This window comes from Haliotis cracherodii, unplaced genomic scaffold (genome assembly GCF_022045235.1).
Source record: "Haliotis cracherodii isolate W230 unplaced genomic scaffold, xgHalCrac1.p SCAF_2, whole genome shotgun sequence".
Lineage (NCBI taxonomy): Eukaryota > Metazoa > Mollusca > Gastropoda > Lepetellida > Haliotidae > Haliotis > Haliotis cracherodii.
The window spans coordinates 17292300-17348020 of NW_027266275.1; the positions used below are offsets into that span (position 1 = coordinate 17292300).

At 40.7% G+C, this 55721-nt stretch overlaps 3 protein-coding genes across 4 annotated transcripts in view; 1 reads left to right on the plus strand and 2 right to left on the minus strand.

Annotated features, from left to right (window-relative positions):
• Nucleotides 1-3087: 3087 nt before the first annotated feature.
• On the minus strand, nt 3088-11875 carry LOC139467482 (uncharacterized). The gene is made up of 2 exons (XM_071249028.1): nt 10949-11875; nt 3088-4698 (listed from the first exon to the last, which is right to left on the minus strand). Exons 1-2 carry the CDS (start codon nt 11873-11875, stop codon nt 3088-3090), a joined length of 2538 nt encoding a protein of 845 aa, XP_071105129.1.
• Nucleotides 11876-23968: 12093 nt separating this feature from the next.
• LOC139469903 (uncharacterized) lies at nt 23969-30727 on the minus strand. Of its 2 annotated transcripts, none has more exons than XM_071252248.1 (3): nt 30643-30727; nt 26773-27722; nt 23969-26046 (listed from the first exon to the last, which is right to left on the minus strand). In XM_071252248.1, the coding sequence occupies exons 2-3, from the start codon at nt 27712-27714 to the stop codon at nt 24400-24402; spliced, it is 2589 nt and encodes an 862-aa protein (XP_071108349.1). In that variant the 5' UTR covers nt 27715-27722; nt 30643-30727; the 3' UTR covers nt 23969-24399. The 2 variants fall into 2 exon arrangements, with proteins under 2 accessions (XP_071108349.1, XP_071108350.1); XM_071252249.1 differs by having other exon boundaries at nt 30638-30727.
• Nucleotides 30728-54779: 24052 nt separating this feature from the next.
• LOC139468803 (beta-agarase-like) overlaps nt 54780-55721 on the plus strand; it is a 5658-nt gene continuing 4716 nt past the window's right edge. The window contains exon 1 of the mRNA XM_071250940.1: nt 54780-55032. Within this exon, the coding sequence (XP_071107041.1) occupies nt 54808-55032 (225 nt within the window). The 5' untranslated portion in view covers nt 54780-54807. The remainder of the gene's footprint in view (nt 55033-55721) is intronic.

The window sequence follows — 55721 nt, forward strand, 5'->3', positions numbered from 1 at the left end:
AAATAGTATGATTTCTGTGAACATACTATAGTCGCATTTGAGCACAGGGAGGGTGAGTGTGTTGGGAGGGGGTGGGGGCAGCTTTATGTCTGTGATATGAATGTGGCCAGGAGAGAATTCGAAGAATAGGCTCAACAGAATGCACAGTGCAGTCGTACCTAGTTTAAAGGATGACGAGAAAACGCCCTAATCACTGTGCTACTCTTACATGGTCCGAGATAAACTTCTCTTTTGCGGTGAACCATTTACACTCCATGGACCATGAGCCAACAGCTGACACGTATTTGGTTTCTCCTTAGTTTCTACATAGTTCACACGACGACAAAAAAATTGTTTTATTACAAATATTTGAGCGAGTGAAATTTTTTCGAAATTAATTTTGAAATTTTAAAAAAAAAATCATATGTGGTTGTCGGTGTATACAGTACCGTCACGTGTTTTCGGTCGACATATGTTTCCGCTCGGCCCTTTTGAATCAAGCTACAAAACGTAAGTTATTGAACACAATTGAGAACTATATTGGTTTGAAACAGAGATCATTAACTCACCACTAAGAAAACCTGTATTAGAAAGGTTTTAATGCTGTCAAAGTTATAGATCTGATTGGTGCTGATATCGGCTATCAGGAAATCACATAACCATCACGTGATAAAATGTATGGAAAGGCAGTGGGACCATCTCTTATATCATGCGTACTTTCTGTGGATATATTCATGTTTTACGTTAATGTCATGATAGTTTTAGTTTTAGTTTTTAGGGCTCCATCAGATCAGGGAAGGGCAATTATCGGCAATATCCACCAGAACGTATGGACAAAGCTTATCAGGCCGTCAAGGGTAGGCGGGGAATGGCTCAAAAGTGCAGGAAGACAGTTTTCGATGCCCTATTCGTCTCTTCGCGATCGACTTTGTGGAGCAGTGTCTGTTGAATGTGTGAGATCGGGACTCAATGCGTTATTATCCCAAGAGATGTAGAGATGATATCTGCTTTTGAGTATGGCTACTCTGGCATAAGTTACAGCTTTAGCCACCGATCTTGCCGTCTGTTTAGGCAAGAAACCAAAAGATGACAACCCTCTTTCACTTCTGTGGTTTTACAGTTTTCCTAAGATATGGCCAGAACTTTGAGAGCAGAAGCCCCACTCTTTGGAGATCATGAGAGCAAAGGCCACATCGGAAAAGACTGTGAACGCCCATTTTGACGAACTCGAGCAGCTCCTGGATAAGTACAACCTAAGAGGCAGACCTCAGTCGATTTATAACATTGAAAGGATAGTGCAGAGCCACACTACTCCCCGTGTAGTTTCCGACGCCATGGTTGCTGTCACAATGCCTAGGTCCAACACAACGACTGTATTAGGATTCGGAAGCGAACTTTGAATGACGGTACCCCCCCCCCCCCCCCTACTTCGTGTTTGAGGGGTGAACTTTTGACAGGATGTACTCCCGGTTCTTCAGGCACCGTCAGTGAAACAGGTTGGTCCTGAGAATCTCTTCAGCAAGTGCTGTGTTGAGGCTACAGCAGATAATCCATTCCTGGTTCTTTCTGATGGCCATAAATCACATGTAGCTGTCACTTATGGAGTGGGCATGGGAAAAGCACATAATTCTCTTCATCTTGCCAGCGCATACACCTATGGACGTTGGATGCTTGGCCTTTGCAGAGAATTTACAACGGCCTCAGACACAAATTCATCAGGGAACATGTAAGGTCTGGTATTGACAGATATTCAATATGCGAAGTTGCATGTAGTGCTTACTGTGCCGCCCTCTCACCAGTGAGTCTGCAGTCTGCGGGCATATACCCGTTAAACAGGGATGTAGATAAACAGAGCACATTTCTTCCATCAACTGTAGAGTGTTGAGACGTCTACTATATGTACACCTTCCACAACGACTATTTCCTCAGGTGACAACGTCGACGTCAGTACCACCAGGTGTACCAGGTGTCTACAGAAACGCTGAACACGTTCTGACAACAGATCCTAAGCCCACAACAAAAAGGTCCTGAGTTCGGTTGTTGAAGGAAAAGCTATAACGGAGGACAATATCTTGGCCAAGATAGTGGCACATTGAGAGAAAGCCAAAATATTAAATCAACACCAGTGACATGTACATATAAGTCCAGAAAGTTTACGACTTCTACTGTTCGAAGGAATATCCCGCCCACTTTACCGACTCCGGGAACTTCTGGTGTCATTAGCACGGCAGTCCTTGATGCAGACTTGATAGATACAGAAGAATCATATAATGATGTGAGTGCACTTTGATGCAACTGCAAAAAATGGCAACCAGAAGAGGTACGACAATGTACATCGCTCATATTTTCTAAATGGGCACAATGCACCACCCCAATGTTCACATTGGACGCATCTGATCTATTGCACGACTGTCAGATGTGTGAGACGAAATGCATAGTTTTGGTGTCCCTGTCACGATGAGCCAGAGGAGTGATGTGCATTGTAATTGTGTAAATATTTTGTGTAATGATTCAATTATTTAAATGTGGACACTTTTTTCACCCGGAGTTAACTTGATTGATGTCGTTTTGTGATGGGGATTCCCTCACTGTGCATATGACAAGCTTGTGTGAGGCTCAGTGGACGTAAATAGCCAGCCAATGAGGCGAGCGAAAGCATATGACGTCATTCCAAAGTGTCATGTCCGCACTCGGAACTTCGGAAGCGATCGATACTTTCGCATCATGTACTTTCTCATTAAACATTTGAATAAGAACATTGACCATATTAACAAGTACGTACCATATAATAACTGTTCTAATATGCGTTTGTACTTTATGAGCACGTGTGTCTTATCAGAGCGAAAACTGATGACGCAAGGATATGCACTACGAATGTCAATGTCACGATACGAGATCGGGTATAACGAACCACGTATTTTATGAACTCAATTCCTATCTCCGTGTTTCAGAAGGTTTTGTTCATGTCATTAGCCAAGTTTGGATTGTAACACTATGTTTCAACATTTCCCTTTGAATTAATTTAATCTCTTTTCGGATGCTTCTTCAGGTTTTCTTTCATTCCTTCATTCTCAATCAGTTGCAATAACGGGCATTTCGCCTTATTGTTCAAAAATGAGTATTCCTCGTTTGATTAGGAGATTGACTGTCGGCAGTTGGGATGTATTTGTTAATTTTGTCTCTCCACAGTTGAAGAACCCTTTTATTTGCAACATAGGAGATGAAGATGAAGGTCCCTTGACCGGCGTTCAGGACGATGGAGATGAAAATGAGGACTTGCTGCTGGAGAACGTCACCGAGGACTGCCAGGATCCAAAAGATCCCTGTCAGTGTGGATAATTTAATGTAGATGTGCACCTGACGCTTCTCAGCCCCAATACTTGCGCTCATTTTGTTGATCTTGGCCATCGTCCACACACTGACGCTGAAGAAACTGATGTTCAAGATGAGTACGACACCTAGAGGAGCCACAAGAGCAACAGCTACAAGAAATGACGTATTCAGGTAGCACATGGTTACACCATAGCCGATATGGCTTCCTGAAGAAACGCCGAGATTTGAAAATATGGTAATGAGAACAATGATCAGAGACAATCCATTGGCATAGAGGGAGTATTTCAGAAGACGACTACGATGACTTTGGGTACCGATCGGTTTTGCAGAATCGACTACGAAGACATGGAACATGTGATAGGAACAGACGTTCATCCAAAATATAACTGTGAGCCACAAGTAATGTATGAGAACTCCAATTATTTTGCAAGCAGTTTCATCTCGGATGGCAACATCTTTAAACAGAAGCAGCAACTGAGCCAAGAAGAGAAACCCCACCAGACACATCGTATTCTTCGTGGGCAGGGTGAGAAGGGAAGGGAATGTGCAGTAGGTGATGAAGGTCAAGGCCAAACAGATTAAGGACAGAATGGAGAAGACTAGTGATAAAATATGTTCAGCCAGTTTGACTGGATCTTGGTAGTTTGAATACAACTCTTTCATCGTGTCCACGCATATAATTATTAAATTTTGTTCGTCCATTTTAATGAATTTATCGAACTGTATTGTTATACCCACATACTGAAGAGTGATAGACGCATCAGTGTTCCAGTTAAATTCATTCACGGAGAGGTACACATACGAACAATGTGGCAAAACAGAAGGATAGTAAACATAATCTTCGGGCGTTTCCACATACTCCGACGGAAGGCTGTCCAACATCTCGGCTTTCTGTGGATTAGTGTAGGGAGGATGCATCTTGTATAACTGTCTCTTTGAATAAGTATAAAAATCATCCTTAGACGGCGTGAACTGAAACTCCGAACCATTATACTCCATCGACCAATTATCCTCCAATAACGCAACTATAGTTTCTTCAAATGTATCCCGACAACAGGTTTGGTTTGTCCTGAACGTCAATGTCAGTCCAAAGGATGGCACATTGACAAATCTGGCACTATTGGCAATGTCAGTGTACACAGGCTTTTCAACAGAAAACATATAATAGGTCAGATTGTACTTCTCGGCAACTAATGGTATGTTACGGAGAACCAATAGCTCTGTGAAATTCCAGTCCATCAGCCTTGGGTCGGATGTATTTTTTTCCGTTGGTCGAAAGAGGACCGCAATCGTGTACTCAACTCTGGAGAGTCCGACAGCTGTTAATTGACATTTTTCACCCTTCAGACGGTACCCCGAGCGACAGTACATGGCACGGCACTCGTTCTGAAAAAAATTATAAGATTTAATTTCAGGAGATAGATAGATGCTGTAAATTACGTTTATTGACGAAATTATTTTGTTCCTTCCAATCTTTGAAAAACCGTTTATGAGAACAAAACATGCTAAAATAGATGTATAGTAAGTATTTGTTTAAGTGAAATGTATTGACTTCTTTTACAAATTTAGATTTATAACTGGTACCAACAGTTTACCCACTGATATTCATCAATGTGTAATTTGTGGTAAGTAGCTAATAACGGTGAGATCTTGTGCAGCTCGAAAGGGCCCTTTTCATGACACGCGTTCATTATAATAAGGAAATGTTTCAATAATCAATTGCACCAAAACATACCTACAAGTGCCCATTTTCATATATCGTTCTTTAAAATTGTAGAATATTTGAAATTTTAATAAAAACATATTTAAGGGAACCCAAATTTAAATGGCCGGTAAGGTTTTTTCAGACATCGTATTTTCATACACTGGCTACTGCAACTATTTCATTTGACCACCAGCCGAGAGTCATTACTTGCATTTACTAAAGTAAGACGAGTTCTATGGATGAACAACTTCTTTATTACAATTAGTGCGACGTTTCGGTGTAGATCTCAACATCTTTATCAAGCAAGTGATGAATAGTGCGAAACAACATAGATATATATACTTATTAACATCACATTTTATACTGTAAATGATTGATGGACACAGAGAGCTGATTCAGATAATTGGAAGCCAGTGGATGACTAATGAACACAGAGTCAACAAGCAGACTGAGATGATGGAAGCCAGTGGATTAATTGGATAAACATTGGGATTTAGCAATTAGGTGATGGTAAGCAGGCGGGATGTTATAGCCTTGGTCTCATTGCTGGCTGGATCCTTTTGATGTAGATGGCTTCTAGGAGTTTCCTGATTTTGTAGTCTGATTGATTGTTGGCCAGCATTGATACAGTATTCCAGAGAGGCAGGACAATCTCCTCAGGCATCCTCAGGGTCAAAGGCAAGCCCCCTACATCAAAGAAAGAAGACCCTGCTGGTGCCGTATATCACATACAATGTGACTGTGGCGTCTCCTATGTAGGAGAAACCTCCAGGCCCCTACCCATTAGAATAAAAGAACACAAGACCTCAGTACAAAAAAAATGACTCAAAATCAGCCATCTCCGACCACACCCAAACCCAACCCCACCACAACATCCAGTGGAACAACATCAAGACCCTGGCCAACGATCAATCAGACTACAAAATCAGGAAACTCCTAGAAGCCATCTAAACTGACGTCTAAAAGAAACTTTACCAACCGAAAATATAAATTTCAGACAAAGTATAATTCTTTTTCGATGAAGTCTATCTAAAACACATAACCTAAATACAACAATAGTGTATGCAAAAAATGTTAATCGTCTGTTACATGTTTGAGAGAAAACACGCGAAAAAGTGAAAAACACGTGCACCACGGACAACTGCAAATGCACGTGCAGGTAAGGGTATAAAACGATTGCAGCGGCAAGTCAGACATCCACAGTGATTAAAAAAAAAAAACACAAAAGAAATGCCACGACTCACAGTCGAACAACGTGAACGAGCCTTGTGTATGGTACAGATGGGAGCCACCCACGCCCATATTGCACGAACCTTCGGTTGTACCTGTGTTGCCGTTACCAACTTGATGCAACGTTACAGACAGACAGGGCGGACCGCTGACAGGCCAAGAACGGGCAGACCCAGGGTGACCACGCCCCATGGAGACCGGTACTTGCCCGGACTGTACAACGTTGGCAACGACGTGACTGGCAGAGGGTTGTCTTCACTGACGAAAGTCGATTCTGTATGTTTAGGGCTGATGGAAGACAACGTGTTTACCGCCGGTTGAACGAACGGCGGCTTGTTGCGTGCAGGAGGTCGTACCATATGGTGGAGGGAGTGTCATGGTGTGGGGAGGGATCTGTGGACAGGAGGACACCGCTGGTCATCGTTGACGGAAACTTGACAGCTCAGCGTAACATGGATAACATTCTTCGTCCAGTTGTCATACCATTTCTCCAACAGCAGCCACGTGGTGTCATTCATCAGCATGACAACGCTAGAGCCCATACAGCCAGAATTGTCACTAAGTTCCTCGCAGCCAACAACGTCAACGTCCTGCCGTGGCCTGCACGTTCCCCCATAGAACACCTCTGAGACTTGATGGATCGTCATGTTCGACAACGACCACACTTTCCAGCCAACCGGCAAGAATTGATCTTGGCCCTCCAAGAATAATGGCGTCAAATACCACGTGACCTCATCAGACGACTGACTTTTTCTGTGCGTCGAAGAGTTTTTGCGTATATTGAGGCATTTGGTGGTATGATTGTCATTTTCAGTGTTGATTATGTTGATATATTGATCTCCTCGGTACACTTTACATCATGGATGTATGTTGTGTTGTTTTTGAGCAAGAGTGATTTAAAACTCTGGTAAAGTTTCTTTTGGACGTCAGTTAGCATCAAAAGGATCCAGCAAGCAATAAACAGAGACCAAGGCTATTACATCCCGCCTGCTTACCATCACCTAATTGCTAAATCCCTATGTCCATCCAATTAATCCACTGGCTTCCATCATCTCTATCATCTATGTTAATAAGTATATATATCTATGTTGTTTAGCACTATCCATCACTTGCTTGATAAAGGTGTTGGGATCTACACCGAAACGTCGAACTAATTCTCGTCTTACTTCATCACGCCAACTTCTAAATGCCACTGAAAGAAGTTGGATTTACTAGTACTAGTAATCCATGAACAATTAACGTATCCTGCTATTCAATTGTCCATTAAGCAGTTGGCATTTTTGTGGACGCGAACGTACCTGTTGTATAATTCAAAACCGTTCGTTTATGAATATGCCATGTGATGAAACTTAATGATGTCACAATATAAACTCACACGGAAAAGAAACGCAAGTCGAGTATGCAGAAAACATGTTATTTATTTTCAACAGTAAAGACAAGAAATACTAATAGGGCAAGATTGACTAAAATTTGACTGGATTAAAAGGCAGATGACATGATTGGTTTTTTCAAATGTTAAGGGCTTACACAGTTTCGGGTCAATACCCAAAATGTCAGCCAATACCTGGTGTGACCACCATTAGCATTGATCACTGCCACACATCTCCTGTACGATGAGTGAATAAGACGATTTGTGAAGGCCCTAGGGATCCTCCTGCACACATCCAGAGCAGCTGTGCGTAGTTCATTGGCAGTTGTAGGGACTGCGCGCACATTGTGCAGACGCCTTTGAACCTCATCCTACAAGTGTTCGATTGGGTTCAGATCAGTGCTGAGGGCAGGCCACGGTAGAACACGGATGTTGTGTTGTTGCAGAAAGGCCATGGTAGCTCTGGCAACATGTGGACGAGCGTTGTCCTGCTGTAAAATGTGTTGTTGGTGTTGTGCAAAAAAATGGAACAACGTGGGGTCTGATCACTTGGTCGATATACCGCTGAGCAGTGACGCCGTGTCCCTGACCTTGACCAACATTCAGAAAGCACATGGGTCAAAGTCTCGCATTAAGTCCAATCCCCGCCCACATCATGACGCAAGGTCCACCCCATGGATCCCTTTTCACAACGTTTCTGTCAGCGAAACGATTACCTCGACGCCGCCAAATTCCGACTCTTCCGTCTGCATGGGAGACACAAAAGCGACTTTCATCAGAGAAGACGACACGCCTCCACTCACGATGACGCCAATTGTGATGACCCTGTGCCCACTGAAGTCGTGCTTGTCGATGCCGTGGTTGGAGGACAGGTTTTTGGAACTGAGACGTCGGATCACAGTGTCCCGGCTAATGTGTCGATTATGTGTTCCTATGGTCTGTCGAGCACTTTCACTTGCAGTTAGGAACGGATGTCGCTGGTGTTGACGGGTAATCTGCCGATCTTGTCGAGGTGTGGTGACCCTTGGACGACCGCTCCGAGGAAGGTCATCTGTGGTCTGTGTAGCACTGTATCGATGCAGGAGACGGTAAATTGTGGTTATGTTAACGTTGAAATGACTGGCAACATCTTGGACAGACTCTCCAGCTTCCAAACGTCCGATAGCCTGGTTACTCTGAATTTGAGTTAGGCGTGGCATTGTTGACCAAGGAGTGGTAGGTCCAAGAACTAGCCACAGTTTTATACCCACTACAGTTCGTGCATTTTCGATTTCGCGAGAAATGGGTGCATGATACCCACATATTCATTGAAATGGTGCGTTTGGGCTATTCGTTTTTTATGTTGCGTTTTTACTCGGGGCTTCCAAAATGCAACCAACAATTTTGATCACACCATCAGGCTTCACTACATGCTAAAACTCGTATCAATTTATGGTTCCGTGTTTGTTACCTATTTGCTTAAAACACTTGCGTTTCTCTTGCATGTGAGTATATATTATATTAATTGGGTCAGATAAACCGGCGGGTGAGATTTAATATAGCCAACATTATATCCGATGCAATTCCTTATTTTGATGTGTATGCTTCAATGTCCCCGCGTATGCTGGTCAGTTGATAAACCTAAGCTAAAATTATAAGAGACAAGTGAAACCGCTTCATCTGTTTCATATTTAGATATATTGTATTATATGTTTCATATATGACATACAGAATGTAATGAATGTATCCACAAAACTGCATTACAAAATTCAATATTATTTTCATGTCTTGCAATATTTCAGCAGCTCCGGTCTTTTGTGACATACAAGTGTTTAGGTACATAGAGCATGCTCTTTATACGGGGATTTCGAAGAGCGTCATACGACACTTGTTCCATAAGAGTTATATTCAACATTCATGGCCTCAGTAAAGTATTCGGGGTGGTCGGGTAGCCTTGTGGTTAAAGCGTTAGCTCGTCACGCCGAAGACCCGGTTTCGATTCCCGAATTGGGTACAATTTGTGTAGCCCATTTCTGGTGTCCCCCGCCGTGATATTGCTAGAATATTGCTAAAAGCGGCGCAGAACCATACTCACTCACTCACTCAGTAAAGTTTTCAAACAAATTCAGTCAATACTATATTCAGTATGAATGTCATAGGCCCATAAACAAATAACACTTTACTAGTATGGTAGAGGCAATATACATAATTTTAAACATTGTTTAAGTGATAGTGCATAGTGCATAGTGATTTTATTTGTTCTGTATCATTTGTGGCAATTATCTTTTTAAATGTATGCATATTTACATTAGTTATGCAAGGCTTTGGTAGATATTGAATTCTAATAGCATCAAGAGTAGCACATACAAGTAGAAAATGATATTCGTCCTCTATACCTCGATCACATAAAAGACAGTTTCTCATGCATATATCTATTTTTTGCCACCTACCTTCATTATTTCTCAAACGTAATAGTCATGCAACTTCACTAAAATATTTCGAAGCTTTAAATCGCTAATTACACAAACATACTTTTCTGGTTTTAACATATTTTTTATATTCTCCATAACGGTTATATATTTAACTGTTATTAACAGTAGATATCCAATTTTGCTGAAATATAGTAATAGCGCAATCCTTCAAAATTCTTATTAAATATTTTTATTTTTATCTCCAACTGTTTGTGACTGCCAAACAAAACCAAAACCATGAGAAAATAGTAGATATCTAATATTTGAAGCCCAGTTTTTATACCCTACATTATCCAAATAAAGTAACAAACTGTACGCTTTTGGGGTAGGCGGTTCTCATACATTCATAACATTTTACACCAGAACGAACAAGTGAGTTGATATACATTGGATAAAGTATAGCATTAGGTGTTCGTGGTCCTATTTGTAAGAAGTTTTTACAAGCCACTAAGTGGATTTTCTCTATACTCTAAAATCTATTGATCCCCTAAATTTCAGATGCGTACAAAAGAACGATACTAATCTGACAATCAAATAACTTAAAGAACACTTTGGAGTCAGTAATAGGGCTAGATCAGCAACAGATTTACTTAGGCTAAACATCTAAAAACGTACGGTATGTTTAAATTCTAAACATTTTTTTACAATGAAGACTTATTATGGTAGACATGACCTGAAACATATTCCCGTGTATTTATCAGGTGAATAATTGACGTGCATTAGTATGTGTTTGTGATTGTGCCAACCGATGGGTCAGGATAAGCTTACCTTTTCGCGAATATTTGCTAGTGGTTTGTGAAAACATGCCCATGATATAGTCGGAATCGAATAGGACTTTTTTATGATTGTGGAAAGGGTTCTGTCGAATGAAAAATCACTCACCTTGAATTCGTCATACCACTCATCTTCTTTACAGGCTGGTCTGCCACAGGTTGTGCAAATGAGATCGATTATCGATCCACCGCCTATTGCTCCTGGAAATTGGCATTCATTTTTGCCAGTTGACAGTCCATTGCACTTGTAGCAGAAGATATTCTTGAACACATACGTTTTCCAAGCGACTGGGTAATAGATTCCAAGCCTACATTGTTCCTCGGTTATGTCAGAGAAGGATACATCCCATAACCCTGTCTTGTTACACGAGTCTATGTACTGTTGATCAGCGAAATGTGTGTCACACGGTCTTACTCGTGGATCAGGTGGGGGATGAATAACAGTCAAGCAACCACCTGAGATGTCGTTGTCTTGAAGAAGAGGCCAGATTCCCTTCTTGTGACATATTTTCTCTTTATTCCATCTGGTGAGGATCCGATCGTCATGACATCTGGCGATTCCTTCATTCAAGTACGTGATATTTGTTGTGATCGAAGTCACTGGAGTGAGGTCGTCTGCTGATATCTGAGAAGCAGACGGCATTTCGAGATTGGACTCTTCCGGACATGTGGTTATTATGTAGTATCCAGTATGGGGACCAGTGAAGACATATGTTTTATTTGTTCCACTGACACAAACATGCCTGTTTTCCCTTTCCATCGTCACATTCAACCTTTCGTCTGGACAACAGTCGCCATATTCTTTACAGTCAGCATCACAACGACATGTTTTGCAGATTGGAATTGATGGCGAACATTCACGGTTTACTAACTTCGTCACTGTTGTACCGTTGCAGAATACATTGCAGTGGAGAAGGGGCGTGTCAGTAGTCGTTTTAAGAACGCTGTTAAAAGACACTTCATTCACAGAGGAAGGAGCTGCTATTTGGGTTATAAAAACCAATTGAGAAAAGACATAAGTAAGATGAAATCCCATCTTTGTCGCTGTTAATCCTACAATAGGAAAAGATCAAATAAGTTTGAGCTGGAGAGTGAGTGAGGTGGGTTTAACGCCACTCTGGACAGTATTCCAGTTATGTTACGGCGTGTAAGCTTAATGATGGAGGAAAGTTATGCAGGTCTCTGACGTTTACCTCTTTGATGAGTGAGTGAATTGGCTTTAACGCCGCTTTTTAACAATATTCCAGTTATGTCACGGCGTGTCAGCTTAATGTGGGAGGAAAGCCCGAAGTGATGACGTTTACCACTTCGGTGAAACCCACGCGCACGGGTATGGTGCTGACAAACCTAGAAACATATAATCGGGTCGTATCGGAATCAGAACCTACATAAATAGGTTTCTGCGTGCCCAAGATAACTGCGGTACCTTAGACGACTGGGCCAGCAGTGCACCCATTTAAGTAAGAAATACAAATACAGCTCATTCCATGTGTTGACATATTAAACGTGTTTAGAAAGAACACATCAAATGTGTATTCCGTTAAGGATTAAAACACATTCCTGAACATAGTCATATCTAAAAACGTATGGTATGTTTACATTCTAAACATTATTTTACAGTGTACTGACGGTTTTTTATCAATATCAAACACTAGTACGCAATATCTGGACTATAATATATATATATATATATATATATATATATATATATATATATATATATATATATATATATATATATATATATATATATATATGGTATATATACACACACACACACACACACACACACATAATTCATCTCACGTATCATTATATAATATCTTATATTTAATATACACATGCACAAAAGTTAAGCGCAACCACATTCATAGCCTCTTGATTTCACGTGTGGGAATCAGAAATACGAAATATGATGATGTGTGACTGAATTAGGCTTCCATAGTTTCATGAACACAAATTTGTCCAGATACCACAAGGAAAGCGTGCTTTACGTGTTGCTGCAGTTCTCCTACCCTATAAAAAGTGAAATTCAGGTTTCAGACACGTGGTTGCATTTTGCTCCTGTGTGAGATTCCCCTTCCATTAGAGGTTGAAAATCAGCCAAGGTGAGGAGAAAGTTAACGAACGCTGAAAGATGGCAAGTGATAGGCATGAAAAATGCTGGCATGTCATGCAGGGCCATTGCAAGACAAATGGGTCGTCATCACAGTGTTATCACTCGTTTGATTGTCAAACATGGTCAAACCAATGATGTCAATGACAGGCATAGGTCTGGTAGGCCAACAAAGACCTCTAACAGAGAGGATAGACGTCTTTTCAGGATAGTCAGACGAAATCCATTTGCCACTTCAACAGATTTAAGACTGCAGTGGATTACCCATCAGAGACTCTCGACGATGACCGTAAGGCGTCGCCTCAGAGCGGCTGGTTATAACGCCAGAAGACCAGTAAAACGTCCTCAACTGACTGAGAGGCACATGCGGAATCGTCTGATATGGTGTCGTGCCCGTAGTCGATGGAACTTGGCCAACTGGAGAAGGATCCATTGGTCTGACGAGTGTCGAATGCTCCTACGAACTGTTGATGGTCGAATACGTGTTTGGAGGCAACGTAACACTCGTTTTGCACCAAGGAACATCCAGAAGACTTTAGCATGTTGCGGGGGGTCTACCTTGATATGGGGTTGTGTTTCCTTCGGCTGCAAACTTCCGCTGGTGACAATTCGTGGAAACCTGAATGGCCCACGATACCAAGATGCCGTTCTTCCTCCAGTGGTAGTCCCTCTTTTTGACAACCATCCTCTTCAGACAAGACCTGTGTACATGGACGACAATGCTAGACCACACAGATCTCGGGCAGTTTGGGCTTATTTGCGTCGAGAAGCTATTGCCACTCTTCCTTGGCCGGCTTGTAGTCCGGATCTTAATCCGATTGAGCATCTCTGGGACATTCTTGGCCGGAAAATCAGACATCTTGATCCCCCAGTTCAAAATCTCGCTGGACTTGAAGCGGCACTTCATGAAGAATGGATCCGTTTGCCTCAGAGAAGCATTCAACGACTTGTAATGAGTATGAGGCGTACGGTTGAAGCTGTGGTCAATGTCCGTGCATCATACACACGTTACTGGCGTTTCTGTTGTGCAATAGACTCTGCACTCCCTAGGGTGTCTATGTGACACCTGATCTGGTCTGCTGATATCATGACAGTTACATGACAAAAAAAGTTTTTCAATGTTTTCTAATCCTTCAATTTCTGGCCTTCGGTAAAATTCCTTTCTGCTCATATTCTTTTGGAACACAAGATAAACCTGCTTTGGGACAACTTTTGCATCACATGAGGTTTACATATACGGCTTATAACAATCGTACATCTCGTTATTATAGTCATCTTTAGGTGCCAAAAGTAACAGCTCACAAATGTGGTGGGTGGCGGTTAACTTTTGTGAATGTGTATAGATCCATAGATCCATAACGCACACACATCCATTCATCCATCCAACCATCCATCCATCCATCCATCCATCCATCCATACATCATACACACACACACACACACACACACACACAAACACACACACACACACACACACACACACACACACACACACACACACACACACACACACACACACACACACACACACACACACACACACACACGCATACATACATACATACATACATACATACTGGATCTCACCTTTTTCCTCTGCGCTCGTCCTCTCTACCGGCCAACGCCAATGTGTCACCTTGATTAGACAACCGAGATAAAGTATTTATATAAATCACCATCCCACTAACAGCATGTCAAGTCCTGACATTTCTAATGTCAATACCTCATGGCATGGTTAAAATCATGGCGAGGCTGGGTAAATACTGACGAAAGTGACTGTGCCATAGAAGAATGAAGCAAAATTATGAGCGCTTACGTTTAAAACAGTAGTGATGGCAGTCAAAGTCTAATTGTATTGATGTTCGTGCATTAACACGCCCGTGATTGTTTATAGCATGTACTTTAAATCCTTAACGCGTTCGTAGTGAAGTAATGTAATAGCTATGCATATTTGATTGTAATGAATGCGTGTGTTTCCATATGTACCGTAATTGATGTCTGGGATTAAGATAAAGGAATCTCTTTCACTCCAGCAGTGCTGATAGTCGTTGGAACCACAATTACTTTACGAAAACACCTTTCAACTGAAGACACAATGATAGAAGTTGGTTTATTATATACAATCATTTCGAAACAAACTTAATCATTCACATTATTGGTTTCGGAGAATACATGTGTGACCTGTCTTCCTGGAAAACCTAGTGCCATGCTTTCACACCTTAGAACTGAAATATCGTTCGTCAATATTAGTAGTTTTGGGGATATTATTGAAATAAATCTCAAAAAGATATATTCAAAATAACAACTTGTAAAGAGTTAATATCTGCCCTGACGCGTTGCAAAAATAGTTGTTTTCATGACTTCAACAGGGATGGGGTTTTTCTGTCCTTGTTAATGCAACTCGTTTACTGGAAGGTGAATACTGTTATAGCTTAACAAAGCAGCCAGAAATAAGTCTAACATTCACTAATGGATAAATTGATTTCATCGTTTGTTAGATAAAACGTAAAATGCAATGCCACTGTCAGTGAGGCAGCCATTGTTGGGTTTCATTAAAATGAGATGGTGTATCATCATTTAATCAAATCTGAAAGTAGATGAATTAATTGGGGTTTATTATTTATTTTAGGTATTTCATGGAAACGTTACTGTTTGTTTGGAATACAAAAATGTAAATCACAACAGCAGTAATTTGGATTTATAATATACATAGAGATGTTTGTCGAATGTTTATAGGGAACATTTTAATGACAGATGTTGATGCTCTAGAAATCAGTTACCGAGAACACTGACATGTAATGTCACAACTTTACACGTCAGTATGTTTGTCCCCAGCACGAAAAATATATGTTGTAGCAGAATCGTGTGTCCTTCGTGAGGTTTTATATCACGAGCCGAACTCGGGGTACATGTAGTGTAATGCATCCCTCGTTGGGATTTATGGCTGTATGCGTCAGTCGTTAGTTTTATACCACGAGCCGGACTCGGGGTACATGTGGTTTAATGCGTCCCTCGTTGGGATTTATGGCTGTATGCGTCAGTCGTTAGTTTTATACCACGAGCCGGACTCGGGGTACATGTGGTTTAATGCGTCCCTCGTTGGGCTTTACGGTTTTATGCGTCAATCGTTAGTTTTATACCACGAGCCGGAGGCTTACCCTTTTTGTGAACACTTGGTATCATTCAATTGTGTCATTATTTGACCTTGTGTAGGCAGAACTGAATGTGTCGAATCTCCGTTTACTAGAACACATGTGGTTCCAAATGACAATATTTACAAACCTTTGTAATTTCAAATAAAAACCAAACACGCTATTGTTTGTGTGTAACGAATTGTCTTATGTAATTACAAACATTTGTAATTTTAAATAATACCCAAACATGCTATTGTTTGTGTGTAACGAATTGTCTTATGTAATTGCAAACATTTGGTTCGACACAATGTTGTTCAATGTAACAAAATGTTATGTTTGGGATAACACTTTCTTCGTTAAGTACAGATGCTTAAATGTATTGGGTTGAGTTCCATCCGGGATTCGAACCCACATTGCAAGCGTATGTCACCTAAAGTACTGTCGGAAATGCTAGAAAAATACATTTCTGGTGTTATTTTATCAATACGGGTCATATGGCTATGAAAATAGCAAAAATAGCAAAGTAACGCAAATTGACCTAATCTAGCCTATCCTAACTGACACTGTGGTTACCCTTGAAATGTACTTGAAAGGTAAAATGATGATAAAATTGGAAAATATTCGTGTATTGTCATGCATGTATGAAACGGCCTATCACCTGAGTAAATTACCTAACACCTGTCCCGAGGTGATGATCTCACACCGGCCCGTGCATTCTCACAGGTTCAAATCATATCCGAGTTTGGGGAGGTCTCAAAATATTGCTGAATTGACATGTGCGTTGATGGGGGGAGCAATTTAGGATATTACTGGATTATATTTGCTTGGATAAATGATGGAATAGTTACAAGCTATGAAACCGGATTTGTCCATATGCCGATAGCCACATGCAGTCAGTGGAATGATTCATCAAGGTAAATGATCTGAAAGCGCTGACTGTGATAGTTATAAATGGTGCCGAGATAATGTGACCTCATTGACAGGATGGAATATTTCCCCTAAAAACTACTCGGTCATCGGAGGTACCTTCTACTCATAAAGCATGTACACTATGTCACCCTGTATAAAAGCTGTCTAATATCACACACACACACACACACACACACACGCACGCACGCACGCACACACACGCACGCACGCACACGCACTACATTATTATCATTATAACGGAGTCACATGCGCATATTTCTATAGTCCGTTTCAGACTGCCATCATTGGACTTAGAATAAATCCGAACTCACTGTTTTCGTTCGAATTTTTCTCATGTAAAAATTTCGAAAGGACTCCTTGTGATCGAAATACTTCAAACCACAGGTAGGTCGATGGGTAGTTATTCGATATTTCAATAGCAACAGTTAGTGAAAAATTCTATCCTTGTTAAAGGGGCAAAAAGCATTTTTCTAGCATTTCCGACAGTGCTTTAATCGCCAGCACACAAGGTCAATGGTCTAACCCACTCATCCACCGAGCCTTAACACTAGTATAACGCAAAGTACGTGATCAAGACTACCAGTTGTTCATTTATGTGGAAGCCTTGGTGGCTGGGTGCTTTGAAGGCGCAGAGTACAGCGATATTTGATGCGCGAAAAGCATGAATGATTCTTTCATCGAACCAGCTCGAGCAAGGTACATTGATGGACCCTTTTGGTTGTCATTACATATTTGTGACGGGTGCAACCGGTGAGGTAGGATACGCTCACCTTTTCACCAACACCTGGGTTTTGCAAACTTCAAGTCTAAAGTTACATTGCTGACAAATGGAATGAACTCACTGGAGAACGATTTATCTGAAGTTGACAAGTTTTACAGATCAACGAAACACAGTATGGACGAGTTTAAGAAGAAACTCGTGGCCATTGAAAACCATAAGTATATGACTAAAAAAGAAAGGGTTGACAAAGTGGTACAATCTAACCAGGATATTGCTGTTAAGAGTGAGTGAGTGAGTTAAAGTTTAACGTCACATCGGCAATATTTCAGCCATATCGTGACTTTGCTGTTAAGAAGAAGACAGACGACGTTACTCTGATTGAAACCACAGCACAGCCAACAGTGTCACCTACACCTGGAATGAATAATCAGGAATGCAACAATATACAGACACAGCCTGTGACCCGTGGTAGTCTCAGGACATGTGCATATCCCAACATACAGTGAGCGCCTACAATCAATACCAGGCAGAACTAAGACGCCATCAGGACCTTTTCCGGCCCTACCTGCACAAGCTGGGCCTTTATTATCAAAGACAAAGGACACATCATCGTTCATCAAAACCATAGTAGGTAGAGATCAATATGTAGGAACACGTGATTTTCCACGGGAGTTCTGTGCCGCTCCTCCAAGGGTGAGGACATCACACCTCTATATAGGTGGCATTAACAAATCCAATACAGTAGACTCTTTGAAACAATATTTGGAACGAAGACAAGTTGATATAACGTTTTTGAGATTCCTCAACCGCCCAGAGAGAAGATTTGCATCAGCACAAGTACATGTCCTGATGCGAGATAAAGAAAGGCTTGAAGATGCTTAATTTTGGCCGGTTGACATTATCGTCAAGCCATGGCTCTCACGGTGGACTAATTGATTATATTCTGATTTCAGAGGAGTTATCTGAACTGACGACATTTGTGCAAGTGAAGGGAGATAATCCCTATAATATCTCTGATCATGACCCAGTAATATGCTCCTTGATTAACATTATCATTGAAGAAGATTCAAACTCACTTCTCCAAACCGCCGTGGGAAAAAGGTCATAAGGGATGGCACGCTAAAGGATTACACCAGTAGCGTCTCCAACCTCCAAAGGTGCAGTGAGAGAACATCACCATGCTATAATGATGCGCAGAGATATATGGATTAAGAATGGACGCCAAAGGAGAATGGATCAAGATGAGTTCAAACAATATAGGGAAACGAAAGAATCCTTCAGGACCGCACTCAAGACTGCAGTCCTGAAGTTTGAGGATGAAGAGTTAAACAAGCTTGACGAGATAAATGACATTGACCAGAAGATCTCATGTTTGACTATTAAAGTCAAACAGGTCTGACACCCAAAACAGACATGTAATGCCCTTGCAGACCATCTCAAAGATGTTTTTATTGAAAAATCTGAACCACATCTTAATGATGAGTTCAAAGTGGACATTGACAAAGAAGTTGAAATAATACGTCACCAGTGCCATCTTCAAAAATGGTGTCTATTTGTGAAACATACAGTGGGCAATGGAGGTTTAATTTTCTCCTCCGATTATTGACCTTTGCCCCATCAAGTGCTGTTTACATCAATATAACGTTGTATGGTAAAATAATCCCTAAATTAATCATGTTGGAATTTTACTTGACTCGGAATACAACTCCTGGTAACGGCCATTAGATGACTGCTCAAAGATGAGATCTACCACGATATCGCAGTTAAGATCAGGACTGAACCCTCTGGTGAGTTACAACATCATCAAGAGTGTCTGTGTACCAAGAGCCCTGTAGGGATGCGAATTGTGATGTGGCTTAAGCAGAGCTGAACTGTTATCATTAGCGCGAACCCAGAGAGCTGCATTACAAATTGCACAAGGTCTCTCTCGAGGCACACGGACTGATATTTGTAATGCCCTAATTGGATGGACCCCCTTGGAATCTGAAAACTTCTGTTTCTAGGGAACCTATGCAATAGCAGAATAACGTGCCTTCCGAGAAGAATATTCAGTACTAGGCCCTCCCTCTCCAATTACTATTGCTTTACCACTTCCCTGGGTTATGGTCCTGACATTAAACGTAATATGGCTAAATGTAATCTTTAGCAATTCCTGAACAGCTTTAGTACCCATGGCATATTCCTGGAAGAAAGTTGTGAAAGATGCCATTAAAGTGAATGATCTTGAAGCCTGTAGAAGACGCATAAACTCTGATCCAGGCCTAAAATACTTCATTCAAATTCATCCGTTTACCAAGAATAGGCTTCACACATGTTTGTATGTGGGGAATCGATACCGGTGTTTCGCTTGAAGAGGCAACGCTTTAGCCACTAGACGACAAGAATGGCCACAGGTCCGATGAGGGCCTACAGTATTGGAGCCGGATCACCAAGAAGAATGGTACAGTTAGTTATAATCGATGCACGTTTGCGATAGTTAATAAAGTATCTCTGTAGAAGTTGTGCAAAGAAGATCAAAGCTAGCAAAGTTAAAATGATTTGTGAGGCGGCAGTAAAATGACCAGTTAAAGGGGGACATGCGGTATAACACGTACGTGAACCTGATACCTGGCTCCGGTTGTTGGAGGGAACATATCTCTAACAGGTTGTAGTCAAGGTTTCGCTACAGGTCTCTACACGTATGTTATGCTTCGTTATCAGTTATAGTCACGTAATTGTATACTTAAAGTAGAATTTGTTTCCAATTTCTATAAATTTGCAAATTCGAAGTATATATATATTCTATCTTTTGTCGCTTGTGTGTTCCATAAACACGTTCGAAATGAGCATGTTGGCATTGGTACTGACAGACACAATTACACTTTGTCGTAACAGTTTAGTGACAAGGTATCCCCGTAAAACATCTCACTCACTTATAAAAGACAATTTTACCTTTAAAAAACGGCCATAAGCTGAGTATTTACTATGTCTGTGTGAAGCCACAACCCTCGTTATGGCGGGAGTACTCTCGATAAACATGGCCGTCCGAAAAAGGTATGATGTCCGAAAGGATATGATCCATGTGTTTCACATGGTTAAGTTATGTTAAATATATTCACATAAAAAATGATATGAATGGGTATTTTTCTTTCTTTTTTTTGAAAACTAAAATTTAAAAATGTATTTTTCTTTTTAACATTTCATTCGCGTATACAAACATAACACAAACGTAACAAATAACATTTTTTGCATACCTTGGACACAACATTAGTAAAATGCCTAAAAGATCTGTCGTCCTGGATGAATTAAACATTTGGCGGATGAAACTAAATGTGGCTTATTTATAACATCAAATGACATAAGAACGTGAAGAATGGATCAACAGTTCAATATTTGGTTACTGAGCACCAGATATGCCCCATCGTCTCATCTGGACATGCAGGTAATTCAACAGCGTTGGACCACTGCTCAGCGAATTGCAGATAATTCAAGAAATGTAAAACCCGCAGATAGTAGAAAAATATTTTTTTCAGATTTCCATATTTTGGATACAACACGTAACGTAAATTTTACTTTACTTGTTTTCTTTGTGTATTCATGTGTGTGCTTTTATCTACAGAGACCTTACGACACACACTACATTTTCTCTCTCTCTCTCTCTCTCTCTCTCTCTCTCTCTCTCTCTCTCTCTCTCTCTCTCTCTCTCTCTCTCTCTCTCTCTCTCAGTCTCTCTCTCTCGGTGTTTACATAATCGTGTCGACCATCGACCATCAGCAACGATCCAGGCATTTGAGATGCTGTGACATGCAATCAACGAAGCCACCATTAAGTCACCTCTTGCAACAAGCATAGGTTAATACGAGATAATTCTAACCCGGAATCCCTATGTATTTGGTTTGAAACGAATTGCGGTGGTACGAAAATGAAGGACATTAGCCTTTCTGGTTCCCTTTCCGTCATGTGGTAGGTTTGTTTGTTTTTTGTTTTACTCTGTAAATAGTCGAGTCTAGATCAGACAATTCAGTGATCGACATCATGAGAATCGATCTACGCAATTGGGATACGATAACATGCATCAACCAAGTCAGCGAGCCTGACCACCCGATCCCGTTAGTCGCCTCTTACGACAATCATAGTCCCCTTTACGGCAGGCATGGGTCCTGAAGACCTATTTTACCCAGGATCCTCGCGGTTCGTGGTAGGTGTTATGTCCTGTGGTAGGTACTATAGAGAACATATATCACGGACAACGGCCATATAAGCTCATTAATGCTAACTCATAAGAGGTTACAATAGACGCTACTTGTACTAGTGGGGAACGGGTGGCCCAGTCATACAAGCCACTCCAATTCGCTGTGCAGAGGTGCGTCTCTTGGGTACGTCAGAAACTAATGATCGTGGGTTCGAATCCCCGTTCGCCCCGATTATGTTTCTAGATTTGTCAGCACTACACCCGTGCAGGTTGGTTTCACCAAAGTGGTAAGCGTCTGAGACCTGCATCACTTCGGGCTTTCCGACGCTGACAGGACAATATAGGCGATAAACGTTTTACCTGTATGTGTGCTCTTCTGTACCGGTGTATAACTTTAAAATAATCTTCCTCCATTGACGTTAATCATTCATATTCCCATCAGAAAGAAATTGTAATATATTCTTCCCAATTGGCTATATATAATTCGATTAACAATTCGATTTGCCTTTTCTTCTATTTCATTTTGTATTCAGATTAACGAGACCTTTAATGATATACAATGGAAGTAATAAATCTTTCTTTTAAAGACGAATATTGTCAGGCAACAAATAAACATTTACATTTTTTATGGAAACTGTGAGTGGCGGGTGCTACCCTTTGCGCGAACACCTTATGTCGCCACTGATTTTCTGTGATTCACGTTCACTGTTTTGCCTTTCACGCTATGGAATCTTTTTGACCGATAATCGAGACTGATTATTCTCTGATGTTTTGAATCAAGAACACTTGGTCAAGTTATATAAAACCGCGGGCTTGGGGAACCCCAGGTTCTACTGTTCTACTGAGGTTGTTTTTGCGAGAATGCACCGAGCCAAACTTTCTATTTCAAATGCCAGATCGTTGCATTATACAAAGGGTATGGCCCAAGATTGCATTTATAGCTGTGTTTATTATTGACATTGACTATCGTACATTGTGACTCAACAGATGAAACTTTCAGTTATGACATTGTAGTTTAAATTGTTATTAATGTAATTGGTATAATCCGACCAGGAATTAATGTATGGTCACGAAATGTGATTAGTTCGTCATATTCAGCTTCAGGATGTAAAGATCTATGGAACCCAACAATCCTACTCCTTCAGAACCAAAGGCCGGTGACTTGGCTTCGAGCTAAACGTTACCTTGAAAGTGTGGTAGATAGAGACAAGCTTAGACTACTAATCAGGATCATTATATCTTTGTGCCCTTTCTTGCAAACAAAACTTCAAAGCCAGAGAATAACCAGTCTCGATTATCCGACGTAACAGATTCCATTGTGCGTAAAAGGCAAAATAGCGGAAAACCAGTGATGACATCAGGTGTTCGCGAAAAGTCATCTCTTGGATATTCATGACAACACAGTCATCATCGCTTTCTTTGATCATCAAATACAGTAAACTACGGTTATAACGAACTCAAGGAGACTACTAATTGTAGTTCGTTATAACCGTAATTCGTTATAAGCATATATACAGCATAACTACCGCATATAGTCGGGAGTAAAAAGTTAGTTCGTTATATCCGTTAGTTCGTTATAAGCGTGTTCGTTATAACCGTAGTTTACTGTATTTGTAAATGATTTGCTGCCAAATGAATGCATCAAGTGTCTATGTTTCAGTTATCCCTTTTCATTTAATTTACATATGATGCGAGTACACCCTGGCGAATTCTAGTGCTAATGATAGTTCATTAATGTATTCAATACACATTAAAGATTATACAATGCCGCTTTCGTAAATAAAAGTAACAAAACCCTTTCCATGATCACAAGAAATGTCTGCGTTCAGCAGAGTTTTGTAACGATTCCGATAATACCATAAGCATGTTTTTACTTTTCACTATCAAATAGTGTTGATACAGGTGCTTCGAAAAGTGGGCGTATCCTGCCCCCGTCACAAATACATGCAAAGGCATGTCAAGTGTTCACCTGAACAAACATAAGAAAATATCGTACAAGTCCAAATAGGGAATTGTATCGTCAGGTCAAAGACAGATGTGAGTGGAAATGTGTTTATTATAAGAAGGATGTACTAAAGCATTGTACTAACATCAGCAAGGGGAACACATCAGTTCCTATGTGACAGAAATTCCTCAGAAGCAGCAGTGTCGCAACATTTCCAAGTATCGAATGTAGTCGTACATAAAAAACTTGTTTTTAACACCTGAAACTATTAATCCTGGGATGCAATGTCCGGTGGTTATTGAGTTCACAGGGTTGCAGAGAAACGTCCTCCACACACAGTCCCATACACATGCAATACTTGTTTAATACATGTGTCTGTTTTGATATAAGTCTGCGAAGTAAAAGTCGTACCACTTAATATCACAGATTTCAATAGCTTTATCGATATTAAGGTGTACTGCTAATGAGTCATCGTCCAAATAAAGCTAAGAATCACTTTTCGTGGACGACATGTTCTTTCAGGACTACCACACTATTTATGGCTCAAATGCTAGTGCTCACAGTAGCATTCCGACTGTCATCCAACGGACGCTTTGGTCTCAGTTTGTCACAGAGTCCCTTCCAAAGATCGTAGACCCTTCTGTTGGCAATGTAACATATAAACAGAAGAACTCCCAGAGAGCCGTTCAGGATTATGGAGATGTATATGAGAACTTCCTGCTGAAACACTTCGGCTAGGATGGCCACAATCCAGAACATCCCAGTGAGGGAGGACAGTTTGATATAAACATACACATTATGGCGCTCCTTCATTCCATGTTTCTTGATATTATCTATTTTAGATATTGCACGAATTGTTACAATGAAGAATGTGAGGTTCATCATCACAATGACACTGAGTGGCAATACAAAGGAAAATCCAACGAGTTTGTTGGACGTGAGGTAACAAACGATACCCCCATAACCCACGTCGCTTCCACCTGATAAAACGGAACTGACCGTTACTGTGACTGCTACCACCAAAGCAGCACTGCCGAAAGCATACACAGAGTATCTGAGCAATGCCCTGGCATGTCTTGTTCTACTTTGGGGGATGATGTTCTGCACAGCGAACACACGTAGCATGTGGAACGAACAAACGTTCATCCAGAATATAACACAAAGCCACAGGAAATGAATGAGCACACCAATAATTGTACACACAGTGTTGTTCTCAGTCCTATCTATTCCGAACTGGAAGAGTAACTGGGCTAGAAAGAGGCACCCGATGAGGAACATGTTATTTTTAGCGGGCAACGATCTGAGGGGTGGGAATACACAATAAGTTATGAAGGTCAAGGCCAAGCAAATTAAGGATACGGAAACGCAGACGAGAGACAAAATTTGTTTTACAAAAACAGACGTGGGAATGAGAGGTATATTACTTCTATTTTTGTACGAACCGTTATAAATGTCATTCAGTACTTCAACACATACCCTGGCCCTCTTTTTGTCATCAAATGAAAAGTCCCTTGAAGAGATGGAGATGTTAGCGCTATCAAGAGTAATCCAGCCACTAGCATCAGCTTCATATTCACTCTTTCGCAGCTTTACGTGAGGACAAAACAGTTCATTAGTTACTTGTATAACACGTGAGGAAATAATACCACTGGCCTGCTTCAGGTTGAATGTGTCCGCCACAGGAACACAGCAATGGCCTGACACGGGATCAGCCCAATACCTGGCTTTTAGTTTCACTCTTGAAAGAGGTATATTGTTAAAGCTTGGAGTGAATACATGATCATTGTCGTCAAATGGTACTATCCACATTTCTGTCACAAAGTTGTAGAGTTTTGTTTCAAGCTCCGTTCTGTTCATTTGTTGAGTGACAATAAAATTACATTTGATAATGACTGCTCTCGGGAAACCTAGTTCATCCTGGTTTTCTTGCAAACTGGTCATATCTTCCAACAATCCCACCGAAAAAACGTAACTCGACGTTCGAAATTTGAACATGAATTGTTTGAAGTTTTTCAAGAACATCTGTTGTACGGTATTCCAGTGAGCTATGGCTTCAATGGCGATTTCGTTTTGAGGCTTCAAGATAACGTTGAATTCGTATTCGTCGTTCATGGCGATATCCTCTGCCCAAATACAGTTTCCGTCAACAAGGCTCTTGCCTGGCGAACAGTACACGGGAATACACTTGTCCTGCGTGTAAATAACAAACTGTGCAGTAATATTCATACATTCAAATGTTACTGTGTGACAACGATGTTAAATTAGTCATTTTTTTAAGCCAATCCCAAATATACCCACTTCCCTAGCAAATCCATGAAATACATTTTCTTAACTGTAAATTTTGAAATTCTGAAATCCATGTCAAAATGATATGTTGATATATTTGTCTCTCATAAATAGTTTTCGGTTAAAGCAGAATGATAACTGCTGATAGTGTATTCGTCGTTCGATCAATGAAACAATATTCCTTTCATGCTTTCATTAAGGTCACCAAAGCTACCATTGATAACGACTATCTGGGTACTGTCTAAACACACTAATGTATTAAATGTTGTTGGTTTAAAAAGTTCGGAAGTGGCGTGAATTTTCCTTCTAAATGCCTATATCTTCATTTCAAATATGAAATAAATTCAGACTTGTATTGTCAATGCTGAAAATAGTAGTTTTTCACCCCTCATTAGAGCTCACCTTCACAAAATTACCTTTGAAGACAAGGGCTACACAGTGTGTATTAACTTGTTTTGGTAGCATTGAGTGAGTATGGTTTTACGCCGCTTTAAGCAATATTCCAGCAATATCACAGTTGAAGTCACTGTATCCATCTGGGGTGTAGAAAACAGGTCTTCGGCGTGACGAGCGAACACTTTAACCACTAGACTACCCTACCACCCCTGTGTTGGTAACAGTGATACATACCTTCATGAAATGCAGCCATTCGTCGTCCCCACATTCTGTAGATTTGGATTCATGTTGTTCATCTATATCTTTATGTGGCCTGAGAAACTGTGTGATAACAGTTATTGGTGGCGGGAGACGGAGGCCTGTCAAATCATACTTGATAGTGCGACCAGGTGTAATTCCATTGCACACAGCACAGAATACATTTCGGTATACATCATTCTTGTAGGAAACTGGGTAATTATGGGCCAGGCAGGCAGCTTCTACCTCCTCTACATAGTTTTCCCATAGTCCAGATACGTTACAAACCATGACTTGCGTTTGCGCCGCCAACATTGGATCACATATTCTTGGATTATTGCTTCTGGTAGCGCTGTATACTTGGCTGCAGTCTTCTTCATTGTCATAAAAACCATCTGATAGCCCAATGTCGTCCGCTTCGCTGCCCCCGCTCCCGTAACCGGAAGTACAGTCCAGTTCCATAATCCATGAATGATAGTCTGTAACATCATTACATTCGGCAACTTCCTTGTTAAAGAACGACATATTTCTCGACACAGAGTATACAGGTGAGAAGACGTGGTCAGTAACCGCTCGATCTGGACACTCTGTAACCATGAAAACCCCAAACCCCAATTTTGATTGAATGTCAAGGTCATTCTCACTAAAGAGGCATGTTGGAGGGTTTTGATCACGACTAATTGTGCCATTTTCATCTGGACAACAGTCTCCGTATATTTGACACTGGGCGTCACATCTGCACTCCAAGCACCAGGGATTGGTTTGGAAATTTAGGCGACTGGCCTGCTTCTTCTCGGTTCCATCACAGTAGACATTGCAGTACTGAACCAGGTACTCAGTGGTGTTGAGAGAATACGGATCAAGGTCCACTTCCGGTAATGTCTGGGCATATGTAGATAACACCACAGCCAGCTGCAGGAGGATGGTTGTCGCATACATCTTTAATCCTGAAAATAAATTGTAAATGTAGTCTGATCTGCTGCATAACACATTTGAAATTTAAGAGGGCGGTTATCTACTATCCCACAAATAATAATAATAATAATAATTATTATTATAAATAACACTACGGCTGGTAGCTATTGGCTTCACAGTTGCAACTACAGTAAACTACGGTTATAACGAACTCAAAGGGACTACTAATTTTAGTTCGTTATAACCGTAATTCGTTATAAGCATATATACAGCATATATACAGCATATAATCAGGAGTAAAAAGTTAGTTCGTTATATCCGTTAGTTCGTTATAAGCGTGTTCGTTATAACCGTAGTTTACTGTATCTCTGAAACTATCTGCTGTCTCTCTCTCTCTCTCTCTCTCTCTCTCTCTCTCTCTCTCTCGCTCTCTGGTTCAACGTCATCACTATTTTCAGTACGAGATGTCGCCGCGGTGAAGGTTCATAGTACAATTAATAATAATCTTTTATCAATATACCATGTCAAGCATGCAATCTGAGTGTACTTCTAGGGTCGATTAGGGATCGTTAAAAGCCCCTGAATGATGTCACCTGGCACATGTTGACCATGTCAGTGGACATCTGCGGGCAACTCTGATATGGAGGTGCACCACGTGGTCATGTAACACATGGTCCTTTGAGTTGCATGCTAACACGTTTGATGGTTATCTGATTATGATAAGAGCGTTTAACCTAGCAAGTCTCGGTACGACGGACGCAAACTGCGGCACCTTAGACGACAGGACTGTAATGGAATGTAGATGTACATTAAAGAAAGTTTAGAAATAAACTATATAAATATAGCGCCAGAATGGGTTCATTCAGCTGATTACGAAAACAAAACAGTTTCATGAAATACGGGTCAATTGGTATCCCCAAAAGCACAGAAAGAATAACCATTTCATAATGCAATTGTTATCTTATAGATTCCGTATATTCCGAATTTGTATCTTGCATAAACAGATATACATGCTGAAGCCGATATGTCGTTGATCTGCGTGAAATGACGCGTTTGAAGTCAGAAAGACAGAAAGTCACCTAAACAAATTATATTAGTGTATCTCTTCCGAAAACTAAAATATTGAAACAATGTTGACAATATCGCGAGTTAATCACTAAAAACATAACGACATGCAAAGTAATAAAAAAATGATTTTAGTAAACAGTTTTGCAAATCTCAAGAGAAGTATTTAAGTCAACCAAATTATACGAAGGGCGAGTATTGAATGAGATCAGTATTGGAGTCATTTGGAAAATGTATTTCATATACGTTATGTATAAAGAAGTTATCTTAACGTAAACCACAACAGAAAGACATCGTACATGTAACTGTAAACCAAAAATAAGACGTGGTGTTTCAAATTACGGTGTCTCTTTGCAATCGGCATTTGTATGAATCTCATTGACCTCAACAATAGATCATGTCATGTCGCTTCAACTGGTCAATCGCCATTAAGAATCGCTGAAATGATCATGTGCAAATATCGGGCAGTGATTACACTCTTTCTTTGAATATGAGGTACGTAATAGTATTAATGTATGATTGCGGGTTCGGGGGCACGGGTGGCCCAGTCGTCTAAGGCGCCGCGATTCGCTGTGCAGAGTTGCGTCCCTTGGCCACGCCAGAAACCTATGATTGTGGGTTCGAATCCTGGTTCGCCCCGATTATGTTTCTAGGTTTGTCAGCACCATACCCGTGCTCGTGGGTTTCACCGAAGTGGTAAACGTCTGAGACCTGCATCACTTCGGGCTTTCCTCCCATATTAAGCTGACACGCCGTGATATAACTGGAATAATGTTAAAAGCGGCGTTAAACCCAACTCACTCACTCACTCACTCAACTGGTCAATCGCCATTAAGAATCGCTGAAATGATCATGTGCAAATATCGGGCAGTAATTACACTCTTTCTTTGAATATGAGGTACGTAATAGTATTAATGTATGATTGCGGGTTCGGGGGCACGGGTGGCCCTGTCGTCTAAGGCGCCGCGATTCGCTGTGCATCGTTGCGTCCCTTGGGCACGCCAGAAACCTATGATTGTGGGTTCGAATCCCCGTTCGCCCCATTTATGCTTTGGTCTGTCAGCACCATACCCGTGCTCGTGGGTTTCACCGAAGTGGTAAACGTCTGAAACCTGAATCACTTGGGGCTTTCCTCCCACATTACGCTGACACGCCGCTTGATATAACTGGAATACGGCGTTAAACCCAACTCACTCACTCACTCATTCACTCACTGATTTCGGGTTCTAATTATCAATGAATGAAAAAAGTATGAACAAAGAGTTAAATTGGATAGAATGTAACAACGTAATGTGACGTCAACTCACAAATTATGTCACGGGTTCTTTTTCTGAGAAATGATCATTTTGGCCCCATTGTTTTTGAACATTTTTAGGGGATCAAGCATGTTCAGATAACAATTTCATTTTCGTGAAGGATCTGAGGCAAATCTTTTTTCCATTTTGTTCTGGAATAAATAACCTTTTTTCAAAAAAATCCATGGATGCAAATATCCAAATTATAGACAATTATCCATTTTGTGTCCCTGTTCTCTAAAAATGAAAACAATAATATAGCGATAGCTATTCAAATCTCGTTTATCCTGCAGCCAACTTTTCGTACTTTCAGAACATTTGTTCTAAAACAGTACTCGTGTTTTATTAATGATTCACTTTGGCCGTATAAAAGGTTGTGTTATATAAAACATTTTTAGTAACGATGGAGCCTCTTTGTCAGATGGCTTTATACGAAATGCGTTTATAACTTCAAACTCAAGGAGACACCAACAAACCAAGTTCGTGATCTAGAAAATCAACCAACGATAAAAAATAAGACTGTTTTGGTTTACATATCAATTTGAACATTTTACCTCTGATATTGAAAAAGACGGAAAGGAACGTACAGTACCTTGTATATGAGCCAGTGTCCAGACACTCTGACATCACATCACTTATCTCGCTCTCCGCACCAGTCGACCCTACAGGATAGGTTTATAGTCATCAGGCAGCCTATCACGGATACATGCAGCACTTGAAAACAGTTCAAATGGTCTCTTATATTATACAGAGCGACGGAACAGGTCGGACCATTTCCCAATTAGCATACAATGTTTACCACTCATAAGAGCCGCTGGCACGTTGGTTGACGCTGATGTTCCCTCGGTCCGAAGTGGATCGCTGCAATAGAAGGATGCAGCTGCATGTGATGGTTTTGTTTATCTCATGTCAGACATCAGTTGGATCAGAGTCAGTTGGATTTTGTATCAATGTTGATTGTCCTCTATGGCGGAGATATTATGGTCGATTAGTCCGCAATGACTGAGTGAGCCATGATTAACCCCGCTTTGAAGAAGTATTTCAGTTATATCACGGCATGTCAACTTAATGCGGGAGAAAAGTGATGCATGTCTTACATCTTTGAAACTTTGGTGAAATCCACGAACACGTATAGGATGGTGACAGACCAATGATATTTGTTCTTGAATTGTACCAATCAACATCAGTTGTTTGCGTGATTATACATAAAACATCAACGATAGAGAATAGCCAGTGTCTATCATAGGCCGAAACAGATTCCACTGGGTGTAAAAGGTAAATAGTGGTGAATATCATATGAAAGTATCACCGACAATCGGAGCTGACACCAAGTTGAATATTGAATATGAATATTAAACTTGATTATTGACAGACCTAACCTCATTTTAAATATATCTCAATACCTAGTCGGGTAGCCTAGTGGTTAAAGCGTTCGCTCGTCACGCCGAAGACCCGGGTTCGATTCCCGACATGTGTACAATGTGTGAAGCCCATTTCTGGTGTCCCCCGCCATGATATTGCTGGAATATTCCTAAAAGCGGCGTAAAACCATGCTCTCTCTCTCTCTCTCTCTCTCTCTCTCTCTCTCTCTCTCTCTCTCTCTCTCTCTCTCTCTCTCTCTCTCTCTTAAAATGACATATTAACACGGACATTATTTTATCAAACAAATATAATACATGAATATATCACACAAAGCATAATTAGAAAAATGCAAATCGAAATTGATCTGGAATCCACGACCCAAATGTCATTAAATGCTAACACTCCGAATTACTGCCTGTAAGGACACTATTAAAGCAGCAATTTGTGCCTCATGCAATAAAAAAGTATAAACGTGCCCTAATGGTAGACACTGACAGCTATCAAGGTGCTATATATATGCCAGATCCTCTTGTTGAGAAGCAGAAACATAGACAGAAACAGTAACTGTTGAGGTAATGAGCGGTAATCGTTGGCAATGAGTGTCGCTGGTACGTTGCGTAGGTGGTCTGTACATGCATGGTTCTACATGTATCTACACGTTTCTGGATATAATATCGTGTATCAATATACTTTGTTGTAGTGTGGTTGGTTTGGTATGCGGTTATGCAAACACTGTTGGATTTAACGTTTGTGATCGAAATGAACGATTGTTTTAGGACTCCTGTACCATAATGGTTGGTTTTATACGGACCCGACAGTTAAATGCAACTGGTATTTGCGTCAACAAACATTAGTGTGGTGTTGGTATGGTGCCTAAAATGCTTGTTCGAATGGCCGAATAAGGGTATTTGGTTTTCCCAATTCAAACAATGTCAGTTAAGTTAGAATAATAGTATACACATCACTCAGATATCAGACAATTCCCTTCAATTCTAGCTTACAAAGGTATCATGGCAAGGACTTGTTCGATGTTGCCATGTTGATAACATTGCGACTCTTTTATAAACACAGGGTTCACCGACAGCACGAAAAACTGGTAAATAAAGATGACATTTAAAACATGTTTTGATTCCCGAGTGATAAGAAAACTAAGAAAGAAAACAGGATGATGTTGTTTTATATTGTTTTATGACGGACCCTAAAAAGATTTCTGAAAAATATCCGTAAACTTAAAAAAAAATAGAATGCATGGCTTAATGTGATGAAATGGTTTACCTTTGCCATTACATTACAGAATGTCCCGCACATGAAAATACACGTGTACAAGGAATAACATTAAACATGTAATTCGAGAAACATATACTAGCTCCACGATAGATGAGACTGCGTGAGTGGTACTTGCAATGGCACTTTTGGATTTTTTTCATTTTTTCACTATCTAGAAGAGAATGATCAATCAACGATATATATATCCATAAAGCATTTCGTGTATTTTTAGCTTTGAACAAGTTCTTTTTAAAACTCTTTGAATTCGTATTTTCCTTTTTATCAGTAGTATATGTGTCGTCGTCTAAAATATACCTCGCGTTTTCCCTTCAGACATATTACTGCGATACGAATACCTCTCTGCGTAAAGATCTGACTAACACACCTCCAAAGGTGGTCGTATCAGGTGAAGGTTCTCATCAGTCAGTCACCGCAAAGCTTTGACAGAGTTCCAAATTTTCGAAATGAATGAGGGAAACATTTAGACCAACATATCTGATTTCTGTATCTCGAAAACAAAGATAATCAGCCTGGCCCGAATGTAAACGATAAAGGCCGTTTCATTACACCGTTGTGGATATTTTATACCCCCTGTCGTGTCCGTGTTTTGTGCCGGTTTTAATATTTTTTAAATCATTTCTTTCAAAATCGAGGTGGTAAAGAAAGCTGACATCTGATTGTGCCAAGAACCCATGCATTCGGTTAGACTGGGCGGCCAATGTTCCCTGATGCAACCTTCTATGGAGGTGTTGTCAGATGTGAAGATATTTTCCCCTCAGTTTGTCTTTATATCATAGTAGGGGTGTCCCGATAATCGAAATATCGATATATTGCTATTGGTAAGCACTGAAAGTCAATAAACCGATTGTTAAATCAGTTTCCGATCAATAGTATCGATTTCAGTTAGGAATATCGATAGTTTCGATTGCATTTACCATATCAATAAAATACATGCAATGCTGTTTTTCTTTTTATCATGCGTGGTCATAATTTACACATGGTAATGAGGAAGTTTCTTTTTCTTAAATCATTGGGGTAAAGAGAAAAATAAATCAGTCATATATTAAACTTTACTTTTTATTTGTTGTTCTGGTTATCACTTTAAAAGGAAACTTCAGTTCCAAGGTTTAATTCAACTCTAAAATCCACTGAAAACTATCAATATGTATCGCAATAGTTGCTTGCAATATCGATAGTTATAGCAATAGTTTCTTTCAATATCAATAGTTATCGCAGTAGGGATTTCCTGAACAATAGCCACCCCTGTATCTGTGTTCACGTCCTAATGAAGAAAGGATTTACCTATGATTTTCAAGTCAAGAATTTGCTATTTGGTGTGTGAGTAATTCAAAAGTTAACGTCTACTAGAATCGGTACCAAAATGTTGAAATCATGTCATTAATTTTACTACAATTTCAAAACGACACTTCAAGTTAGTGCACATCTATTCAAAGACTATATTTTACAGTATTCGGTTGACCGCAAACAACCATTTGTGGCCTCGAATATCTAACACAACTATCTCTTCCTTAAAGTGAGTGAGTGAGTTTGATTTTACGCCGCTTGTAGCAATATTCCAGCAATATCACGGCGGGGGACACCAGAAATGGGCTTCACACATTGTACCCATGTCGGGAATCGAACCCGGGTCTTCGGCGTGACGAGCGAACGCTTTAACCACTAGGCTACCCGACCGCCCCTCTTCCTTAAAGATTACACATTATCGCTCGTAGCTACGCCGAGACGGGGATATTACCTTATCTGCTGCAGAGTCACCCATTGATAACCTTACTCTTTAGAAAACGATACTAAATCTAGGACATCAACTGTGATTCCTGAATGCTACTGACCGTTGTCATGGTAAACATGACGACTAACAAATGGGTTCCAGTAAATCGTGTTTGTTCTTCGAGTCCTGGCACCGAGAGCCTGTCTGATCCCTCTGAATCTGAAGGACCATACATCATTATAAGGATGACCCTAATCTTATGGCGTCAGTAATTCTGTCGCATCAGGTAATGGCAATATAACGTACATTGCACTGTATGAGATCACTTTCCGTGGATAAACTAATCGGTGCAATGTATTGTGTGTTCAGAGGTCGGCAATGCAGACGGAAACAGAAGCTCTATATCTCCCCGTGGAGGTACAGACAAACATATTTGATACTATCTACTCTAATGATCTGTCGTAATGGTGAAATTAATAATGCGATCCTGCGTAAAAAAGATACCGTTTGATTCTCATGTGAGTGCAAATGTAACTTTGTCATACAAATGTTACGTTATGGTCACGATCCAACGATTTGTAATAGAAACGACGTGGTCGTTGATGTGCAGCAGAAATGAATTATTAACAAATCAGGGATCACTCCCGGTCCAGTTCCCGAGAGCGATATTGAAACCCTGGCTGTTGGTTTGTTGTTTAACGCCGCACTCCACCCGCAATATTCCAGCTCTATAACGGTGGCCTGTAGGTAATCGGGCCTGGACCCGACACTCCAGTGATTTTATAATAAACGCCCCATGCAGTCGGGATACGATGATACGCCAGACCATCCTATCCATTTAATCGCCTCTTACGACAAGCATAGGTTGCCAGGGACATATTCTAACACGGAATCACTACAAGGGCTATGGTTGTTTGAAGACTGAGTGTTGTACACTATTAATACAATTAAACGACGGGATCTTTTGGATCGCCTTGTTACGTCCGACCTTCGCTTTTCCCTTGAACAATTACGATAATAACCATTTTTCTGGATTTATTTGTAAGAGCAGGTCACTATATGCTTTAGAACTAGTAGCAAGACAAATTCATGCATTTAAATAACCCTGTATTTTTAGCTGTGCTGGGATCGACATATCCGGATTTTATGCGACGTTGTACCAGGTAATTCCTTGATAGGCAGTGGAGAAGTCGGTTAAGACAATATCGGACAATGGTAAAGATGTTAACGATGACTATCCCCTAACGGAACCATGATAGGAAGGTGACGGCGATAGAACCTAAATCAACCCTACATAAACTCCGTGGCCAGGATAACCAATCAGTGGAATAGTCCCAACTACCGGTTAACTTATCTCCACCCATCGGTAGCATTACTAGTCTGTTCAGAGCAATTTATTCTCGTTAACACTTAGTCGAATATTAAGTCGCCCCATTCCTATGGTTACCGTAATAAGTCTAAAAACATCATTACGAAAGATCTTCAACCACACATCGTTCAATGAAGCGTTTCCTATAATCGATGCAAGCGCTAAATTGATTCTGAACCTTTGGAAAATAACTCTTCTTGACCAAACAAAAAATCTAAATTTTCATCCCTTTAAGACCAATCTACCATTTGAACCCTGATAGAAACCGTACATGCGGCCATCCCTTTAAGACCAATCTATCATTTGAACCCAGGGACAAACTGTGTAAACGGCCATCCCTTTAAGACCAATCTACCCTGCAAACACTGATAGAAACTGTGCATACGGTCATCCCTTTAAAACCAATCTACCATTTCAACCCTGATATAAACCGTGCATGCGGCCATCCCTTTAAAACCAATCTACCATTTGAACCCTGATACAAACCGTGCAAACGGTCATCCCTTTAAAACCAATCTACCATTTGAACCCTGATACAAACCGTGCAAACGGTCATCCCTTTAACACCAATCTTCCATTTGAACCCTGATACAGACCGTGAATACGGCCATCCCTTTAAGACCAAACTACCATTTGAACCCTGATACAGACCGTGCATACGGCCATCCCTTTAAGACCAATCCACCATTTCAACCCTTATACAAACCGTGCAAACGGTCATCCCTTTAAGACCAATCTATCATTTGAACCCTGATACAAACCGTGCATACGGCCATCCCTTTAAAAACAATCTACCATTTAAACCCTGATAGAAACCGTACATGCGGCCATCCCTTTAAGACCAATCTATCATTTGAACCCAGGTACAAACTGTGTAAACGGCCATCCCTTTAAGACCAATCTACCCTGCAAACACTGATAGAAACTGTGCATACGGTCATCCCTTTAAAACCAATCTACCATTTCAACCCTGATATAAACCGTGCATGCGGCCATCCCTTTAAAACCAATCTACCATTTGAACCCTGATACAAACCGTGCAAACGGTCATCCCTTTAAAACCAATCTACCATTTGAACCCTGATACAAACCGTGCAAACGGTCATCCCTTTAACACCAATCTTCCATTTGAACCCTGATACAGACCGTGAATACGGCCATCCCTTTAAGACCAAACTACCATTTGAACCCTGATACAGACCGTGCATACGGCCATCCCTTTAAGACCAATCCACCATTTCAACCCTTATACAAACCGTGCAAACGGTCATCCCTTTAAGACCAATCTATCATTTGAACCCTGATACAAACCGTGCATACGGCCATCCCTTTAAAAACAATCTACCATTTAAACCCTGATAGAAACCGTACATGCGGCCATCCCTTTAAGACCAATCTATCATTTGAACCCAGGTACAAACTGTGTAAACGGCCATCCCTTTAAGACCAATCTACCCTGCAAACACTGATAGAAACTGTGCATACGGTCATCCCTTTAAAACCAATCTACCATTTCAACCCTGATATAAACCGTGCATGCGGCCATCCCTTTAAAACCAATCTACCATTTGAACCCTGATACAAACCGTGCAAACGGTCATCCCTTTAAAACCAATCTACCATTTGAACCCTGATACAAACCGTGCAAACGGTCATCCCTTTAACACCAATCTTCCATTTGAACCCTGATACAGACCGTGAATACGGCCATCCCTTTAAGACCAAACTACCATTTGAACCCTGATACAGACCGTGCATACGGCCATCCCTTTAAGACCAATCCACCATTTCAACCCTTATATAAACCGTGCAAACGGTCATCCCTTTAAGACCAATCTATCATTTGAACCCTGATACAAACCGTGCATACGGCCATCCCTTTAAAAACAATCTATCATTTGAACCCTGATACAGACCGTGAATACGGTCATCCCTTAGGAACTAATCTCCAATTTAAACCCTGATACAGACCTTGCATACGGCCATCCCTTTAAAACCAATCTATCATTTGAACCCTGATACAAACCGTGCATGCGGCCATCCCTTTAAAACCAATCTACCATTTGAACCCTGATAGAAACCGTGAATACGGTCATCCCTTAGGAACTAATCTCCAATTTGAACCCTGATACAGACCTTGCATACGGCCATCCCTTTAAAACCAATCTACCATTTGAACCCTGATACAAACCGTGAATACGGTCATCCCTTTAACACCAATCTTCCATTTGAACCCTGATACTGACCGTGCATACGGCCTTCCCTTTAAAACAAATCTAACATTTCAACCCTGATACAAACCGTGCATACGGTCATCCCTTTAAAACCAATCTATCATTTGAACCCTGATACAGACCGTGCATACGGCCATCCCTTTAAGACCAATCTATCATTTCAACCCTTATACAAACCGTGAATACGGTCATCCCTTTAACACCAATCTACAATTTGAACCCTGTACAGACCGTGCATACGATCACCCCTTTAAAACCAATCTACCATTTGAACCCTGATAGAAACCGTGAATACGGTCATCCCTTTAACACCAATCTTCCATTTGAACCCTGATACAGACCTTGCATACGGCCATCCCTTTTAGACCAATCTTCCATTTGAACCCTGATACAGACCGTGCATTCGTCCAATCCTTGAAGACAAATTTGAACCTCGATTGAGACCGTGCAATCAGGTGCTCCTTAAATAGCAATATATCATTTGAACAGCAATCTGTTGTCAGAACCCTGACATATGATGATTCATTTGAGACCATGATATTGACCGTCCATTCGACCATCACGTTGTCATACATTGATCAACATATTATATGAAATATTTTTCAACTTGCCTTTGAAATCTGTCGCATCCAGATCCTATTATCCTCCCGCCCCTCCGAGGGTTTGTGTCCCACACCATGCACCAAATAGCAGTGTCAGCTCCCGGCAGCCAACAAACGGTCGCTCACAGTTGAGGCTTGGGTCGCTTCCTGTAATTGCCTCACCACGATGTTCCTATTCGTAGCCAGATAAATCCTAATCATAAAGGTTAATCATGAATTTATTAACTTCTATTGGACGCGTAGTTGCATCCCTGGCAGGCTGTTATATTGTGTTAATCATTTGTTGAATAGGTCATCCCATAACGTGACCGTGTGCCCTTTGTGCGAATTCCTTTCGTGATAGCAGATACATATTCACTGAGCCCGATTGTATCACTGTTGTGGTTTAGATAACGTTTTTAATTAGTGGGTCAGAAGCATGAAAGATAATTAATGTGAAATATATGATGGGTAATGTGATCAACTGTCTAGTGGAAGAGCGTCCACCCGGAGAGCGGAAGTTCCGGGGTTCGACCCCCGGTCGCTTCATACCTAGTGACGTTAAAAGATGGTACTTGTTGTTACTCTGTCTGGCGCTCGGCATTAAGGGGCTAAAGCAAGGACTGGTCGACTCGGAGTCAGCATACTGTCTACTGTCTCACACACACACACACACACACACACACACACACACACACACACACACACACACACACACACACACACACACACACACACACACGTGTGTCGCTATATATGTGCAATAATCTTGGACGCGACGTTAAAGCCCATTTCACCTAACCTATCTCTGGACTTTTGTATGTACGATTTCGCTAAGCGGATAAAATTTAGTTTCACTTTTATGTCTGCTGTCCATTAATATTTCGCGTGTATCACATTTCTAAAACAACTGGACCAATCAACAGACGTCCCATTAAACATTGTCGGCGTAAATTATGCCGAACTGAATTTCAATAGTGTCTCAACAGTATCCAAAATTAAAACATTTGACAATTATTGTATTTATGTGCAATTTGTGTATGCAATGGGTACTAATACAAATTGGTACTGGGGGCACGGGTGGCCCAGTCGTCTATGGCGCAGAGTTGCGTCCCTTGGCCCGCCAGAAACGTATGATTGTGGGCTCGAATCCCGGTTCGAATAATGTTTATAGGTTTGTCAGCACCATACCCAGCTCGTGGGTTTCACCAAAGTGGTAAACGTCTGAGACCTGCATCACTTGGGGCTTTCCTCCCACATTAAGCTGACAAGCCGTGATATAACTGGAATGATGTTAAAAGCAGCGTTAAACCCAACTCAATCACACATATTGGTACACTGACTTTCGTTCCGGTCTTTTACATGTTTAACTCTTTTGAATTTTGAATATTGATTACCGAAGATATTTGACATCACCAGATGACCTAGCAATGACATCCATACTTTGTCAATTTTTTTCAGAACATTACATTACACAATTTCATTTGTCTGTCTTGGTTACATCTGACATTTGTATCTGTGTTTGACTGTTACATCATTTTATCTTCACACAATGCTTACACTAGCCAATGTAGTGAGCACAATCATGTTTAACTTCTCTGGAGCTGAAACTTTCAAGGTTGATTTTCTGCAGGCTTGTGAAAGGTCAGCCATACATTCAGCAACATTCAAGCTACATGACGGCGGTATGTAAATAATCGAATCGGGACTAGATAGTACAGCGATTGGCATCATGTGCATCGATCCACGCAATTAGGCTACGATGACAAGTAATCAACCAAGTCAACGAGCCTGATCCCCTCGTCACCACTTCCGACAAATATGGTTTGCTGGGTAGGCTGTATAGTAATATAGTAAATGGACCGGAGTTTATAACAATTGACATGCTTGCCCTTTACCAGTATCCACTTATATAATTTACCTTTAACACCAAGTGGAATATATTTCGGCGGTTTATCTGGGGTTGACGATTCCTATTGTATATCAAATTATTAAAAAGTAATATCATGAAGTAAGTAAGATATTTTTTAATTATTGATGTATTTATTTGACTACCCCTTTCTGTGTTAAATGTTGTAAACGTCATGTATTATAAAAGACACCATAAAAAACCACTTATAGTGGTAAAGGCGGCCGCAACACTCTATGGAGCGAGTGTCTTCAAGCCGTCAGGATCAGCTCAGTTTGAATCACCCACGTGCTTGCGGGGTCGTCACTTCTGGCCTTCTCTCTCAATAAGCTGATACCCATTATATGAAGTAAGTATTAGTTAAACAACGGTGCAAACCATCTGTTCACTCACTCACTCGTTTATAAGCAGACCGTCGGTGATCCTAAAATTGGTAAGTATCATATTGCCACGTTGCTCACACAAAAACAAGATGATGGAATAAATAGTTCACGCAATACACTAATCATTACCAGAAAATTTCGGCACATATTATTCATGTGTGCGTCCCTTGAGACAAGGGTGGTATACTTGGAATGTAATCTGCCCGAAAGCCTATATACCTTATCCATCACACTCTAAACACCCCCACCCCGTCAAGCCCCCTACAAAGATTGTTTTATATTTTAAGCACAAACGTTGCACGGGAGGATCATACGTCTAGGGCTACGGAATTCGCTGTGTAGAGTTATGTCCCTTTAGCATGCCGGTATCCTCCAATCGAATCCATGATTCGCCTTGATTATGATTCTTGGTTTACCAGCACCATATCCGTGCTTTCAGGTTTCATAAAATGGTAAACATTTAAGACCTGTATCATTGAGGGCTTTCCTTCCACAATAAGTTAGTGAGTGAGTGATTTTTTTAGCAGTATTCCGGCAATATCACGGCGGGGGACACCATAAATGGGCTTCACACATTGTACCCGTGTCGGAATCGAACCACTGGTCTACCCGACCGCCCTTCCACAATAAGCTGGCATCCCGTGATATAACTGAAATTATGTTTAAAGCAGCTCACTCACGTATTTCTTTGGTTTTAAAAGTTATGTTCATTATTCTGTTACCTGTGATGTCGAGGGCACGGGTGGCCCAGTCGTCTAAGGCGCTGCGATTCGCTGTGCAGAATTGCGTTCCTTGGGCACGCCGGAAACCTATGATTGTGGGTTCGAATCCAGGTTCGCCCGATTACGTTTCTAGGTTTGTCAGCACCTTACCCATGCACGTGGGTTTCACCGAAATGGTAAACGTCTGAGACCTGCATCACTTGGGGCTTTCCTCCCTTATTAAGCTGACACGCCGTGATATAACTGGAATAATGTTAAAAGCGGCCTTAAACCGAACTCACTCACTCACTCACCTACCTTTGATGTCAACTTTAAAAATCAAATTATCTATGAATAATCTCTAATGACTTCCCATATGATAAACCACTCATTTGTCCCGTCGATAGTTGTTCTTCATATCACCGCCCCCGTGGTCCAGTGGTAGAGCTTCCGCCCGGAGAGCGGAAGGTCCGGGGTTCCATCCATATCAAAAGACGTTTAAAGATGGTACTTGTTGTTACTCTGTCAGGCTCTCGGCATTAAGGGGATAAAAATAAGGACTGGTCGGCTCGGAGTCAGTATACTGTGTCTGAGTGGGGTATTCATGTTAAACTGGGGCATGGTATCTCAGCGGGCTAGCACTATAAAATCAGCACCATATTAGTCCGGACTAGAAGCACACACACCCACACACACATGCATGCATGTCGCTATATATATGCAATAATCTTGGACGCGACGTTAACACCCATTTCATCTCACCTCGCCTTCTCTTCATATCATGGATCAAGCCAATAATAACACATATGTGTGTAAGACTTGAGCTAGCATAGCAAATAACAGTCGTTTCATGGTGACGTATGTGCAGTTTCTGAGAGCATAGTATGTCCATGAGTCCTGGTACGGGCACATGTAAATGGGTTCATTCTGTCACACACAAAGTAATTTGAGTCTTACTGTTTCCAGGTCAAACGTCTAACAAATATTTAACACTGACAAATACGCACGACTGAAAGGTTTATTCATCTGGAGATAGATAGCATTTCCGAGCAGCCCCGTAGGAAATGTCGCTGTCATAAATCAAGCCGTTGAGCAGCCCATTGAGAAATGCCAACAACAATCGGACGTCATTAAAGGGCTATCAGTACTGCTGTGCAATCAGATCGCCATCGAGTGGCTCGTAGTATCAGATGCTTTAGAGCCGTGTTTGCTTATAGCTGTCACCGTGTGCCAGGGTTATTGGTTTGTATTGGAAATACAGGATTTTTTTGGTCAAAAATCACTTTCGAGAATACATATCAATGTCAAAAAGATAAATCCATTTGATCTGAATTGTTATGTGTAATAATGTTGTGTTTTTTTGTTTTGTCCGCGGTACATCTAGCGAAGTGGATGATTAATGATCTAAATCTATAAATGAATTATTTTCATTTTGATATTACTGATGTGATTATTAATGATGCCTGATTTAAATACCTAATCATATTGTCAAGAAAATCTAAAATATTGGAACGAATGTTTATGTCACGATGGAGAACAATTCAGTTGGAATTTATACTGTTGTATATATTAAAGATAATATCTTTGTAGAATTCTCAGTGCTTATGATTTAAACATTTCATTTCGAAAAATAGTTGCAGGATTAGTAAACAAAACCACTAAATTTGAATGTAGTCCCGCTGGCTGTTTCTGCTTATGCCTATGGGGATACAAAAACTGGTTTTCCAAAGTGAATATTGTCATGATGATTGTGTACTTCCTTGATGATTTCTAAAGCATTTATACACTCAAACACGCAAATGGATAATAATTTTTAATAATGACCCCATGGGGATTCCTGAATAAATGTCGCCCACAGTAACCTTTGCTTGTCGAATGTTGCAACACAATGCACCTGATCGTCAGTCTCTTTGGACATATTGCGTCATCACTGATTTTCAGCGTTATTTTGCCCATGGCATGTGTTTCGGTGGATAATCGAGACTGGTTAAAATCTGGCATTGACGTTCACACTAACTCGGTCACTCGATCACTCACAAGATTTCTCTGTTCCCACGGTTCGTTAATCTGTTAATCTACAGTATAAGTAGTAGACGAACACAATGCTTTTCAATCCCACACTGACTTAAAATCATCTCCCTTTGAACGTTTAATCTATTATTGTTGTCACTGAACATATACCTTATGATATATATGTTTAACGATAATATACGTAAGAAATATCAAGGTGAGTATGGTTTTACGCCGCTTTTAGCAATAGTCCAGGGCGACAATATGTGTGTGTGTGTGTGTGTGTGTGTGTGTGTGTGTGTGTGTGTGTGTGTGTGTGTGTGTGTGTGTGTGTGTGTGTGTGTGTGTGTGTGTGTGTGTGTGTGTGTGTGGTCGATTCTTTGGCCTGGTCCTGTGACAGGAGCTCTGGAGTACTTGAGGCCGGATTTAGTTATTTCCCTTCCTTCAAGTTATCATGTACCCTACCTGCATGGGATAATATAGAATACTTCACTCATACTCGTTAGATACCATTTTTACGGAGCCGGTAGACTTTCGATGGTATCTGACCGAGCAAAATGCATAGCAATTGTCGTTCGTTGACAGAAATCTGGTCGCGCATGAATATTGATATATTCCAAAATATGGGCATTGTTTACATATCTATGAATACCCATTAACGAAATGTTCCTGCTGATGTGTTTGTAAACATGACAGCAGCAACGCTAAATGTCTTTATTTAAGAATTTCTTAAGCGTGTGGTAATTCAAGCGCATTGTTGTTAGTACGCAGGGCAAGAGTAAGTAAATTTGAAAAGTAAAAGAAATCTCGGACCAGGAGTAGGTCAGTCAAACCGACGGGGTCCCGGCGTGGCAATCAAAATGTTTCGGTTTCCTTGATCTATCGGCTAAATATATTTCCTATCCGTGCCATTCTGGAAGTGGGAAATCAGAGAGTTGACCAAAGACGTTCAAGTTAACTGTACTGAAGAAGTGAAAATCAACAAACTCCAGTCTGCTTGCTTGTCGGTGACAGCTTCACTCGAAGGGGAAGGTCACCATCAGAATAAGAAAAGACAACCGTGATCTACACTCAGCGTTGTACGCTATAGATCAATAGGGAATGTTATTGTTACCATTTGGGATGTTTTGGGCCAAAAACTCAGAGGTCACGCACACTTCCACGGAGTTTTGTAATGATTTGTATCGGAACTGTTCACTTTGAGTGATTAACATTTACATTAATGGCACAACTGGAGCATTCAACGTTAGTCTAGATATCTGTCCAGATAGTCAAACTGACCTCATTTCAACTTCGCATATCTTTTACATTAAATCAAATTGAAAGTCGCGAAAGTGGTCGGGTGTATCATGTGCATAGGGCCCCACTCTATCGGTAGTCGTACATGGTTAAAGGATACAGGCCTATCTCGATTAAATATAATGTGTGTAGTAGCTCCATGCTTAATTGATATACGTAGAATGCAAAGCGAATTTCACGCCAGTGTCAGTGACTATCTTGTCTGGTTTAATAAAGTGTTTGTAAATGTCTCTCGTTTTCATAAGATATCATTCAGTTCTGTCTCGTTGTAGTAAAAGTTTTGTAAAGGGAACGATGTCTCGTGATTATTTATGAAGTTTCAGAGTAACAAAAATCTAGCCATAACACAAGAGAGGCGAGTTCAACTTTCCAGTTGTTCACATTCCCTCCATGTCGAGCACTATTCAAGCAACTCCAACCTTTCGTGTCCACAATTCCAAACTTTGGGCAGAGATGTCTTATGATTATGAAAATGGTTTTTTATTGCTTTTATTCACACACTTTTACGCCAATCATTTCTGAGATGTGTTACACACCAGAGACCATATGTCGATATACAATGGTCTCTGCATAAACTAATGTCAAAAGTCTTTTGAAATCACGAGAGATAATTTTAATTTGTTATCAACCCGGTGAGACATTGTCTAGCCTTTTAGAAAATGTTCGCATCACTGATATGACTTTTCCTATTGGGTCTGGAAGTTCTGTATGTCAAATCTAATATCACTGATAATATCAAGTGCCAATATGGTAATATAATCATATTTCTCATATACTGTATATACGTTCAATAATGTACCAGTCCCACGGGAGTTGACATTGCCACACATGTCAAGTCAACAGTTTCCGTTTCATCTGTTACTTGTGAAGATCCGGGGTAGAATAGATCTTCAGCAATCCATGCTTGCCATAAAGGGCGACTATGCTTGTCGTAAGGGGCGGCTAACGGGATCGGGTGGTCAGGCTCGCTGACTTGGTTTGAAGCATGTCATCGATCCCAATTGCATGGATCGATGCTCAGGATATTAATCCCTGGATTGTCTGGTCCAGACTCGATTATTTATAGACCGCCGTCATATAGCCGGAATACTGCGTGAGGCGTAAAACAACATACAAACAAACCAACTAACCATTTCATTTGTCTCCACAGTATCTTTATTACACGTCTATGTGCTACATATTCAAATACATCTGCTACACTGCACTGCTTTGATCAAACACAACTTCAATTACTAATGTTTTATTGTTTCTTGAACCATTAATATCAGCGTAGTTCGTTTTAAATCACACACCAAATTCTATCTCGCGTATTCCATCTTTAATTTAATATCACACCCTTCCATCATTGGGTGTTTAATCACTGGTTTGCCTGGTCCAGACTCGATTATTTCAAATTTTCAATCTGCAATCTCACCTAACTGACTTGCACGTACACAATGTATTATTTCACATGTCTCGTCCATCTCACCTAACTGGCTTGCATGTATACAATGTATTATTTCACATGTCTCGTCCATCTCACCTAACTGGCTTGCATGTATACAATGTATTACTTCCCATGCCTCGTCCATCTCACCTAACTGGCTTGCACGTACAAAATGGCTTGCATGTATACAATGTATTATTTCCCATGTCTCGTCCATCTCACCTAACTGGCTTGCACATACACAATGTATTACTTCCCATGTCTCGTCCATCTCACCTAACTGGCTTGCATGTATACAATGTATTATTTCACATGTCTCGTCCATCTCACCTAACTGGCTTGCACGTACAAAATGACTTGCACGTACACAATGTATTACTTCCCATGCCTCGTCCATCTCACCTAACTGGCTTGCACGTACACAATGTATTATTTCACATGTCTCGTCCATCTCATCTAACTGGCTTGCACGTACAAAATGGCTTGCATGTATACAATGTATTACTTCCCATGCCTCGTCCATCTCACCTAACTGGCTTGCACGTACAAAATGGCTTGCATGTATACAATGTATTATTTCCCATGTCTCGTCCATCTCACCTAACTGGCTTGCACATACACAATGTATTACTTCCCATGTCTCGTCCATCTCACCTAACTGGCTTGCACGTACACAATGTATTATTTCACATGTCTCGTCCATCTCACCTAACTGGCTAATATGTATACAATGTATTACTTCCCATGTCTCGTCCATCTCACCTAACTGGTTAATATGTGTACAATGTATTATTTCACATGTCTCGTCCATCTCACCTAACTGGCTTGCATGTATACAATGTATTATTTCACATGTCTCGTCCGTCTCACCTAACTGGCTAATATGTGTACAATGTGTTATTTCACATGTCTCGTCCATCTCACCTAACTGGCTTGCACGTACACAAGTTGTTATTTCACATGTCTCGTCCATCTCATCTAACTGGCTTGCATGTATACAATGTATCATTTCACATGTCTCGTCCATCTCACCTAACTGGTTTGCGCGTACACAATGGCTGGCACGTACACAATGTATTACTTCTCATGCCTCAGTATTCATCATATCGCACCTTCTATCAGCGTCTTTTTATCTGACCGTCCTCCATTTCATTTCCCCAGTGTGTATCTTACTGTCATTTAATTCGTTCCATTCCGACAATAACTTACTGTATCGTGTTCTATGTCATTACCCACTCTCTAATCTCATATTCTCTCGTGGAGATTATAGTGTCACGTCAAAGGTTGATATGATTATTAACACAATGTCTTAATGAGCTATTGGCCTTTACAGTCCTGTCATGTTATCCCACAGTGCAAACATTTCAGAATGCTGCTCCAGTGCAGCAACATTCATGTCATAAATTATTCGTTATCCTTCTTATGGCAGTAGCAATTCAGATAAGGTTATTTTATATTGTATGCGACTTGCATACTGACACCGAGTCACGCCTTCACAAGGGACACAGCATAATAACGGGTAATAGGAGTAAGATAATAACCATGGCGACATATTAGCTAACATAGTCGTTTCTGTTTTGTATGGTGAGGTGAGGTGAAATTGGGTTAAACGACGCGTCCAAGATTATTGCACTTATATAGCGACGTGAATGTGTGTGTGTGTGTGTGTGTGTGTGTGTGTGTGTGTGTTTGTGTGGCTGCTACTGCTACTACTCCGGACTGATGCCGGTTTATAGTGCTAGCACACTAGATACCATGTCGCAGTTTAACATGAATATCCCACTCAGACACAGTATACTGACTCCGAGCCGACTAGTCCTTGTTTTAGCCCCTTAATGCCGAGCGCCAGACAGGGTAGCAACAAGTACCATCCTTTAACGTCTTTTGGTATGACGCAACCGGGGATCGAACCCTGGACCTTCCGTTCTCCGGGCGGACGCTCTACCACAAGACCATGGGTCGTTGTTCCTGCTGTGATTTATGTTTAAGGAAAAAGTAGATTTGCTATTGCTTTCATTTTAATTACATAAAAGAGAATATCTGCCAATAGTCCAAATCTGCTTAAATAAACTACGTATTGCATATCGGAAGAGCTGGATATTTTATCGGAACAAATAAATTGTATTTGATAAAAAGCCCAAACAAAGAAATTGTCTGGCACAAACAATACATTGTTGCAAGATGTTTTTTTTTTCTTTTTTGGCTCGTAGTTTTGATTAAAATAAAATCTTTCTTTCAGCTGTAGATGAAAGAAATCTTGTCTCCATGCAAAATCCCAATCAACGTCAAGCCAATATCAACCTGAGACATCATGAAGGTTTGGCGGTGGATCGGTTTTGGCGTGGGGTGGCATCACTATGAATGAGCGAACCATCTCCATCTTGTGCAAGGAAGGGTCACTGGACAGTTCTATCTGGACAACATACTGACACTTTGTTGTCCCGTTTGCAAGGCGTGTGGGTCGACCCGTACTCACCGTGCACGAACTGCCAATGCTCACCTCAAGCAGAGCACAATCTATAGAATGCCATGGCCAGTAATGAGACCAGGCCTTTCTCCCATTGAACACGTCTTGGTTATAATAGTGAGACGTGTGCGTCAACGTCATAGGTCGCAGACCACGTTGCCTGAACCTGGAATTGCACAGACTCTCTCAAATCGCCATTGGGAGGCCCATCCGCAGTATTCCTAGTCGTGTGAATGAATGTTTTGACAAGTAGTGGCGGTGCGCACTACTGATCCAAAAAAGTCTACTTTGTAATTCCAAATCTTACCCCTATCGTCCTGCAAGATCGATGACGGTCATAACATCTCATACAAATTTTGGAAATAATCTCCCACTTTTTCTTAAAAGTATAGTTGCAATTTTATGTTTGCATATCAGCGATGAAACTGACTATACATGCCACTGTGTCTGTCTTGATACCTTCGTGCTTCTGTAGCCGTGGCTCTGAAGTAAATGGTTTTACACAGAACACATGCGAATGGAAAGCTGATGTCAAAACAGAACCAGTAACAGAAACGCAACCAAAAACATGAAATTCACTGGACGTAGACAAACAGACTGAGAAGACAAATGGAAGTTCCTTTAGGGCAGGACTTTTCATAGGAATGGAAGCATTTCAGAAGATATAGACAGCACATGAAAGTGTTAAGGGAGATTCAAGAAGTGATACTGTTTAGACAATGTTTCCAAATCTGGACTCAGGTCGGAAGGGTCGTACAAATGGCAATGATGTTCAGGCGAGTGTAAATGTTACAAATGTTATATTTGGGATACCACTTTCTTCGTAAAGTACAGATTCTAGTCCTTTTTGGGGGTTGAGTCCCGTCCGGGATTCGAACCCACACTTGCCAGAGTGAGGCACCTAACCGCCAGCACACAGTCAGCGATCTAACCCACTCAACTTACGAGGCATCCACAAAAATGAAAGTCCGAACCTGGTAGTCTAGATCACGTACTTTGAGTACCCCTCTGACAAGTGTAAACTGGCACGGCTCCCATGGCCGAAAGCTATGAATACACAATGCCATTTAGAAGTCTCGATGGCTGACTGGGCTAGATCGCTGATTTTGTGTGCTGGCGATTAGGTGCCTCACTCTGGCAAGTGTGGGTTCGAATCCCGGAAGGGACTCAACCCCCCAAAAAGTACGAGAATCTGTGTTATCCCAAATATAACATTTGTAACATTTTAGCACTTTCTAAATTGCATTATGTATTCAGAGTTATGTAAATGTTGAGACTCATTGGCATGGAAATAAAGATACCCAACAGAGAAGGTCTGTAAATGTTAAAGCCCCACCCTGACTATAAATAGCCCGCAAGGTGGCGGTGTTTCAGTTTCGAACAATGACTGACAATGTAAACACAACAGAGTGTCGGGAGAGGTTTTTTGAAAATCATACGGGAACAAGACCACCATTGACCGTCAAACTTCGTATCAACTTGAATGACAAACCATGGATACAATAAATGGCTCCATATTAAGATATAAGTCAATAAATTTTCTGTAGTTTTATCATAAAAAATCGAATCGATCGTGTTTGGCGTCTGCATCGATCACAGTGGGCGGAGCTTATTTACCTTAGCGCTATAAATAGCAAAGCACATGGTCAGATGTACATGTGACACATTCAATGCATTTGTGGTCAAAGGGAATTGTGTTGCATATTTTTACGGCAGAACAGCAGCAGAACATCAATTTCGGTTAATGTAACCGTAACGATACTTAAATACGAAATTGACGACGCGATTCTTTCAGTTCAATCCGAAAATTACATATATTTGTTTAGTTTTGGTCATTTGCATTCAACAGTTAGATTTGTGCCACACAATAATCAGTTTATATTCATAAAACTTAAATTATTACACAGATTTTCAACTAGTGTTTAAGAAGGGGCCTAATTTGAAGCACCAGAAGTTCCGCCAATATTTCTCAGCTTGACTACAATAGATGAATATGTCACGTGTATCAACATAACAATGCACATAAGCAACTGGTAAATAAGTAACGAAATATACTTGATTTTTTTACCTACAGAAGGCGTATCCAGATAATATTGTACTTACGATAAACGAAAACTCCAATACATAATTATATTCCAAGACAACTTTAATTATGAATTTCCTTTTCTTTCACAGAATTTTCACACACAAAACTGAGTTTGATCATTAGATCCACACTTGTCCCATGTATATGTTTGTTCGGGGTATTTGGATACATTTCGCGCACAAGTTATGAAATACAATCTGGGATCCCTTTCCCGTTTTGTCCACACAAATCCTTCATCTGCTGCAACGTTTAATTACGTTTCTTCAAGTCCAAGTATCTACGATGTCTCCAAACACTTCGTTTATTTAGCTCAGTCCAGAAGCAATGTGTTCAAATCCACGAATTTCTGCAACATGGTGGCCGCACCATTCCCCAACTGCGATTGCCTGTGCCGTGTCACGCATGGTTGACAAAAGAAGTGTGAGCATACATATTCGGCTTCATCTGGTTCCACAATGAAATCTAGCTGTCACATTGATTCACTAATCCCAAGAATCGGCACTGAATTTATCAAAGTTTCTGTTGCACTTGCAAGGGCGGGAAGAGAGGCGCCATCTTGTCGATTCGAGTTGTGAATCGGAATGATGTCATCTTGAATTGGAACTTTCTCCACGATAAAGTCACCAATGTCATAATCGAAATGACCAAAGGCTCCCTGAATATCTCGAACAAATCTTCGTCAAATTAGGCTTCACATGAAAATGTTTTGTTGCTCATATTGAAGACAAGCGAAATTGCAAAGTTCTTGACAGTTGTAAGCAGCAACTCGATGCGCTCATGGGGCGTGGTTGCTAGGAGATCGCGTGGTCAGAAAGGGGAAAACAATTTTTTTTAGAAAGTAATAAAAGAAATACGCAGTGCAATCCAAAAGTACCATGTACAGGATAGTTTTTAATAATAATATTCACGAAAAAAAATCTTTTCTAAAAATGCAAATTAATTTATTAATTTATCCAAAGGTCGTAACCCTGAACACGTGGTGGGTATTTGGAAGGAATTTTTGCGATGACGCCGTGAATGAGGCCGTGTGTATTACATTGTTGAATTCAACTGCCCAGGAAGATTGTTGAGGCATTGAAATTTTGACAGATGTTCGTCATGAATGGAGAGAAAAATGTATCTGAGAGAAACACTGTTGCTTTGAGCTTCGAGACAATACATGTGTTAATGCCGAAGTAGCCAGCGACCTGAATGTAAGCTTGATGAAAATAATGTTAAAACCCATTTTCACATGACAGAATTAATGTGAACTAATATTTATCTGAACATCGTTTCGAAGTCTGTGAGGCTGTCCGTATTTTATTATTTATATCTCCATCCCGACGTGAAATAATATGTCTTCGTGTCTCAATTTTGCTGACGCTGTGGAAAATTGCGCACCGATCTAATAAAAGAAATACTACTAGATTTACCATTGCACCGTCATAAAAGAACCAGGTCAACTTTATCTTTGTTCCGTTGTTTATTAAAAATTCGTTTCCGAAGCAAAGGGAATCGATCTACATCATAACTTAATTCATAGACTAGATTCTAGTACCAAGTGTTAAACACTTTTTTTAAATGTCATAAAATAACTTACACAATTATTGAAAGAGATTTTTTTATAAGTAATATATTTTATTTCGTCCGCCCGCTCTCTGGTTAGTTTAGGCTTGAGGAGAGAAACACATACAAACAATATGGATGGCCTTATGCAAATGACACTTGGCATGCCAATCAACAGGGATGTGGGTCACTGGGACCCGCCAAGTTTCACGGATCGAGTTACTTCAGCATAAGGGCTTCATCGGACAAGTGTGACTTTGCCAAAATACATTGCTAGATCTACTTGGCAATGAAAGAATGTCACGGAAACGACAAAAAACTACTTTTATCACTTGAAAATATGTTTTCTACACGATCGTTGTCATCCAGATTCCAGATGAGGCAAGATGAACACAACGAAGAAAAACATTGTTGAAATCACCGATTGCCGTATATATTGTGAGAAATGCTATTTATAAACTGCAGATATACCGTACATCACAGGATAACGATTGGTGCCCCAACACATATTATGTTTCTTGTTCATTTACACTGCTCATATGCATCACGACAAACGTATTTCGTTCTCGTCCAGAGATCTATAGAAATATAATTTGTGTTGGACTGTGTTGGATAAATCGTGGATATTCCACTGTATCATTTTATGAAGATGTGAAGACGACATGGCAGGTAGGTTTTGAAACCAAAGACGTACGCGTGTGTTGAAAAGTCTTGGAATCGTTTGGTAGATATTTATATTACCATTAAAACTTACGTCCTTGTTGTCAAACGACCCACGTGGGTGGGTGTTTACATGACGTCACCCGTTTACGCATTAACCAATGAAATGTATGTGTTATCATGACGTCATATTGACCTGTCAGATCACTTGTATAAGCTCCGCCCACTAGTGTGCGGTAGTTACTACCGCAGATGGGGCTTTAAGACCCCCGTGGACAAATGTTGCCATACAGACAGGACATACAAATCATGATGGTATTCATGACATGCAAAAGACAAGACATGCAGAAGGTATTCAGACAACCACACACAAGGGACGGAAAGGTATGCACATGGTGATGCATTTCAGTTTCAGGTAATACACGCGACAAAACCCTTTCCATATCCACACGAAATCACAAGTGTCGACTGTACGATTCCCACATGAGCATTATGAATACTATCAAGTAGTGATGATATCAGGTGTTCGCGAAAAGGTGACCCGTAACAAACACATGCCGAAAAAACGCGGGAATATATGTTACAAGTCAAAATAGGGAACTGCATCGGACATGATGCGTCAGATTGGGAAATATGTCTACCATAAAACTTGAAAACTTTACTGATGTCTTGAATGTTGTAACCGTGATCAAACAACCTATGAGCAAGAGTCGTATGACGCTCTTTGAAATCCTGGTAGAAGGAGCGTGCACAAATTGAACCGCAAAAGTTGTGAGCTGTAGACACGGGCTGGAGCTGTTGGAATATTGCTGGACAAAGTTGACTATTGGAAAGTTGAAGTCATCCTTCTTGCCATACAGATTTGTGGAGAGTGTTTTGTCACTCTCAATCTGTATGCATAAAGGGGCGGTCGGGTAGCCCAGTGGTTAAAGCGTTCGCTCGTCACACTGAAGACCCGGGTTCGATTCCCGACATGGGTACAATGTGTGAAGCCCATTTCTGGTGTCTCCCGTCGTAATATTGCTGGAATATTGCTAAGAGCGGCGTAAAACCATACTCACTAACTCACTCACTCACTGTATGCATAACTTTAAACACGGATCTGAATACAAGAAAGTGTTTATGTCTACACAAGTGTCTGATAAACTGGCCGTTTACCTGTAGCACCCAATGTAGTAACCCCACTCGACGAACTTACACGCATTTAGTTATTCTTAGATAAGTACCGTCATTACATGCAGACTAAATAATAAGCACAGATGTACCACGTGCATGTACTTATCGGGCACTATCAGCCAGTCACAAAGTAGAACTATAGATAACGCTTTTTTACTTCGAAACAGATGTCAGTACAGAGGGAAATAAGGAAAGTAAACTATTGGCATCACATATGAATCTGTGTCAGGAGGAATGACACCAGGTGTTCATAAAAATATAAGTCTTTGTAAGTATCGGACACCAATTGTACGTGCAAGTAATTGTTCTGGTTATCTGGAATCCGGATGATGACATTCGTATGTGTTGACTAGTCCCTATCGTGACGTCTACCATACGTTCCTAAATTTGTTTCAGGTGAACAATTGACTTGCCTTGGTATAATAAGATAAGACCAAGTATTTGATGTTGATAATATTCCACATACCATGCGTTGGGAGAGGTAGGACTTGGTTTATCTATGGCATGGCATATAATGTGTCATACGATTAGCACATTTCATAAGTGTTCACGTCATGTTGATGTGTCTGGTGTTGCTGCTGATGGTTGGCACGGTAGGCAGTGCTATTCCTGTCACCATCTATCCCCAGTTCTACTCCCAGGCAGGCATGGTGAACTTTGAGACTGCCCGCTGGGGAAGCCACAACGGCATGGACAACGATAGATACATTCAGCCCAACATTGTTATTGGATCTCACAGTGGGAGATGGATCAGCCCGGACAAAGCCTTGTTTGGGAAGGTACATAATGTTGTCATGAGCACCTTTTTAAGGGGGCACCATCTGTCAAGTAAGGCGCTGGAATTCGCAGTTCAGAGTTGCGTCTCTTTGGCGTGCCAGATCGTGGGTTTGTGTGTGTGTGTGTGTGTGTGCGTGGGTTTGTGTGTGTGTGTGTGTGCGTGCGTGCGTGCGTGCGTGTGTGTGATATTGATATAAGAATATTTGACATATAATATATGTGGTCGGTGCATCACAATGCATTGGTAACATGATACAAAATACTGATTGATTGAACGTTGTTTTTCGCCGCGGTCTGTAAATAATTGAATCTGGGACAGGTAAACCACTGACTGATAGCATGAGCAATGCTGAACACATAGGGCCACCCGATCCTCATTTTATTTAGTCGGATGTTACTACAGGCTTGAGGTGATGTGGACCACCTCAGTGGGGCGTGTATGTTACCTAATTCGGAGGAATCATATTGCCTAGAAGTCTCGGCGAGATCAGAGCCATGGCCACATAGACTGGAACCTTACGATGCCAAGAATGTTATTTTCATGAGAGTTTTGTTACAGAAATATTCTATTATTTATGATTTTAGCTTCGAATCACATTTTCTTAAACCCTGATCATGCTTCTTGGTTTGTAAGCACAATAGCTATTTACTCTTTCCTTTCACTTTCAGCTGATACGCTTTGATATAAGTG

Excerpts from the sequence above, each read along its gene's own strand:
- LOC139467482 (XM_071249028.1), bottom strand. The coding sequence starts at position 11,875 with ATGGGATTTCATCTTACTTATGTCTTTTCTCAATTGGTTTTTATAACC. Across the intron at positions 4,699-10,948 it reads AGTGGTATGACGAATTCAAG|AACGAGTGCCGTGCCATGTA; the intron begins GTGAGTGATTTT and ends AATTTTTTTCAG.
- LOC139469903 (XM_071252248.1), bottom strand. The coding sequence starts at position 27,714 with ATGTATGCGACAACCATCCTCCTGCAGCTGGCTGTGGTGTTATCTACA. Across the intron at positions 26,047-26,772 it reads AATGGCTGCATTTCATGAAG|GACAAGTGTATTCCCGTGTA; the intron begins GTATGTATCACT and ends ATTTACACGCAG.